The sequence below is a fragment of the Eucyclogobius newberryi genome, unplaced genomic scaffold (assembly GCF_026437365.1).
Source record: "Eucyclogobius newberryi isolate DKJ021-1_F unplaced genomic scaffold, fEucNew1.0.hap1 SCAF_8, whole genome shotgun sequence".
In the NCBI taxonomy this organism is placed as follows: Eukaryota; Metazoa; Chordata; class Actinopteri; order Gobiiformes; family Gobiidae; genus Eucyclogobius; species Eucyclogobius newberryi.
This window is the reverse complement of record NW_027316500.1, coordinates 30,389,217-30,461,305: the sequence shown is the minus strand read 5'-3', so window position 1 is coordinate 30,461,305 and position 72,089 is coordinate 30,389,217. Positions and strand designations below refer to the sequence as shown.

Genomic DNA, 72,089 nt, shown 5'->3' with positions numbered 1-72,089 from the left:
ATTATAACTTCCAGGTCATTTTGAGACACCATTTTCCTGAGCTTAGAGATTTTCCTCAACTGAAAGAAACAGTTCCTCGTCAACAGCTTAGAGTGGTGCTCTAAAGACATGTCTTTGTCAAAGACAACACCCAAGTTTCTAAGACTTGGTTTTACAGTCTGGCCTAAAACACCCAAGTACTGGTTTATCCCTGGAATGACATCATCAGGGGCAATAATCAGAGTTTCTGTTTTGTCAGCATTTAGGTGCAACGAGTTTTTACATTGTTTTATTTGCACTAAACAACTGACCAAGGAGTTCAGCTTCTGGATCTCAGAAGGTTTAAAAGAGCAATAGAGCTGAATATCGTCAGCGAACAGGTGATAGGACACATCACTAAACTCTTTAATGATCATTCCCAGGGGAATTATATAAAGCAGAAATAAGACGGGACCCAAGACGGAGCCCTGAGGAACTCCACACAACAGATCAGCTGTGTCGGACATTATTTGGTTTGCAGCAACACTAAAGCTCCGACCGAATAAATATGAGGAAAACCAATGAAGAACTGACCCTGATAGTCCAATCAGGTCCCTCAGTCTGTTCAACAGGATATGATGGTCGACAGTGTCAAAGGTCAACCGTGCAGACAGATCCAACAGAACTAAAACAGTGCATTTCCCAGAATCAGCAGACATCATAATGTCACTGGAGACTTTGAGCAATGCGGTTTCCGTAGAATGATGTTTGTTTATTAATATCCTTTAAACTTTATCAGGCATGTGACTACTTTCTGTTTCTCTCTCAGTGGAGTTGGCGATGATCATGGACCGGCTCTATGGAGGGGTGTGTTACGCGGGCATCGACACCGACCCGGAGCTGAAGTACCCGAAGGGGGCGGGGCGAGTGGCCTTCTCAAACCAGCAGAGTTACATCGCCGCCATCAGCGCACGCTTCGTCCAGCTGCAGCACAACGACATCGACAAGAGGGTGAGCGCGCCGCGTCTGTGGAGAGGAGTCCACTCATTCTACACTTAAAAACACTGCACTGGACTAAAGTGCTTGAATTAAGAAGTATTTATCTGGATTTAGTGTATTTTGACTCTCTTAAAGCAAGATTTGCCAATGGCACTAGCATAACATCTATTCCTTTACTATAAATATGGAAAAGACAACTTGAAATGAGAACAAAAAAAACATGCTTCTGCTCTCGTTTTATTGACTAATTGTATTTTAAGACTTTAAAAATATACTCAAACCAAGATATGACTTAATTCACGCATTTTTAATACCAGATACGATTTTTTCCCTAGTGTACCTTCTTAACGCAACAAAAATGACACTTTCTTTGTGTCCGTGGCATTAAAGGACAAATATTGTGCATTATTTGTTTTGGTATTGGCCTTCAAACATGTTCTTGAGGACCTTCAGTTTGAAAAAAAAAAAAGTTCACAAAATTATAAAATATTAGTTTGTCATAGTCTTAGGAAACACCAGGGAAATTGAGCTTTGGTTCCATCTACAGGCTTCAGAGGGAATTACACAAATGTAATATAAGATCTTCAGAATATCTCTGATGCAGTCACGCAGTTGTAAAGATCATGATTGGACGACAGAAAGTCACAGGACGAGTCTCAGATTGAGAAAACATCAGTCGTCAAGGAGATTTAGAACAGCATGTTTTTGACGCTCGGAGGGAGAGGACGTGTAACCAGGACTCATCAAACTGGTGTGAATGAAGAGGAGAAAAGAAGAGACGAGGTTGACAGGTGACACGACAAGCACAAGTTACAGGTCAGATCTGTGGAGAAGCGCTCACAGAGTTTTAGTTGTGTTTTTTAATTTCTTTTTCACCAATAAAATCACCTGATTCAGTGGTTCTCTTTAACTTGTCGCACCAAGTACCACAAGATCTAAACCAGGTCTAAAACAGGACTATTTTCAGGTCTAAAAAAAGAATAAACCAGATATAAAACAGGACTATTTTCAGGTCTAAAAAAAAGAATAAACCAGATATAAAATAGGACTATTTTCAAGTCTAAATTAAGGCTAAACCAGGTCTAAACTGGGTCCAAAACGGGACTGTTTTCAGGTCTAAATTAAACCAGGTCTAAACTGGGTCCAAAACGGGACTGTTTTCAGGTCTAAATTAAACCAGGTCTAAATTAAGGCTAAACTAGATCTAAACCGGGTCTAAAACAGGACTATTTTCAGGTCTAAAAAAAAGAATAAACCAGATATAAAACAGGACTATTTTCAGGTCTAAAAAAAAGAATAAACCAGATATAAAATAGGACTATTTTCAAGTCTAAATTAAGGCTAAACCAGGTCTAAACTGGGTCCAAAACGGGACTGTTTTCAGGTCTAAATTAAACCAGGTCTAAACTGGGTCCAAAACGGGACTGTTTTCAGGTCTAAATTAAACCAGGTCTAAATTAAGGCTAAACTAGATCTAAACCGGGTCTAAAACAGGACTATTTTCAGGTCTAAATTAAGGCTAAACCAGGTCTAAATTAAGGCTAAACCAGATCTAAACCGGGTCTAAAACAGGACAATTGTCAGATCTACAGTTGGTTAAAACTATTGTAACAAAGATGTAGTCCAAGAAACGATCCAAAGGACCAAAACGTAGATAAGACTCTAACTTGAGCAGATATAATTAAAAATGCAGAGGAGTTCACGTACCACCAGAAAGAGCTTGCGTACCACAGTTTGAGAACCACTGCTCTAATTGATTAGATTTGATTCACTTTCATAAATACATGAAAGATAAAAACGTTAAACTTAAACCAGATAAAGTAAGAACATCACCATGGAGAAATGTCCAGTTCCTTTTATCAACATAGTTATTCAACAAAAAACTATAAAAAAAGATTTGAACCATCAGCAGCTTTTATGCTTCATTACATAGTTGCAGTATTTCACTATACAGTTGCAGTATTTCACTATACAGTTGCAGTATTTCATTAAATAGTTGCAGTATTTCATTATGTAGTTGCAGTATTTGTCCATAGTCTCCCCTGTCCCGTCATGGGATATTATTGGGTTATGACTCGTCTTCTCCCAGTCACAACACAGACTGTGACTCCTCTCTCTAATTTGGCCCGCGAGTGAAGCCCCGCCCCCGGCCCTGCTTTGGCCGACGCCCAGTCTCCCCGAGCGTTTCGACCCGGGTTTAAAATAGGCAGCTGCAGAGGACCCGGAGCCACTTGTGTGTGCGTGTGCGTGTGTGTGTGGACGGAACGGCGTAATTATGTCCGCCCGCAGTGATTACAGGCCCGACGGGGACTTCCTCACGTGGGCCCCGGACCGGACGGTAACGAGACGGTAACGAGACGCCCGACACGGACTCACAGACGTTTAACTACAGAGAAGACAAAGAGCTGGAGCCACTGGAGCTTAACATCACACTCTTCTAGGACGGACTTCCGCAGTATTAGAAGATTGTCATGGAATTAGACATACACCGATGCTATTCCGTAACACATAGAGAACACAATTCAACCTAGAATATGAAACGACACAGAAACATCAGACATTTGTGTGGCATGCATGGGAGAAAACGCGGGGACTGTGTCAGCCAGGCCGTTGTAAGGAGCCTGGCTGACCCTCCTGCGTCTCACCCCCGCGTCTCACACCGTTTTTTCCCATGCTGGTTGGTTTTATTAGATATTCTGGAAAAGGCGGGTCACATTTCTCATTGGTCAGCCTCACATCAAGGCACTTGGTATTTTTCCGTAGAGATCAAGCCTTGGGTAAACATTACCCAGACTCCTCTGGGTTATCACCCCCCCTAGGGTAAACATCCTTTGGCCCATCTTTACGACCCCTTCACAAACAAATGCTGTCACACCCGTTCTTCTCTTAGACTAATGATGCAGATAAAATATCACTATTATGCAGATAAAATACATCACAGAAATATAATCATATATTCACATTTTATCACAAAGATTTATTTCCATCCAGAGTTGTATCATTTTTCTCCAGATGTTCTTGTATTGATGATGGAGAGAGCGACAAAGCCTTCTCGTCCATGACCACGGGATTCGTCTCTCCGCATGGTCGTTTCAGAAATGAGAAGCCGCTCGCCACTGGTTTAAAATGCCCATGACGCCCATGTTCTAAATTTGACTTTATCTGATGTATTTATAGCTGTCGTACATGTAAATGATAGTTTGACAACGATCGAGCAGGTATTTGTGGAGAAAACGCTGAAAAATTTGTAGAAAATGACTGGAACGAGTGTCCCTGGTGTGATGTCACTTCCTGTCAAAGTTTTTGCAGAATTTACTAAACATCAATTCAACAAATTAAAGTCGCTTTCATATATTTTTATTTGTCAAATAAAACATTGTAACGTTAGATGAGTTTTGGCCCAGTGTTTGCTGGGTAATTTCCGAGTGTGATGTCATCAATTACAAACAGGAAGAGAGATTAAAAAAACCTAAAATATGTGCATAACATTTTTGTATTCTTTTTTAGTAAAATTCAAAATTTACTATAAGTGCATTTTAGTTCAATAAGTCGTCCGGCCTGTAGGGGGCGCTTTAAATACAGTGTTGCAGCTGAAGGATCATCACCTGCAGCAGTTTTCCAGTTTTCCATCTATTGTATTTGCTTAGTTAAATGGAAGTGGTGAAATATTTTTTTTTTCTGGATAGGCAGCTCTATTGGGTCCGTTCAAATCTGACAATGTCATTTCCAGGTTTCATCAAATATGGCCGACTTCCTGTAGCGTTTCCTGGTGGGGTTTGACATGGTCCATTTTCAGTTTCATCTTTCTTCGTTGGCCCCATCGTTCTTCATCAAGAACATACCTGGAGTTTAGCTCCCTTCACACTCGTTTGATGAATCCTGGTTAGAAAGTCCTCTCCCCTCCGAGCGTCAAAAACACTCCTAACCCTAAACCCTCCGTGTTCTCCATCTGGGACGTTGCTCCGAGAACCTTCTGTTCCGTTTTTCAGTCCATGAATAATCACCGGACTCATCACGTTCATTACTTCTGTGTAGCTTTATTGGCAATACGTAATTCCCTCTGCTGCCTGTAGATGGAGCCCTAAACTCAGATCCTCGTGTGGGTAAAGTGAGCTTTTAGTTTTTAACATGAAATTTCAACCTAAGGTACTCAAGAGCATGTTTAAATGCTAATAACAACACAAATAATGCTAAATATTTGTCCTTTAAATATGAATAAACTTAAAATCTTTAGAGCTTACAGAGTTCTAATTTGTTTATCAAACATTGGTACGTTCATTCTTGTCAAATACATGATTTTTGCAATTCTTGTGGCTCTGAACGAGATGACAATTAGTCTCGCTCAATACCTTTGGCTCAAGGCTAATGATAAATGAAAAACTACCGTGGCCCCTCCTGGACAGGTGAGGGATTACACCAGAATGAAACCCTCCTCTCCGTCTCTCTCAGGTGGAGGTGAAGCCCTACGTCCTGGACGATCAGATGTGCGACGAGTGCCAGGGCGCTCGCTGCGGGGGCAAATTCGCTCCGTTCTTCTGCGCCAACGTGACGTGCCTCCAGTACTACTGCGAGTACTGCTGGGCCTCCATCCACTCACGGGCCGGGCGCGAGTTCCACAAGCCCCTGGTGAAGGAGGGCGGGGACCGGCCCAGACACGTGTCCTTCCGCTGGAGCTGAGGGTCCGCCGAGGCCCGCCCCCAAAAGAACCGCACCCGTACACTGCAAAAGCATCCAAACCTGCAAGAGTTTCATTATTACACTGCAAAAACATCCAAACCTGCAAGAGTTTCATTATTACACTGCAAAAACATCCAAACCTGCAAGAGTTTCATTATTACACTGCAAAAACATCTCGTTGAATTGAGTTGGATTCAGAAAATACCATCTCGTTTTGATTTGTTTTGATTTATTCACTCAAACATGTTATTGTTCAAGTATTCTAATTCACCTTTTACTATTGAGATATTTGTATAAATTATAAATCACATCAAATGTATAAATCTCATAAATTAATGGAAAAAGGTGTCAAAATATTTTTTTAATAGTCTTTTTGTGTACACTGCAAAAAAGGAGGAAAAGCCACAATGGTTTAAAAAATGTCAGAAGTTAAGTTAAACTTCTAAGTATTGCTGACAGGCATCACTACAATATTTGTTTTTATGCATTTCTTTATTTCAAGAAGATTTGTCATGAAAAGTAAAATAACTCGATTTAAAAAAGTGCAAAAAATGATAAAACCAAGACATAGTTCACAATATGAACCTTCAAAATGCACTTGAGTTTTTTTTTTCATATTTCTTTAATAGAATTAATAACACTTAAAAGAGAAGAGCCTTTTGCTTTTTACAATATGTTGTTCATTTTTGGAGTAAAAACAAGTGCTAGGGTTAAAAAAAAATTACAATTAAATATTATGTATCTTGGAAAAACCTTTTACCCAACAGCCAGAAAGTTTAGCTTGATTTAACAATAGACTTGACAGATAAGTCAAAACGACTCTAAACGAGATGACGATTCTGAATCAAAGTCAAACTAGTTCTTGCAGTGACATCACAAGTTCCCCTGGTTCCCTGTTCCACACCATCATCTGCTGCAGGAATTTACTCTGAATCAAGAACTCATCCACTCAAAATTTCCCCGAAAAACAACAACAACAAACGACAAAACAACAAACGGGGGAAAAAGGCATAAAGTTTGCACACGACGCGGCTGCGCTCGGTCCCGTTGACTGGATATCGTCCTGCTTCAGCCGCCGCGCGGAAATACTCTGAAAAGGATCTATTTTTATTTTCCATACTAGATGAATAATTTAAATTGTATGTTGAAAAAAAAAAAAGAAGATGCATGCACTTATTTGAGAAGCTGTAGTAGCGTTGGCGTTTAACAAAACAAACCGACGCTAAACAATGTAGCAAGATAGAAAACAGCTAACAATATAATAATAATAAAGCAATCAAAATAGTTTGCTTTGGATTTGTAAGTCTATTTTTGTATTAACATTATTTTCTAGTGTTTTGTCAATGTAATCCTGCGTAATGGCTGTGCTGCTAAAGACGCCGCGTAAACTTTACACGGGCTACGACGGCACCGCGTAAACTTTACACGGGCTACGACGACACCGCGTAAACTTTACACGGGCTACGACGGCACCGCGTAAACTTTACACGGGCTACGACGACACCGCGTACACTTTACACGGGCTACGACGACACCGCGTAAACTTTACACGGGCTACGACGGCACCGCGTAAACTTTACACGGGCTACGACGACACCGCGTTAACTTTACACGCGCTACGACGAGGCGCGCGTAGCCGTAACACAATACGAATAGCTGTCAGAAGAAGAAGCCATGCGTCCTGGACGATACCTTTAAAAACTGCGGCGTTGTGGTCGTGTGCGGGCGTTAGGGGGTTTGGGGGTCGAACTGCATGTTTATCTCGATCAGGTCTTGCATGCAACAGACTTTTCAGTGTCGCCGGTGACGGATTGTGCCTACGTTTTTTGCACACAACGCTAAAGAAGAAGACGTCGTCGTCGTTCAGTTTCTGTGAGGTTTTGGGCTTAAACAGTGGATGGATAATGGATTCGGTGGTGCTACACGTGCGATCTGGAGCTCACGAGGTCGTCATGGTACAGTTTTAGCACATTTGTGCTATAGCCCAGTTGTATGCACCTAAAATATTGCCTTCAGGTGTAACGGCTCGACACAACGAGAGCGTAAAACTTCAGCAAAACTCATCGAACGACGGCTAATTTAATTGGCTTTGAAATTTATGTGAGTTATACGTATTTAAGTTTGACTTTTTAGTACTTTAATGCGTTTCAGGGGTTAAAAGCTGCATGTTTGAAATGCCACATGTTTTAGAGCTAAGCGTTAAGGATATATCAATCGGTTTTTGATCAGATTAAATCAAATACAAACTAAAAATGGCTTAATAACTACACAGACTCTTAATCTGTACCATTTAACACATCATATAATCAAATGTCTTACTGCAAAGTCTGACTTCTGCTCCAAACCACGTGTTTTTACTGACATTTATAAACTATGGGCAGTGGAACTCAATTTAAAAATCCCGACTCCATTATTGACGATAAAATATGATCAAAAAAGCGAGAGCTCGAGATTTAGTGAATTGCTCAGCCCTAGTGTGACTAAAAAATATTAAAAAACATGCGTCACTCCCTGCGTGTCGCGCTCATAAAACATGGAACCGTTAATGTCACGCCGTGTCCACAAGTCCGTGTCGGTAAATAGAAATAAACATCGTACTTTTATACAAGATAATAAGAGCCATACATGTCATCTTTTATCTAACAGTCATAAATATATTGCCTTGAAGGTTTTGCATGTTTAGAACATTCGGGGAAGTGTTTTCCAATAATAGTGAGGCAGGGTTGTGCTTGGTCACCCCTGTTGTTCACTATGCACTTTGAACCATTGAAAACACTTTATAGTCAACTGAGACGTATTACAACTTGATCCATACATCCTTCTACTGTCTGCGTCTTCAACCCAACAACCGAGTCAATGGAAAACAAAAATAATCAAACGTAGGATTTATACAGCTGTTTCCGTTTAGGTGAAGTACTTTTTTGCAGTGATTGTCGATACATAATTGTGCAATTTTGTTTGTTTTATACCGCTCGTTTTGTAGTTATCTCTGTTTAGAACTGTGATTGGCTTCTTACCTTTCGTCCTTTGAATCCTCTGCACAGTGTAGCTCCGTGTTTAGTCGTTATTGCACCGGAATTAGCCTCTCGATGTCAGACGACTGGAAAGCGGAAACGCGAGGCAAAAACGGAGCGTCTAAAACGTAACGAGCTGGGTTTACGTGACATCGCAACAATCTAAACTGCCCGTTGTTTGAATAAAAGTGGAAGAGAAGGTCGGCGTTATATTGTTGAATTGGCGTTTTTTAAGTGTCAGATTTCAGATTTGTTGACCTCGTCTTCAACCCAATATCACGGTCGATATCGCTGTAACTACTCGGCCGATCCACATGAAACAAAAACTGGCACAAAGTTCAGCGTCTCATTGGGCCAAGTGTAAAAGTAATTGCATTATTTAAAAGTTATAAGCTGGACTGAAATTCTGGAATTCATGAGGTCGTCGAGGTCTTTGGACGAAAAGTTGGGATTTTGATGGTTTGTTCACAGCGTTTAACAGTAATAATGATGCTAACCAGTAAGATTTGTTGTCGTTCGCTTCCTCAAAAGCTGAACGTCATTCGTTTTGGAAACCATTTTTACTTAAGCTAGCCAACGTTACATCAGTAGTTAACGAAACAATAGTGTCTTGTGCGAATCTGTTGCACGACGGATGGGAATATCTTTAAATGTCGGAACGTTTCGTCAAGAATCTCAAATGCTGGACTGCAGCTCTATTTTGACTCAGACGTCAGGCCCATTTTTCCAACTCGGAAACACATTTTCCCGACTTCCCGAGGACAAGACGAACGCGGCAAAAGCCACAGGATGAATACGAATAACAAAAACACACTGTTAAACATGTGGATTTGCTTCTGAAATTACGGCGGTGGATTCTTGAATGGCGTGAACCCAACTTATTGCTAAAGTAGTCGACAAGGCAACCAAAGAGCTTAAAGGTGCAAAGGAAAGTAAGAGTTGAAATTGAAGCTACTGGATAAACTTTACACATGCATACGTGCAAGAAAGGTTAGAAAAGAAGAAAAAAAAAACAATATATCCAGATTTTTTTACTACCTGCAAAGCTTGAAGTTGAACTTGCCGCCAAAACGGTGGTCGAAAAACTTTTATATTTACGTGAAAAACAGGAAATCCAGTGTTTGAAAAGTACTGACTGCTGAAAAGTTTGGGGTAACACTGGTCGATTTTATATTTTACACTGATTTTCTGTTCATTGTAAATGGGTACCGCTTTCATATAAACTACACGGCTATTTATAGATTCATAGGCGTTTTATTTTGCAATGGCGATGATTCCAATCAAAAGCAATGGTTTAGTTTAAGGGTAAATTAAACTTATGGAGCTTATGAAGTCCATTACGTATTCTTAAAATGTTCCTTTACTGACCCTTTATGGCCAGAATGTATTATTTTAGCTGTAAAAGACTAAAACTGGTGCTAACTTGACAAGAAATAACTTTACACAACATTAAAACAATTGAAAGAATGACTTCATATATTAAGCTGCGTTCACTCTCTTTTGGTCTAAATTTTAGTCTTTGTTTAATCTGATCTAGTCCAGTTTAGTTTCAGGTTTAGTCTCAGGTTGATGTGGAATGCACATTCAAAGCGGCCTCGACACTTATATAACTACTTTGTAATAACTACTTTTATTAGCCTTAATAAATCATAAACCAAGACTTAATTCATGATGATCAAAAGAATGATTCAGGCTCAGTCATGACGTTAAAGACATCTCTTTTTTGTAGCTTTTAATAAAACATTTCCCCTTCATCAAAAACATACCTGGAGTTGTATTTAGTTTATTCATGTTAGTTTCACGATTTGGTCCTCTCCCTCTGAGCCTCAGAAAAACACTGGATTTAAAATGTCCCAGATTCGTTTGCCAAGTCCATAAATCATCACTAGAATCACATTTATTACTCAAATCATACATTGTACATGTGTAGTTACATTTCCATGGCAATTCCCTCTACCGCCAGCAGATGGAGTTCTAACACAAAATCCTGTCAAGGGAATGCTTTACAGAGAAGTCATGTGATTTCAGTGGCAAAACCCTTTAAGTCGTTACGAAGCCTGAGTCATTATGGATAAAAACATAACATTGTTTATTAAGGCTAAAAGGTGTAGATATTATTAAAGGTAGAATCTTAGAAGAGAACAGTTAAAATATCCTCAAATCAAGATAAATATAACACAATTCAATCACTTTTTTAACAGCCGTAAATTAAGTTATTTCAAGTGTAGTAGAATTTATTTTTCTAATTTCAAGTTAGAAAATGCTCGTCTTTTTCTCATTTTCAGTAAAAACATGCTGGTTCCATTGGCAATCTTACTTTAGAGTCGTCCAAATACACTCGAGATAAATATGATACGAGTCATTTCTCTCAGTGCATTGGTCGATTGTTGAACTTTCGTGAGAATAAACGTTCAAAAATATATATTATTGAACAATGAGTTTGTCTCAAAGCGGTACCATTGTGTTTGAATCCAAAACTACAACAAACCCAGTCAATCTAATCTTCACATCTGGAATTTTTCCCAAAAATCCCGTTAAAAAACATTAAAACAAAAGTGATTTAATTCTTTTTTCACATTACCTCAAAGTATATTAGGAGAGAAACTGATATTTTCTAAGTTTATTCAAATGAGAAACTATATTTGTGTTAATTTAATTCTTGGAGAGATGATTTAACAGATTGATCTTTATTTTTTAAATCACGCTTCGATTTTGCAAATGTATTTTTGAAAACTGAAGGAGATAGAGCTTTATAACTAATATATTCTAGTGTACTTTAAACAGAAGAGTCCAATCTAAGGCCCCAATGTAAAACTGTGGTTAGCTTGATTATGGAAGTCCAGAAAAAGCAGACTAAACTTCAAAATTATGTGTCTAAAAATCTTTAAAATGACTGGTAAAGTGAAAAGTATTGCTTGAACTTAACTTTACTTAAGGCGAGACGGTACATTTTTAGTTTTTTAGTCTGTTTCCTGCTCAATTTAAAAGCTTTCAACAACATCTGCACCTTAACATGTTTCATCATTGAATTTAAAATCAATTTAACTTTACAATCTTGTATTTAACCACATTTTGAAGTACAGAAGCATTTGTCGATGTCTTAATTCCAAGCCTGATTTATTGACGTTTCAACGGCAACAAATGAGAAATTTTAATTTTTACAAACATTTTAAAGTCAGATAAAATTCCCTCTGTAAATAGTTTTGTAAACAACGTCAACAAAATGAGGCAATACATTTAAACTAGTTTCCATGTTACAGATTTACAAGTCTCAAATATGTTCAATGTTGGCAATTTTCACACATAAAATGCCTTATTTTCATATAAAACGTGACATGGTGAAAATGTGTAATACATTAGATTTATGTGAGTAAACTACACAAGAACTTTAATATTGAGCCCTCTAATTAAGATCTTTTCACCTACAGCGTCTCCCCGAAAGTAAAAGAAAATAAGTCATTTAAATGTTTTTATTTTTTTAAATCAGTGGTGTTAAAATCTGTTGAATTATCGTCTTTAATATGAATTCATCACAATTAATCTGATTTTAAAAACGGAGTGGGAAAAAGGTATTTATAAGAGTATTTGGGCTTGCTCCAAACATTTTTACTCCCATTGCCAGTTGTCCATTTTTGTTTTGTTTCAGATGTTTGACCTTTCTGGGCTTCCATAGACAAGTTCTCGATGGTTGAATCTAAAACTAAAACACTATTTCCCCTTTTTTATACACATATTTATACAGTCCTTTTGCTGACCAGAGGGAATCTTCTGTTTAATTAATTTTATACAGTTTTATTTACTTTCTATGTGTTTTTTTTATGTTTTTCTGAATGACCCTGTTTGTGGTTTGAATCACTGAAACTGCAGAAACTCCAAACTCACAAAACTTGAATTCGTCCCATTTTTTTTAAAAAGGCTAAAGATTCTCGATCCTTTGTCGTAATGTGCAATAGAATTTGTAACGTTTGTAGAAAAAAAAATCTAAGTGAAAAAAATGGACAAAAAGAGTGTTTAAATTATATTGTTTTTCATTACAAGCATCACTAAAATCATTTTCTACTGTGTATATTCTACCTGCTTTTACCTTACAGTAGTAATGTAGCCTTTGTACTGAGGAAGTTATTATTTTTTGCTATATAAAAAATTAAATTTCTTTTCATTATTTTTTCACCCATTTTGATGTTTTCGGATCATAATGTTATTTTATATTTTTACGTGGAATAAATTATTTTTTTAAGACGACGCTGTTTATTTTAAAGTGTTTTGATTTGTTTGACGTTTTGAGAAAAAAAAAAAAAGAAAAAAAAAAGTTTGTATTATTGTTACTAAAGTGTCTCGATTCTTGACAAATACAAATGGCTGAGCTTTACGTGTTAATCGCTGACATTACATCGGTGTGAAAAAGTCGGGCGGTTAGTGACGTTTACGTGATTTGCAATGTAAAACTAATGAATGGGCAATAAAATAAAAGAATGGAGAAGAATCGAGTCCGTGTCATTGACTTTTGGGAATAAAATGTCATAAAAAAAAGAACTAAACTGTGCATCATCGCTTTACCACGCCCTCTGCTGGCCGGCCTGGGCACAAACACCACACACGTCGCAGCGTTGAAAGTTATGCAGAATTTATTACAATTCCACAATCTTAAACAAAAGCAGCAGCTACAGAAATATTTACAATTCGTCTCGTTTTTCCTGTTTTTCTTCTTCTTCTTCTTTTTAAAACTCCTTTTCCGGGATTCCGTCCGCGCCGCCGCTTCAGACGCACAACTCGAAAAGGAGTCCGCCATTTTCCCAACAACAACTTCCTGTCAAAAGCTTGAACGTCACGGCGCCACCTGGAGTCCGAGGTGCAAAAATCGCAGCTCGACGTCGCGCGCGCGTTTCGTCCTAAAAAAGTCCACACTTTCCCGTTGGAGGAAGCGACGCGTGACCGAGTTTGTTTTAAGACTTTTAAAGATTCTGGAAATGTGTGGGCGGCGACGTAACACTGCGCGGCGAAGCGTTAAGAGTATACGGGCGACGATATATAGCGTTATTCAAGGCGCGGGTAACGTGTGTCCGCGGCGCGCAGGGAACGGGAGTAAAAAGTAGCAGCGGTGGCGTCGCGCACGGGTCGTGACCAGGTCCGGCTTGGTCCGCGACCTAACGTGTGGCGAGTGTGTGTTTCCGGGGTGACGGGGGTGACACGGGTGACACGGAACGGGCGAGGTTACTTTAAGGAGTGCATGAAACTGTCCAGGTTGTATTCCGTGTCGTACTGTTGCTGGTCCCAGAGTTCGCCCAGACCGTCCAGCACGGAGCTCACGGAGGGTTTGGCCGAAGTCGAGGGGCAGGGGGCGCTCTTCTCCACCTTTTCGTCCTGGAACAAAAACAGAGCGAACATCGTTTGTATCGATGGGAGACGTCGCGGTCAAGTCGCTTTTGGGTGTGTGATACGTGAGCGGCAGCGACGCCGGGGGATTGCACCGATATATCGGCCCAGGATCGGTATCGGCCCAAAGAAGGGTATTATGTGTCCTCCTCCTCTGTCCTCCTCTGTCCTCCTCTGTCCTCCTCCTCCGTCCTCCTCCTCTCCTCTGTCCTCCTCCTCCCCTCTGTCCTCCTCCTCCCCTCTGTCCTCCTCCTCCCCTCCGTCCTCCTCCTCTCCTCCGTCCTCCTCCTCTCCTCCGTCCTCCTCCGTCCTCCTCCTCTCCTCCGTCCTCCTCCTCCTCCTCCTCCCCCCCTCCTCCTCCTCCCCCCCTCCTCCTCCTCCTCCCTTCCTTCCTCCTCCTCCTCCTCCTCCTCCTCCTCCTCCTCCTCCTCCTCCTCCTCCTCCTCCTCCTCCTCCTCCTCCTCCTCCTCCTCCTCCTCCTCCTCCTCCCCCCTCCCTCCTCACCTTGTCGAGCGTGAAGAGGTTGAGGAGCTGGTCCGTGCCCATGCTCTGCAGACTGCTCCCTCCTCTCCTCTCTCCTTCCCTCCTCTCCCTCCTCCTCCCTCCCTCCCTCTCCTTCCCTCCTTCCCCCCTTCCTCTCCTCCTCCTCCTCCTCCTCCCCCCCTCCTCCTCCCCCCCCTCCTCCTCCCCCCCTCTCCTTCCCCCCTTCCTCTCCTCCTCCTCCCCCCTCCCTCCTCACCTTGTCGAGCGTGAAGAGGTTGAGGAGCTGGTCCGTGCCCATGCTCTGCAGACTGCTCCCTCCTCTCCTCTCTCCTTCCCTCCTCTCCCTCCTCCTCCCTCCCTCCCTCTCCTTCCCTCCTTCCCCCCTTCCTCTCCTCCTCCTCCTCCTCCTCCCCCCCTCCTCCTCCCCCCCCTCCTCCTCCCCCCCTCTCCTTCCCCCCTTCCTCTCCTCCTCCTCCCCCCTCCCTCCTCACCTTGTCGAGCGTGAAGAGGTTGAGGAGCTGGTCCGTGCCCATGCTCTGCAGACTGGCGTTGTCCTGGCTGATCACGGTGTTGGCGATGCTCATCTTGAACTTCTGCAGACCCATGATCTTCTCCTCCAGCGTGCCGCGGGTGATGAGCCGGTAAACGTTCACCACTCGTTTCTGAGGACGCGGGAAACGCCAAAGTCAGCGCCAACGAAGCAGAAGCGCACACGGCACGAAGGAGAGACGCCATTACAGCACATCCAGAGTTTAAGGCAAACATTTAGGAAGAAGGTGAAGTATTTATGAAAAACTGAATTTTGATTAAATAAAGTCTTTCATGTATAATCCATTCACTATTACGATCATCAAATATGAATAAAAACTAAAATAACAGTCGACGAGCCACAATTACACGTCAAATCGTAACGTTCTCCTACATTTAGGAAGAGTAACATGTAAATGTGAAGCCAGGAGACTGTACGGACCAATTTAAAGGATGTAACAACGATTTATGACAAAGATAAGAAAGTGAGTCCTTAAATTTAACTTAATCTACTTAAAATTTGAACAAAAGAAATCCTAAAGTCCTAAAATTGCCTAATAATTGTTGTAGTTACAGCTTGAATAACAACAATAGTTCCCAGACTTTGATTAAACTGATATTTTAGGGCTTTTCAAGGGCAGTTTTGAGCCTCACGATGTAGTTTATGGCTGAAGGACCTCAAAACTGTTACAGATTCTTGTCCAACTCTCGTCTCTGCGGCGATGGCTCGAGCCTCGAACACATCGTACCAGACCGGGTTCCTCTGTCCCCTTTAGAGAAACAAACCTGTCCGATGCGGTGGGCGCGGTCCATGGCCTGCAGGTCCCTCATGGGGTTCCAGTCGTGCTCCACAAACACCACCGTGTCGGCCCCGGTCAGGTTCAGGCCCAGGCCCCCGACGTGAGTGGTGAGGAGCAGCACGTCGATGGAGGGGTCGTTGTTGAACCTGAGGGAGAGAGACGGGGAGAGATTAACTCGGAACATTACTTTGATACAACAGCAAAACATTGTAAAATTCTCAGCTTAAATTGGTCGATAGTGGGACAGAGGCACAAAAGCCTCAAAACCTCTTGTGTTTCCAAGATCGTAGCGTGTATTAGAGGCAAACTGCTCTCAAAAGACCAAAATGACAACAGAACGTATGCAAAAACACTGTAGAAAACTGTATTTATAAGCGAAAAGTCTGATTAAACTCACCTTCAGCTAACTCAGTCCATGTCTTTATCCTTCTGTTGTCTCATTTAAACAGTAAATAACAGTTGGACTAATACAAATGTTGATGACTAAGAAATCAACTGAACGACTAAAAGGCTCAAGAGAACTTAAGTGAAAGATTAAAGTCATGATGGAGTCCCAAACCCTCAGTGGATCTCTCCAGGTCGTCTCAGAAAGAATTAAACCTCTCCTAAAAGCAGGTCAGGTGGTCTGTACCTGGAGACGATGGCGTGTCTCTGTCCGGCCGGCACACTCCCGTCCAGCCTCAGGTAAGTGACCGTGGGCAGTTTGGGCTTCAGCAGGTCGTGCTCCACGATGTCCAACATGCTCTTGAGCTGACAGAAGATCAGGACCCGGTGCTGGGCAACCACCGACTCTGTGCCACCCTCAGACGAGACTCCGGCGCCCAGGCCACAGTCCAGCAGGAGCTGAGGAGGAGAGAGGGGAGAGGAGGTGAGGAGAGGAGGTAGAGAGAGAAGGTGAGGAGAGAGGAGGTGAGAGAAGAGAGGAGAGAGAAGGTGAGAGGAGAGAGGAGAGAGAAGAGAGGGGGGTGGAGGTGAGAGGAGATGAAGTGAGAGGAGAGGAGATGAGGTGAGAGGACAGGAGATGAGAAAAGAGAGAAGGTGAGAGGGGAGGAGGAGAGAGGTGGTGAAGAGGAGAGGTGGTGAGAGGAGATGCAAGAGAGGTGGTGAGAGGGGAGAGGAGGTGACAGGAGATGAGAGGAAGAGGTGAGAGGGGAGGAGGAGAGAGGTGAGAGGGGAGGAGGAGAGAGGTGAGAGGGGAGGAGGAGAGAGGTGAGAGGGGAGGAGGAGAGAGGTGAGAGGGGAGGAGGAGAGAGGTGAGAGGGGAGAGGTGAGAGGGGAGGAGGAGAGAGGTGGTGAAGAGGAGAGGTGGTGAGAGGAGATGCAAGAGAGGTGGTGAGAGGGGAGAGGAGGTGACAGGAGATGAGAGGAAGAGGTGAGAGGGGAGGAGGAGAGAGGTGAGAGGGGAGGAGGAGAGAGGTGAGAGGGGAGGAGGAGAGAGGTGAGAGGGGAGGAGGAGAGAGGTGAGAGGGGAGAGGTGAGAGGGGAGGAGGAAAGGAGGTGAGAGGGGAGGAGGAGAGAGGTGAGGAGGAGAGAGGTGAGAGGTGAGGAGGAGAGAGGTGAGAGGGGAGGAGGAGAGAGGTGAGAGGTGAGGAGGAGAGAGGTGAGGGGAGGAGGAGAGAGGTGAGAGGTGAGGAGGAGAGAGGTGAGGGGAGGAGGAGAGAGGTGAGAGGGGAGGAGGAGAGAGGTGAGGAGGAGAGAGGAGAGAGGTGAGGAGGAGAGAGGTGAGAGGGGAGGAGGAGAGAGGTGAGAGGTGAGGAGGAGAGAGGTGAGGGGAGGAGGAGAGAGGTGAGAGGGGAGGAGGAGAGAGGTGAGAGGGGAGGAGGAGAGAGGTGAGGGGAGGAGGAGAGAGGTGAGAGGGGAGGAGGAGAGAGGTGAGGAGGAGAGAGGTGAGGGGAGGAGGAGAGAGGTGAGAGGTGAGGAGGAGAGAGGTGAGAGGTGAGAGGGGAGGAGGAAAGGAGGTGAGAGGGGAGGAGGAGAGAGGTGAGAGGGGAGGAGGAGAGAGGTGAGAGGTGAGGAGGAGAGAGGTGAGGGGAGGAGGAGAGAGGTGAGAGGTGAGGAGGAGAGAGGAGGAGAGAGGTGAGGAGGAGAGAGGTGAGAGGTGAGGAGGAGAGAGGTGAGAGGGGAGGAGGAGAGAGGTGAGAGGGGAGGAGGAGAGAGGTGAGAGGTGAGGAGGAGAGAGGTGAGGGGAGGAGGAGAGAGGTGAGAGGTGAGGAGGAGAGAGGTGAGGGGAGGAGGAGAGAGGTGAGAGGTGAGGAGGAGAGAGGTGAGGGGAGGAGGAGAGAGGTGAGGAGGAGAGAGGTGAGAGGGGAGGAGGAGAGAGGGGAGGAGGAGAGAGGTGAGGAGGAGAGAGGTGAGAGGGGAGGAGGAGAGAGGTGAGAGGGGAGGAGGAGAGAGGTGAGAGGTGAGGAGGAGAGAGGTGAGAGGTGAGGAGGAGAGAGGTGAGAGGGGAGGAGGAGAGAGGTGAGAGGTGAGGAGGAGAGAGGTGAGAGGTGAGGAGGAGAGAGGTGAGAGGTGAGGAGGAGAGAGGTGAGAGGTGAGGAGGAGAGAGGTGAGAGGGGAGGAGGAGAGAGGTGAGAGGTGAGGAGGAGAGAGGTGAAAGAGGAGAGGCCTGGAATCATCTCTAAGGTTGCGCTGCATTTCTAAGTCGTCACTGACACTTCTCAAACTCCTGCATCTGGAGTTTGACCACGAACAAACCTCAAAACTAGACGAGAAAACGACTTCAACTGCGCTAAACGTTCTGAGACACACGACACGGAACAAACTATTTAAATGTGTGAGGGATGACTAAAGGGGCAGTAGAGGGATGACTAAAGGGGCAGTAGAGGAGGACTAAAGGGGCAGTAGAGGGATGACTAAAGGGGCAGTAGAGGGATGACTAAAGGGGCAGTAGAGGGAGGACTAAAGGGGCAGTAGAGGGAGGACTAAAGGGGCAGTAGAGGAGGACTAAAGGGGCAGTAGAGGGATGACTAAAGGGGCAGTAGAGGGATGACTAAAGGGGCAGTAGAGGGAGGACTAAAGGGGCAGTAGAGGGATGACTAAAGGGGCAGTAGAGGGAGGACTAAAGGGGCAGTAGAGGGAGGACTAAAGGGGCAGTAGAGGGAGGACTAAAGGGGCAGTAGAGGGAGGACTAAAGGGGTAGTAGAGGGAGGACTAAAGGGGCAGTAGAGGGATGACTAAAGGGGCAGTAGAGGGAGGACTAAAGGGGCAGTAGAGGGATGACTAAAGGGGCAGTAGAGGAGGACTAAAGGGGCAGTAGAGGAGGACTAAAGGGGCAGTAGAGGGATGACTAAAGGTGCAGTAGAGGGATGACTAAAGGGGCAGTAGAGGGAGGACTAAAGGGGCAGTAGAGGGAGGACTAAAGGGGCAGTAGAGGGATGACTAAAGGGGCAGTAGAGGGATGACTAAAGGGGCAGTAGAGGGAGGACTAAAGGGGCAGTAGAGGGAGGACTAAAGGGGCAGTAGAGGGAGGACTAAAGGGGCAGTAGAGGGAGGACTAAAGGGGCAGTAGAGGAGGACTAAAGGGGCAGTAGAGGGATGACTAAAGGGGCAGTAGAGGGATGACTAAAGGGGCAGTAGAGGGAGGACTAAAGGGGCAGTAGAGGGAGGACTAAAGGGGCAGTAGAGGGATGACTAAAGGGGCAGTAGAGGGAGGACTAAAGGGGCAGTAGAGGGAGGACTAAAGGGGCAGTAGAGGGAGGACTAAAGGGGCAGTAGAGGGATGACTAAAGGGGCAGTAGAGGGAGGACTAAAGGGGCAGTAGAGGGAGGACTAAAGGGGCAGTAGAGGGATGACTAAAGGGGCAGTAGAGGACCCTTTATAGTGTTTCGGGTGAGCACAAACCTGCTTGAGTGCGGACAGCTTGGGTGCGTGCTGAATGTCTCGCAGGTTGGAGCACTGCGCGGCGAGCTGCTCGGAGATGCGCTTGTACTCGGGATGCTGAGGCGTCAGGACCAGGCTCGGGTGGTTGCACAGCTTCCTCAGGTACTGCAGAGCCTGGGGGGGACGAGACGGGAGAGGTTTTAAACGTTTGGCGGGTCTGGGAAAAGGACGAGTGCGAACAATCGAGAAAGGATCCAAGCGTTTACTGACACAGAGCCGTTATGTGGAGTGAAGACTCTACAACACGAGCGACAAGACTTTATGACAAAACAACAGCATTATTACATCAAAATGACAAATGGAGAATACAAAATCTCTCCTTTTCATCAAAAACACACAACACATGCGGGGGTAACATGCGGGGGACACGGGCGCCGCCATGTTTGTTGTGATGACGCTGATGGGCGTGTTTCCCTCCCAGAATGCAAAGCGCAGGTCAAATTTAACATGAAGCCACACCATGACTCAGAACGGCATGAGCACATTAAAATCATTCTACGCAGCGCTTTAGGAAAATACGGTCGGTGAGTCGGCGAAATATTAGTAAAATAAAATAATTTGGCGTCATTTTGACAAAACGCTGATATTTGTGTTTCAGTCGGCCAGATTTATACTGGAGCGGTCGGGTTACGGCAAACAGACATTATTTGGCTCAGCCTCATGTATTTATTGAATAAGTATTTTATTTATTACCGTTCGTGTTCAATCCTTGTGTTAATATGTACATTAATAACAACGTTCAAGTAGACTATTTTCTTTTTGTTCTGCAATTTATGAGATATAAAGTATACTTTGCTTACATAACTTAACATAACATGTGTCATCAATAGCAGGTCGTTTGTGACGTCTTTTACCTGGAAAACGTGTCCCGTGGCCTTGAGTTTGGGCTTTTCCTCCTCTTCAGCCGCCGACACAGAAATGCTGTCGTCCACGCTGGCTTTGGCCCGCGACTTGGCAAAGTCCTCGTACAACTGGACCTGAGGGGAGGGAAAACGAGAGAGGCTTTGAAACGGCAAGAGCGGCCAAGTCGTTATGCGCCCGGCTGCGAAGTCGTTATGCGCCCGGCTGCGAAGTCGTTATGCGCCCGGCTGCGAAGTCGTTATGCGCCCGGCTGCGAAGTCGTTATGCGCCCGGCTGCGAAGTCGTTATGCGCCCGGCTGCGAAGTCGTTATGCGCCCGGCTGCGAAGTCGTTATGCGCCCGGCTGCGAAGTCGTTATGCGCCCGGCTGCGAAGTCGTTATGCGCCCGGCTGCGAAGTCGTTATGCGCCCGGCTGCGAAGTCGTTATGCGCCCGGCTGCGAAGTCGTTATGCGCCCGGCTGCGTTCGTTTCTAAGTCTTTCGAGGAGCGACAGCACATTTCTGATCAACTACATGAAAAACATTTGGACTATTCTGAAAGGAGTAAGCATTTATCTCATCTCGTTTCGACTACTGTAATGCAATTTATTTTCTGGCATTTAATAGTGACAATGCACTTTCCCACTTACGGCAATAACACTGCAGCGCCTTTTCGAACAGGAACCAGAAAACGAGCGCACATCACTCCGACTTTAGCATCTTTGCACTGGCTCCCGGTTCAAGTTTTAGATGTTATTGTTCGTTTTCAAAGCTTTAAAATGGAACTGGCCCTTAAAAACCAGGAGGACGGGGCCTTTGCTGTGGTCGGTGACGCTTCAGTGCGACAGCCGCGTACCTGCAGTGGGCTGAGGTTGCAGTAATAGTCCTGGATTATTTTGGGAGGCAGGTCTTGAAGCACGTCCTCCTTCATTCTCCTCAAGAGGAAGGGCAGGACCTGTCTGTGAAGAGCCTCCATCGCCAAAACACCTGCAACGAGCCACAACACAAGGGTTTAAATACGACACAAGGGTTTAAATACGACACAAGGGTTTAAATACGACACAAGGGTTTAAATACGACACAAGGGTTTAAATACGACACAAGGGTTTAAATACGACACAAGGGTTTAAATATGACAGAGTTTGCATCGCGTGTGGAAAATGGATAATTGCAGCGAAGAACGTGAAGAAAGACGAGAAAGAACGAGTTACAGATGGTCTCCAGTCGAGTGTAGAACCAGCTGGACGTCTACGAATGGAAGATCCGATCATTTCAAATCGAAAACTAACAAGTGTTGACTAAGAGGTCGACAGCCAATCCCGTGTCAGTAAAAGCATGTGGTTTGGAACAGGAAAATAAATAAATGAGTAATTTATATGTTATCAATTAAATAAAGGTTGGGCTATGGTGAGTGAGAATTCTAGAATGAGAATATCTAAGTGTTTTATTGATGAAAATTAAATGTTTTTTGTATGTGTTTTAGAGTCTGTGAAACACAACAGCTTTATTGTGACTAGTCGACTGATTATCAAAACTACAAAGTTCAGACAGTGGAGAATGAATTTGGACTGTATTTTGTGAGAAATTATAATCAATTTGTATTGTGACCAATTTTGATAAAATGAAGAAAAAATTATTCACACTTAATTTGAAAAAGGATAAATTTTTGTCGGACTTTGGACTAAATGAGACGTTTTCTTTGGGTTTCGTGGACCATGTTTTTTGTTGGATGTCTACAGTTTTTGATTTATGCCTGTTCTCTTGCAGGTCTCGTTTTTATGTGTTAAAAAATGTAAAATATATATAAAAATTAAATAAAAAATATTCAAGTCAACAGAATGCAAGTTTAAAAAATAAAATAATTGTTTGTGTTCAGAATTATTTTTATTATTTATTTTTAGTTATCATCTAGTTAATAATAATAATAATAATAAATATAGCCGCAAGCGGCAATGATCGGTCCTCGCCACGCCGCCGCCACACCGCAAGAGGAGGGGGCGCTAACGCGCCCCAATTGTCCTTTTATTACGCCTACTGCTGAATCTGTGACGCTGTCACATCTTCTCCCCTTTGTTTTACCATCAAAAAGCAATTCTATTTTGAATTCTTGGCAAAATGTGCGGCTTTACCGCACAGACACCGTGACTCTTTGAATAAAAATGTGTATAACTTTTGATGGTCCACACCTGAAGATGAGTCTCACCAAATTTCAGGTTAATAGGGCTAACGCCCTGGGAGGAGTTTGTGAAAGTCTAAAGTGTAAACATGTTCTGGCGATTTCCCCATTGGAATAACATGGAAGGTTTCGGTCATCGTTACGGCAAAACCATAACAATTATGACATGGGTCTCATTGACTTTTTTTGATGGGGATTCTAAAATTGAGTTGTGTGTCAAATTTCATAAAATTTCGCAAAACTAAACATTTAACCTCCATACAAGATCTGTAGGGGGCGCTGTGGCTCCAAATTAATTTATTTCACTTCGTGTAGGTTTAGGGCAAAGAGTTTAAAAACTGATTCTAATTTGACGCAATTCGGACTTTATCTGCGCAAACGGCAGAAATGTTAAATTTGGGAGATTTCTGAAATTCTTGCTACAGTTTGCGGCTTCGCCGCACAGAGACCGTGAGAGGTATCAATGTAATTTGAATAACTTTTGATGTCCCACTCCTCAGTAGCATTTTCACCAAATTTCAGCTTTTTAGGGCCAACGCCCTGGGAGGAGTTCGTAAAAGTACGACGTTTGGAAAAAGTCCAAAGTCATGTTTAGCCATTTTTGAAGCAATATGGCCGACATTTGGTTGGGCGGACGGCGTTGCCGTAATATTTTTTACTTCTCTTGTCACCATCTACCTCTGCGCCAAATTTCATGATTCTACAATCCGATTTTTTTGGGTCATTTCCCATCTCTCAATGCATTTTTGGTACATTTGGGGGCGCTGACGCGCCAATTTTTTTATTTTAGAAAAGGGAAATAGCCAGAATGTAGAGAGGCACGATTTTTAGAGGTGTGCAAATTTTTGTGACTTTTCGTCAATGTTCACTGGGTGAAAAATAGGGGGGTTGGTCCCGAGAAGAAAGAAAGAAAGAATAATATTCCGATGCGAAAACAATGTTTCCCATTTTTCAAATATCATAAACTATACATTTTCGGAAAGCGCTCGCGCTTTCCTACCTCATGGTGTGGGTCCCTGGTCACTGACGGGTACTTTCGTTAATTTTGAGTGGGCTCCGCCCACTTTGTGTTTTTGGCCCTCTATACAGTAATAATGTTCAATTTTTGCATTACATGCTTATATGCACGGAACATGCAAGAGATGGGGAACGTATTCGTGAGCTACTTAGCGCAAATGAGTGCTTTATATGTAAAGTGCTCGTTTAGTGCGCACTTTTGCACGGGCTTCGCCCGTTTACAACGGTAACGCTCCATTTTCCTACTACTAATTAGTATGCACGAGGCGTGCATGAGTGAAGGAGTGCGTTAGTGAGTGTTTGGAAGTGGGGGAGCGCTTCGCGCTTGATTTCGTGCGCACTACGTGCGCACTTTCGCAGCCGTGCTTTGCACGGCCTTACGAGATTAATAGGCCTCTCGCCAGATTGTGGCGCTAGGGCCTAATAATATTATTATTATTATTATTATTATTATTATCATCATCAAGTTTTGTATTATTATTATTATTATTATTATTATTATTATTATTAATATGAAAAAAATATTATTCTAGACAACAGAATGTGAGTTTAAACATGAAATAATTGTAATTACTATTACATACGTACAAATTATTTAATACTCCCACGTCCCCCTGAACAATCTACAAAACTAAAACATTCTGGAAGGTCATCTTTTGTCCTACTTCTGCACGTTTTGTCCTAAAGAGAATCTCCTGAACGGCGGCCGCTCGTCACCTGCTTCCTGCTCTCGGGATGAACTCTTTGCGTCTCGACTGGCGAGGATCGGTTTTCCGTAACGCGCCGCAAACTGCCGCTCGGTGCCGAGGAAACCGGGCATCAGGAAATCGAACAGCGACCACAGCTCCAGGACGTTATTCTGGAGCGAGAAGACAACATTAGGAACTCTCACTGCAGCTATTCAACGTAAATGCAGACGATGTAAATACCTGGATCGGCGTTCCGGACAAAATGAGCCTAAAGTTGGCCGCCACCTGCTTGATCGCTTTGGAGAGTTTGGTTTTCCCGTTTTTGATGACGTGGCCCTCGTCAAGGATACAGTAATTAAACTTAATATTCCTGCACACACAAGGCAAAAGCATCTACATTTATGAGCCTCTAAAAGGTGACAAAAACTGATCATTTCACTGGTTTATTCCCCTTATTTTGCTCCATAAATCTATTGTATTTAAATAGAACTCACTTAAAGAAGTCAATGTCATTTCGAACGACGTCGTACGAAGCCACGACGAGATTGTGTTTCTTCACCAGGTGCTGCAACCTGGGAAATGAAACGCACAAGTCAGATTCGATTTCACATACGAGAGAAGGCAATTTAGAAACATGAGGAAGGCGGGGCGAATGACTGTTACAAGATTATTAATTATAATCGAAAATCGTGATTATTCAGGTCACATTTTTATCAAAAGAACCACAAAAAAAAAAAAAAGATAATTGTGACCATTTTAGACGCAAAATATTAAAATAAGTCTTTTTGTCAATATAAAAAATGCACATGTAATGTAAATAACTTTTTTTAATCAGGCCGTTTTTGTCATATTAAACTTTATTTTGTATTTCATAAAGAAAATTCTGTAAAGCCGGTCAAAAACTTCAGGAATAGTAACGTGTCAGACCAGGAGAATTATTATTAGAATATTATTATTATTATTAGAATATTAAAGATTTCACAGTAATAATCAAGATAATCTTTACATTTGGATGTTTTCTCCTCACAGTAATCATCATTTGAATAACATGGTTTAAAAGTCTGAGGGAATCAACATTGGAAACAATTTTACTCGTCTAGAAGAAGATCAAAGCTGGATCACAAAGTAAAAGCCAGTTCAGATCCCAGTTTAACTTTAGTTCTAGTCAGATTTATCCTCTGTAAAGTCTTGCCTCATGCGTTCAGTGGGCGGCCCCGTGTAGTGCAGAGGGTTCAGGAACTCTTTGGAGCAGAACTTTCCGACCTCATCGACCCAGTGTCCCGTCAGCGTCGGAGGGCAGACCACGATGGAGGGCAGGGGGCTGCAGTCAGGCGCTTTGGTCCTCGAGTACTCCTGCACTCTGGAGGACAAGACGGGGAAGGACGAGAAAAGATAAGTTTGCAGTGATGAAACGTGTGCGCCTCAACCTTTTTCTATGGATGCCTTATTTTTCTTAAATTTTATCTTCGAATTGACTGTATTTTCCGGACTATAGGTCGCACCAGCCAAAAAATGCATAATAGAAGAAAAAAAACATATATAAGTCACATTTTTGGGGGAAATGTATTTGATCAAATCCAAGACCAAGAACAAGACATTTAATCTTGAAATTTAAAATAACAGATGAGAGAACATGGTGAATAGGTGTACGTATGCTAACACTAACACCTTCAGCTACATGACGTATGCTAACACTAACACCTTCAGCTACATGACGTATGCTAACACTAACACCTTCAGCTACATGACGTATGCTAACGCTAACACCTTCAGCTACATGACGTATGCTAACACTAACACCTTCAGCTACATGACATATGCTAACGCTAACACATTCAGCTACATGACGTATGCTAACACTAACACCTTCAGCTACATGACGTATGCCAACACTAACACCTTCAGCTACATGACGTATGCTAACACTAACACCTTCAGCTACATGACGTATGCTAACACTAACACCTTCAGCTACATGACGTATGCTAACGCTAACACCTTCAGCTACATGACGTATGCTAACACTAACACCTTCAGCTACATGACATATGCTAACGCTAACACATTCAGCTACATGACGTATGCTAACACTAACACCTTCAGCTACATGACGTATGCCAACACTAACACCTTCAGCTACATGACGTATGCTAACACTAACACCTTCAGCTACATGACATATGCTAACGCTAACACATTCAGCTACATGACGTATGCTAATGCTTAAACCTTCAGCTACATGACGTATGCTAACACTAACACCTTCAGCTACATGACGTATGCCAACACTAACACCTTCAGCTACATGACGTATGCTAACACTAACACCTTCAGCTACATGACGTATGCTAACACTAACACCTTCAGCTACATGACATATGCTAACGCTAACACATTCAGCTACATGACGTATGCTAATGCTTAAACCTTCAGCTACATGACGTATGCTAACACTAACACCTTCAGCTACATGACGTATGCTAACACTAACACCTTCAGCTACATGACGTATGCTAACACTAACACCTTCAGCTACATGACGTATGCTAATGCTTAAACCTTCAGCTACATGACGTATGCTAACGCTAACACCTTCAGCTACATGAGGCACAGACAGAACTGTGGTAAGTGTCTGGTATGTTAACGTAACATATGAAGTTATTCAGATAACTATAGCATAAAGAACATGCTAACAAGTTTACCAAAGCATCAGTTTTACCCCAAATCACTAAATCCATTGAATTCTTCTTCCTCTGTGTCACTTCTAAACAACTCCACAAACTCCAGAGGAAGAGGAAGTGCAGATTCTTCTTCTGCGTCGCTTAAGGGCCCAGAGCGCCCTCTTGTGGTTGCCAGTGTGAAAATGACAAATAATATCGCATATAAGTTGCTCTGGAGTATAAGTCGCACCCCGGCCAAAACTATGAAAAAAGGTGCCACTTAATAGTCCAGAAATTACAGTACCTTTTTTCCCTCTTTATTCTTCTGATTTTAGTTAATTTTCTTTTTAATAAATAAATAAATTAAAAGTATTAGTCGCGTATCAGAAAGTCAGCTGTGCTCGGGGTCAGCTCACGGTTCACACATTTTAACACTATATTTCCCTTTGGAGTGACTCTCTCATCTTAAACGTACGTTGCAAGTCGAGCCCCCCGGTCGTACCTGAGGTAGTGGTCTCCTGCCAGGATACAGATGGACTGCAGGGTCTTGCCCAAACCCATGTCGTCGCACAGGATCCCGTGGAGTTTGTATTTGTTCAGGAAGGAAAGCCAGTTCACTCCATCCTGAAGAGAAACACATTCAGTCCATCGTTTAACCATCTGAATATGTAATAAACCAGGGTCTAAGTGCGTACGATGTAGTGAAAGTAAAGCTGGGCTAGACTAACCACTAAACACCTGCCGCGTTTGTGAAATTAAGATTAACAATGCAGCATTTTAATTGTTTTAATAAGAAAAGGATCAAATGGAACACAAAATGCAATCGATAAATATGAGAAATATCGTCATGCTTCAAGTAAAAGCCTCGGTTAAGACGGTGCTTTTCATCTGTTTTTGAGTCTGTGTTACATCAGACTAAAATATTACCAAATTAAACAGTTTAGGAAGAAAATTAAGTATATCAATTTGCAAAAAGTGCCCATGTAACTTTAAATTTGACAAGGTGATCGGTGAAGTATTCGATAAAATGACTAGGGACTAAAATTAAGAGTCACGGCACATTTTATTGACCCAGAATGTCAAATACGTCCTCTGCATTTGACCCATCCCTCAATGGAACTGGACAAGTGCAAAGCCTGGGGACTTTTCTCTAGATTAGCTTCATTTTAAAGAATTAAAATCATTTGATTGTGCTTTTTAGATGGTGAATTGCTCCCGTAGAACAAGCGTCTTTTACCATCTACGCAGAAGATAACGACGAGAAACTTGATAACATTTAACGTAACATTTGCATAGCAGAGACTCCCCGAAGATCTCTCCAAATGCCAAAGATGTTTGACATTTTCAGAGTACATTTTAAATTTAGATGCGCTTCCCCCGCAGCGAGGAGCGTCAGAAAAAGCCAGCGACGTATCCGAAAATGACAGAAAATGGTGGAGGGGAAAGAAAGCAAAAGCAGCTGCCGCTCTGGGCACAGGCACAGACGCAGAAGTGGGTTTAATACTTGGACATTTTCACATCTTGAGGACAGAGTATAGTCTAGAGGCAGCGGAGTCCAACGTGAGGGAGCGCCGCCACTTCCAAGACAGAAAACTAACACACAGATGGAGGTTTAAAAAAAAAGAAAAAAAAAGAAAAGAAAAAAATGTTTTACTACATTTAACTTGCTTCCATCATTCTTTTATAGTACGTTATATATTTTCATTTATGTGCCTTTTCAGTCTAATTTGTTTTTATTTTGATTTGCATTGTATCTTATATTTTAATGTATTTTAATTGTATTATATATTTGATTTATTTGATTAAATTGATTTCATTGATTTCATTTGTTGTATTTTGTGTTGTATTTTGTATTGTATATTTTATTCCATTTCGTTCAGGGACAGGGCCATTTTTCCTCAACACAAAACGAGCTGTAACTTCACAATCACAATCCAAGAACAGAACTGAACGTCTGTTACAGTGACCACAACAAAAGCTGCACGATGCAACGTTTCTGTACTCGTCTCCATGGAGATGCCTTTGCCTCGTAGGTAACACCGAATGGCATTAAACTCATACCTCAGGCAAACTCGCTCACAATAAGAACGCACGTCAATATTGAGCAGTAAACACACCTGAGATGAGTGAAATGTCGTTAGATACAGATTTAATTAAATAATCTTCGAGTGCGTTTGGTTGCGTCGCTGAACGATCTTTGAGTGTGTTTGGTTGCGTCGCTGAACGATCTTTGAGTGTGTTTGGTTGCGTCGCTGAACGATCTTTGAGTGCGTTTGGTCGCGTCGCTGAACGATCTTTGAGTGCGTTTGGTTGCGTCGCCGAACGATCTTTGAGTGTGTTTGGTTGCGTCGCCGAACGATCTTTGAGTGCGTTTGGTTGCGTCGCTGAACGATCTTTGAGTGCGTTTGGTTGCGTCGCTGAACGATCTTTGAGTGTGTTTGGTTGCGTCGCTGAACGATCTTTGAGTGCGTTTGGTCGCGTCGCTGAACGATCCTCTCGTGTGCGGCGCGTGAACACACCTGCTGATACTTGCGCAGCTCCGCCTTGATGGGCACAGGAATCTTGTAGTTTTCCAGCTTCCTGCCGTCGAGAAGCTGCTCCAGGAAGTGCCGCTCTCTGGCCTTCTGCTGGATGAGGTGGGCCGACATGGCGGGAGGGTCCGGGATGCCCGCCTGAGAACGAGAGACGGGTCAGAGAACGGTTAAAGTCGCAGTATCAAAGTGTTGACTTGTTGGTCACATGAACATTAAACATTTTCCACAAAACAATCTACTTTTTATCATATTTTAGCAGAGACTTTTCCCTTGTTCTCATTTATAGTCGGCGTTTAGAGGCTCAGTGCTGCCCTCTACAGTCTTGGTGTATTTTGGTCCAGTTTTGACATGGAAAATCAACTGAAATCCAGCGACCGCACTAATCTGCACGACGCCGTCAAAATATCACCAGATATCGGAGTATCGATACCAGTATCTCAATATTCATAATAATCCCTATTGCATACAAACTGCTGCAGCTAATTATTTCAGTAGTCGACTAGTAAAATGATTATTTTAAAATTATTTTTTTTAATAATTGATCAACCAAAAAAAAAGGAAATACGGCAACTAAAGGCTTCTAGATTGAGACCATTTACAAATTAAGTGTTTTAATCGCTGAAAATATCATGGTCCAGATGATTATTATTATACATAACCGACGTATTTTCCCGGACTACAAGTCGCACCTTTTTTCAAAGTTTAGGCCGGGGTGTGACTTATACTTATATTTATCCTTGTATACCTATACTTATACTCCGGAGCGACTTGTATGTGATATTTGTGATTTTCACACTTGCAACCGCATTTCATACTCTAGTGCAACTTATGTTTTTTTCTTCTCTATTATGCATTTTTTGGCTGATGAGGCTTATAGTCCGGTAAATACGGTACAGTTTTTTTTTTTTTTTTAATACCAATAGTTGATTAATTGCAAAATCCCTATTTACAAACGTGACAAACTATTTTATATATTAATAATTTGTATTAATTGCTGCACAAGTGATTTTCTGTCTCTGTGAAATTTGAGCTTTTTTGCGACAAAGTTACTCCATAAAAACGTGGATATGTTGTTCCCAGCGTTGTCACGGGGGGGCATTGTCGCGGGGGCGTTACCTCCAGCGGCAGCAGTCGTATGAGCGTGGCAAAGCACTGCGTGGCCATGAAGCGGATGCTGTCGGTGGGGTCGCTCATGCGGCCCAGCACCGGGACCACCAGCAGCACGATGTACGGCACGATGTCCACGTCCAGCTGCTCCATCACGCCTGAGAGGTCGTCAAGGAAACGAGGCCAACGACGGGAGAGGAAAAACCCACCGAACACTGGACAGGTCATTACAATGGTTTGGACCGACCGCGCGGTGCAGCAGTGCGCTCTGTGCAGTCGCTACGGACGACGGAAGAATGTCAACAAGAGTAAACGAGCTCCGCGCTGAAGTGGGGAATGTGAGAACTGTTACTTCAAGCAGCTTTAGAACGAATTAAACTAAATACATGACAAAATATAGTCTGAAGCCTTAACTCAAATGCGTACATTAAAGCGCCCTCTACAGGTCTGAAGACAGACACAGTAAAAATAAGCTAATATTTTAGGTTTATAATTTGACTTCCTGTTTGTAATTGATTACGTCACACTAGGAAATTACTCAGCAAACACTGGGCCAAAGCTCATCTAATGTCATCTAATTTTTTTTTATATGACAAATAAAAATATATGAAAGTGACTTTATTTCCTAGAAAAATTACAGGAAGTGACATCATACCGTCAAAATAAATTAAACAAATACCTGCTCGATTGGTGTAAAACTATCATATGTACAAAAGGAATAAATACACCAAATAAAGAATAGAATAGAATATAAAAAAAAATCCTTTAAAGTCATAGGAACTTTAAAGGATTTTTTGGTCAATGTGCAAAAGATTTAATGTTTTGTCTGTACGTTCTTGTTCTGTCGTGGTTGTAAATGCAGATCAACTCTCAATCAACCTTCCTGGATAAAAAAGTTTAAATAAAAGTTCAAAAAAAAAAAAAGGCTCCATTCTATCTGTAGTGGCATCGCATCCAGCACGTTTGCCCCGTTAAAATTAACCATAATTTGACATAAAACAGCAACAATCGATCAGTAAAGTTAAACGTACGCTGTTGAAAAGCCGTGTAAAGGATACAGGCCAGAGCCTCGATGGCGCCCTCCTGTTTGGTTTGGTCTTCGATGGCCGCGAGCCAGGGCAGGACCCTCTCCAGGAAACTGCTCATGGTCTCTAACATGGAGATCTTGCAGAGAACGCCCACGCAGCGCGCCGCCATGTGCCGCACGGCTGTGTACGGGTGCTGCAGGCAGGTGAACAGCTGCGCCAGCTGCTCCAGGAGCTGAGGGACACAAACAGAACTCAACTCTGGATCTGTAGGATGGAACATGTTTCCTCCAGAGCTTTCTCATGATTTGGCCTCATGGGTTTGTAAGACGGAGGCAAACTACAACGGAAAGTCAACTCGACACTCATCGAAGTCTCCAGATATAAAGCCACAAATGACCCCGATGACACAAGAACACCAAGAACACCAAGGACCGTGTCCTGGCAGTCAAGTGGTCAGACCATTTGTTTCGCTCTAATGATTTGTACTTGTTGAATGTGGAAAACTCATCCACAGAAATGTTGATGAAGTTGTGAACTGCTGTACCAGAAGCCAATGTGGCACTTTCATTTATGTGCAAATTACTTTAGACCTTGAACTGCGATAGAAATGTTTAGTTACCAGGGACAAAGTGGTCTTTCACGCTACGGTGTCTGAAATCCGGGCGATCGAGTCTGGAGACACGCGGTGACGGGCCCGAGACACGTGGTGACGGGCCCGAGACACGTGGTCACGGGCGTGTCACGTGTCATGCCCAGTCTCCAGACCTGATCGCCCGATTTCAGTCACTGTAGTAGAGATAATTTTGCTTAAAAATCTGCTCGTGTTTTGCGCCTCTGTAACACTGGTAACTGCGGACACATTTGAGGTTAAGTTCAAAGAAACTTATATATATATATATATATATATATATATACACATTTTAACAAATTAAGGCAGCCTTCATCTCACACAAAATATATCTTAATTTTAGCATATTTTTATTTAATATCAAAATTTAGTTCTGTGTTTGTTTTTTCCTTTATTAGACTGGACAGTGCAGCACGAAGAGCGAGGGAGGGAGGGACATGCAGCAAATCGTCAGAGCCAGACTCGAACTCGCAACCCTGCAGCCGGCATGTGGAGCCTGGCATGTGTGCCATCCACTCCACCACCGTGCGGCACCATAATAGAATTAAAATGTTAGTCTCTTGACCACACTCTCAGATTCTGCTGTGTGGCAGAGTGTAAATATAATTATACAAATAAATAATATAATAAATACAAATAAATACTAGAGATATATAGTACAAATAAAATATAATAAACACAAAATGTCCCCGTGGACGTTGCCCAGGTGAGCAGACGTCACATGTGCTGAATACGACATATGAAAGAATCTGATTTCATGTGTTCAGTCTTTACCAAAGGTTTGAGCTCTGCAGACATGGCCGGGGCCATAACCTCCAACACTTGAAGAGAGTGGACCAGTTCTTGTGCCTGACCGTCTCCTTTGTCCAACTCCAGATCTCTGTCTGGAAAAGGAAATAGTAGACGAACAAATTAGATCATTTTCACTTGAAATTCAATCCATGTCACAATTACAATTACACAAGATACAATGAAATGACACCAAGAGCAACACCGAGGGCTGAAATGCAGAAAAGAATTGGTAAAGAAAACGTACTGATCTGGTCGTTGTCACTGACGACGCTCGTCAGAGGCCCCACTGTGTTTGACCACAGATACGGCAGAGACTTGGTCAGATCGGCCCCGAAGTGCTTTGAGATGGTGGTGAGGGAGAACTCTGCCCCTCGCCTCTGAATGAGGAAAGGTTTACGGCTCTAAAAATAGAGAAAAGGAAAAAGGAAGTTTTTAATCTCCACGGGACTCTCCTGGTTAAATAACATGCAATAAAAAAGATTATGCAATAACGTAAGTGAGAAGTTCCTTGGCAGCAGCAATATTTCAATTTTAAAAAGTTATAAAAACACCAAAGTTGGTAAAACAAAAAGTTGAATTATTATTATTATATTTTTTTTTATTTTTTTAATCATTTTTATATTTTCAACCTTTTATGCATCAAAATGTGCCAAATGAAAGAATTAAACAAATTTAAATGAGGAACTTTAGAAGACTTTAGAAGCATCTTTAAATACGTGAATGACATTTAAAAAATCTTTGACAAATTTACAGTTGTTTTTTTTTAGCTGTGAATGAGAGTGAAAGTGTAAAATTAATCTTAAATCACAGTATTTCTGCAGGAATGACCAGTTCCTCTCCGTGCTGTGTGTGAGTCCAAGCACCTCGTCGTTGTCGGTGTTGATGGTGCTTCCTGGCGGGAGCTCGGTGCTCGGGGGCTTGGGGGCTTTGGGGGCGGGGCCTCTTTTACTGGTGATGGCGAACGCCGCCTTTTGGTGTCGGTACAAAGTGATGATGCCTCGAGTTTTGTTCACCATGTGATGCATGCCGTCCTTGTCTACACAGTTACCTGCAACAAGACACATACCATCAAAACTGATTAAAATACATACGGAAAAAACATTTACTTTAATAAGACACTTAAAAAACAAAATGAAAAACATAAGCTTTTTTTTGTTTTTGACATACAATTAAATAGAATACATTTGAAAATAATAAAACTTTTTTTTAACTTTATCAAACTTATTTAAAAAAAAATAATCAATACAATAGAAAACTTCCAAGTGTTTTGACTTATAAAATATGGTTAAGTTAAGGGCACAAAATATTCATAAAAGTTACTAGATTGAAAAAAAATTTGGGCAGCAACGATTAATCGACTAATTGTTACTAGAAGTTCTATAAAAAAAAATAATCAAAATTGTTATTTCGGCTGTGCAAACCCAAAAACATTTTAATAACAAAAACAGTGGCATTATTAAATCAAAATGTCACAAATAGAAACAATCATGATTTGCTAATATTTTAGAACATATTTCAACATTTATTTGGTGGATGATACTATATTTTTAAAAGTGCCAATATACAATAGAAATAATCGGTTGACGAGTCGATTAATTTAAAACAATAATTGCGGAGTAGTAAAAAAGTAAAATAATGCTCTGTTGAGTTTTAAAAATACAGTTCAAAGTTTGAGGATGAAATGAGCAAGTATCAATAATTCAATTCAAAAGCTACATCTCGCTACAAACCGACCAAGCGCCCGGGCGAGCCTTACCCTTGGCGGCGTCCTGAGCAGGCGGCACGGGGACGGCGGACGACGGCGTGGAGAGCGAGTCCACGCACGCCGACACGCACAGGTTCTTGATGATCTTGGGGTTGGGGCACGGCCAGCGACCGGCGCACTGCTGCAGGAGCTTGGCCACGAAGGAGGCGGCGTATCCCTGGACCAGCGTGTTCTCCTCGCGCTTGATCGTCTCCATCAGGGGGCGCACCACCGGGTTGAGCTTGTCGGGGAGCGCCCGCAGGTTGACCACGGCGCAGGCGGTGAACATGTGCACGCGCAGGTGGAGCTGCTGCCAGTCGCTGTTGGTCTCCGCCACCGTGGACAGAGCCTGCTGCCGCTTGCTGTCCAGACTCTGCCACTCCGGCGACCTGGAGCCGAGGCCCGACGTGCTCTCGCTGAAGATGGACGTCACCTGGGGGGCGGGGAAAGGGGCGGGGGAAGGGGCGGTGAATCAAACTGCGGTTCTGCTAATCGCAAGGGCCCGACCGATAAATTATTTGGCCGTTTAAATCAGCAAAATTTGAGTTCTCGTTTACAAGGATCTTTATTTTACAATCCCAACAATGTTTGATTATGACACTAATGTAGCGTTAGCATATTTACCAAAAGCCAATGGAGGTCAAAGTTCAGGGATTACAAAGGCACAGCAGTAGAATCAAACAGACTTGTTAGGTGGGTATTAAAGGACAAATATTAAGCGACATTTGTTAGGGCCGGGTATGTGTACCTTACGATACAATACGAATCCTAATACAGGGAACTTGATCCGATACACGTCCTGATTCATGGATATCTCTTAAAACCAGGGTTAATTATGTTTTGATTAAGTAGAACGACAAAATGCATTAGAATTTCATGTTCACACCGTCCTCAATATCAGAATTCAACCGTCCTATGATGGAGTCACATTTTAAGCTCCTCAGACTCAGCCTTGATGCATCAGTCTGTAGGTTCAGAAGTGTAGAATGTGGCCATTTCTAATGACTATGTTATATATATATATATATATATATATATATATATATATATATATATATATATATATATATATATATATATATATATATATATATATATATATATATATATATATATATATATATATATATATATATATATATATATATATATATATATATATATATATATATATATATATATATATATATATATATATATATATATATATATATATATATATATACACACACATCTGTATCGATACACGTCTCTGTATCGATACACGTATTGCCAAGAAGTTCTTCACGCTATATCCAGATATCAATATATTGAGCACATTACTATTATTGATATCGCTATCAGCTTTTATAACATGCTCCAGTGCCTTTAGTTTGGCCTCTCAAGTTTTAGAACAAACAAAATTACATTTCAATCTCTTCCCTTGAGTTTTGGCACCATCTGTTGGCTGCAGAGCAATTACACAGTTCAAGATAAAAATTTCAACGCATTTTAAACGGGCCTCTCACTTCCGGGCCTCTGATTAGAGGGGAGAAATTCACTGGCAATGGTTTATGGACTTAAAAAACAGCCGACTCCGTCACAGATCAAGGAAATGCAAGTCATCGAGGAGATTCAGAGTGTTTGTGACGCTCGGAGGGAGAGGACTTTATAACCAGGATTCAGCAAACTGAATGAAGCTAAATGTGCTCCAGCTGAGTATGTGATTAGGAATAATGTGAGAACACGGTTAAAAGAGAAACGGTCAATAGTGCATAATGTGCATTTACACACATTATGCATTTTTGGTTTATTATCTAATCATACTAATGTATTTTTTCATAGTTTTGGCCGGGGTGCGACTTATACTCCGGAGCAACTTATATGTGATATTATTCGTTATTTTCACACAGAGCCTAGAGCGCCTCGTGCAGTTGTCAAAGTGACACAGAAGAAGAATCTGCACTTCCTCTACCTCCGGAGTTTGTGGAATTGTTTAGAAGTGACACAGAAGAAGAAGAAGAATTTAATGGATTTAGTGATTTGGAGTAAAACTGATGCTTTGGTAAACTTGTTAGCATGTTCTTTATGCTATAGCAGGGGTGGACAATTATTTTCCTCCGAGGATCATATTTGAATCCAGACAAGCGGAGGGCCAGCCCGCCATCATTGGTGTGAAAAAAAATATATATATATTTTATCAGATAAAATATAACTTTTCTGTCAAATATAGGCTATTGAATCTATCATTTCATGGCATCTTTATTAAGGATACAAGTGAAGACAGATGTTACAGTTAAAAATAGAAACTAAAATCTTCTAGGGGCCGGATTAAAACATGCCGAGGGCCAGATCTTGCCCCTGGGGCCACAAATACCCAGGTCTGGCCTAAGGGCCAAAAAAAAAAAAAAAAAAAAAAATTTCATATTACTTGGCATGTTTAGCGGGCCGGATTAAAAAGACAAACGGGCCGTATGTAGCCCGCGGGTCATAGTTTGCCCACCCCTGTGCTATGGTTATCTGAATAACTGTTAATATGTTACATACCAGACACTTACGATAGTTCGTTGTTTGTGCGTCATGTAGCTGAAGGCGTTATGTTAGCATACCAGACACAACAGGAGGGTCAAGATATTTTAAGAACGACACGTAGAATATATTTAGTTAAGTATTTGTGTGGCCTGGGACAAGAGAAAAGTCTGTATGATCCACAGTTAAATATCACGAGTATGCAGAGGTGACTTAAACCATTCGGTGGCACGTTCTTTCAGATGGTTTCGTTACAAGTGCGTTCATACCAGTTCGTTGGCCTGGTCGATGGTAAAGACACTGCAGTTGAGGCGGTCCTGGACGTCTATGTGGGCGTCTGCAAGCAGAGCGATGAGCTGTTTGCACTCGTTCTGCATCCGCGTGAAGGGGATGGCGATCTCGTCGTAATACAGCTGCTCCGAGAGGATGGCCAGGAGACGCGGCTGCACCATGGACGACACCAGCTGACAGTCCTGGAGGGAAACGCACCAGTACTTTAGACTAGAGCGGAACGCGGCGACGACAATGAGCGGCGAGACAAGGTTTGGGGCGAATCTCAACAGCGATATATCTTCACAAGGTGTTAGAAATGTGCTGAAATGTGTTTGTGAGGTTCAAGTATTGCGCAAAACATGAATAGACCATAAAATGAACCACGAAGAAAAGCAGAAATATCACTTTGTACTTGGGCTGCTATTGTTTTTCAGTTGTCGATGAGTTCAACCATAAGTTTTATATTTTTAAAGCAAATAAAGGCTTAAATAGCATGACTGAAGGCTTCTAGTGTGTCAACATTTTATGAAAAACAGCAATTGCCACATTGTAAAAAACAAAAACAAAAAACAAGATATGCGTTCTAGAGTGTGTATAGGCCAAATATGACCATGATTATTTTAAAACAGGGGTGTCAAATTCATTTGGGCCGCGGGCCAAGTCTGTGTAGTCATCTGTACACCTGAACTGACACACCACTAAACTTCTGCTCAAAAGTGCGCAACGCGCATCGTTACTCCTCAGCACTTCTCCCTCGGCAGCTCACACAGCAGTGCAGCAGAGCCCCGTGGGGGAGGGGCGGCCATCGGCGGCATTGTGGGACGCGTAGTTTTAGCGATAAAAACGGTTACGGATGTAACTACGGTTCTTTGAATCGATTTAAAAAAAAAATAAAACATTTATATAATATAAATTTGAAATGTCCGGCGGGCCGGATTAAAACGTCTGGTGGGCCGGATCGCCGCGGCTCTGTAGACAATCCCAATAAGAAAGTGGCATCAGAAACAAAATAGAAAATAAATGAAATGAATGAAAATAAAATAGCTCGATTTTACTTTGGTCTATTTTTAAGTTGAGTCCTGAGGTTCTTCCCTTCTCAGCACACGCGTGTCTAAATCCTCTGCCTCTGGTCTAGCCTATTTTCCCCTTTTCCTGAGTCACACACATGTTACACAAGTGGTTTCAGTTACAGTTGATACACACCTACATTCTTATTCTGCATATAACCAAAACCAGCCATGTTATCCAGCTTAGACATCCGCTTCACGAGCACGTTTAGCACCTAAAATGTGACAGACTAGCACCAGAAGTGCTCACCTTCTGCTGCGCGGCCCACTCGCACAGCACCAGCGCCACGGCGATGCGCTGCAGGGCCGACTTAGAGTTCAAGTGGAAGAGCAGCAGCTGCCCCAGGGACTCGGCCGGGCGCATCTCCTGGGACGAGGCGTTGAGCTGAGGGTCGCAGATGCACCGGCACAGCCCTCCCAGTAACCTGCGGACGAGAGGCGGGCGAGACATTCAGAGCTCGCGACGGAATGGAAAGTCAAATTAAGACGCAATTAGCAAATCGTTTCTTCCACAAACAACTAAATATCTTTGTTTTATTCTGCATAACAACAGCTAACCTTATATTTGAGCTCTGAAATAAATGTGCTAGCTGCGTCAATTTGAAGATTATTTGGTTAATCATTAATTGTGATAATTCTGGACAAAATATAATCATAAACGAGTCAAATTAGGTAGAGTACACCTAAATGTATAGTGCTTTTTATGTGGATGCTAATACTTTATCGTTTTCATAAAGCTGCTCACATAATATTCGAATGAAAGAAAATTAAGGATTTTGGTTTTGTTGTGCATCAATAAAAGTGATATTTGTTACATCTTGGTGCTTTTTCTCACAATAATAGTAACAAAAGCTCAATATTAAACTATTTGTTTTTGGTCAATTCTCCTGAAATTTGAACAGAATCCAATTATTAAAGTGTAAATCGCAATTCCAATCGCAAACCTTGACAGAAATATTGCACCCCTAGTTACATTACATTTAACAATGAGGACTAAACAGTGTGTGTTGTGTGAGATTATTGTGTTTGTAGTGATTAATTTACCATATTTTCCGGACTTTAAGTTGCATCTTTTTTCATAGTTTTGGCCGGGGTGCGACTTATACTCCAGAGCGACTTATGTGATATTATGAGTTATTTTCACACAACCACAAGAGGGCGCTCTAGGCTTTAAGCGACACAGAAGAAGAATCTGCACTTCCTCTACCTCTGGAGTTAGTAGAGTTGTTTATAAGTGACACAGAGGAAGAAGAAGTCAATGGATTTAGTGATGAATTTCCTCCCAAAAATGTGACTTATACAGTAGGACTTATACTCACTCCGGTGCGACTTTTACTCCGGAAAATATTGTACTAATAGATGCCTCGTTTGTATGCAAGCAGATGTCTCCCGGGATAAATAAAGTCCGTCTCCACACCCGCCTGCTGGAGGTCAGTTCACTCACTTGGCGGCCATGAGGCGGGCGCGCACCACCACGTAGTCCCTGGTGACCGAGTCGTCCGCGACAGTCTCTGCTCCCGCGATGTACTCCTGCATCGTCTCCTTCACCTGAGCGCAGCCCTGACGAGCCTTCACGCCAGACTTGTCCTAAAGCGGGACACAATTGCAGTTTTGAAGGAGCTGCGGACCATTTATTGTCATGTAATTAAGTCAAACGTGAACATGGAGGCCAATGAGATCCCTGTGCACCGTCGGCGTCAAATAATAAGAGTAAATTATTCTCAAAAAACAGGAAATGCAGCTGTTAGCATGCGTTTGTTAGCGTTAGCTTGACGGCAAACTCTGCTTTGGGCTCTGAAAGTCGTGAAAAGTGCTTCTAAAATCGTGGTGAGTGATTTGGACTGCATCAGGAAAGTTACCGTATTTTCTGGACTATAAATCACACCTTTTTTCATAGTTTTGGCCGGGGTGCGACTTATACTTATACCCCAGAGCGACTTATGTGATATTTGTTATTTTCACACTTGCAACTGCATTTCATACTCCAGTGCAACCTGTATATGTTTTTTTCTTCTCTATTATGCATTTTTTGGCTGGTGCAACTTATAGTCCGGAAAACACAGCAAGTTCAGAATAAAACTTCGAGTTTCCACGTTTTGAGAAGATAAAAAAATAGGTAAAGCACCTTTCAAACAGGACAGAACTGAGCTAAAGTCTACGCCGTGTGAATTATTACCCTTCTTTGTTCCCGTTTTATTTGCATTAAGTGAACAAAACCTCGGTCTGACCTTAGAGCGAGCCTTGACCTCCAGGAGCATGTTGAGGTCGATGGGGATGTGCGAGGCCTGCATCATGAGGCAGAGCCAGGAGCCCATCCACGGACAGCTGGCGGCGACCACGAACTGCTGAGGGGCCTGGGACAAGAGCTCCGTCCAGACCTGGAGCACAGCAGAACATCAGAGAACAGACCGGAGAACCACGAACACGACAGCTACAATCTGTGCAAACCTAAGCATGGACCCAAAAATAGCTCTACATCAGCCTTATATAAACTTAAGTGCAAATATTACGAAATGCTCAGCGCTAAGAGGCCAGTCAGTCATATAACACAGACAGAAAACACTTTGTCCGTAGGTCAGTTTGATCTCTCCACATGAACAACAACAGAACATCTTCAAGTTCAGACGGCGACCTGCAGATGACCTCTGTCCGCTGCTATGGTAACGGCCCCTGTAGATGTTTAACAGACCCCTCCCGCCACCATTCTAATTAAGTTTTACGAGCACGTCTCCGCCACAAGCAGAGGTACTTTTGTGCTTGTTGTTGAAGCTGGAATAAACTTAGCCTAAAATAACAGTTTGAAACTGAATTCAAATGAACTCTGAAGAGCCATTTCTTCTCCCAAGATGTAAGTCCAAACACAGCTGTAAATACGTGAAGAATTGTTTAGTAAATGTTTTAAATGTGTGTCATTAGTGTTCTGCTGGTCTACACATAAGAACGGAAAATCACCAGCATCCTCTGGTCATTCTGGACACACACAGAGGGCCTCCATGTCTCATATGTTGAACCAAAGAACTTTCGAGACAGCTCCTAGTCTCTCTCTTCATAATCCGGTGCTCGTCTATGGCGATTTCACTTTAAAAACTGCAAATCGCCCATATCATGCAAAATAGACTTTTCAGAGCTTTTAACCTTCTTACAGTGCTATTGGTGCCTCATATATGTGCCCAAAGTGTTTTTTTTTTTTGATTGATTCCTGCAGTTTTTAGCGAAAGTCCAGTCTATATCCTTCTCCTCGGATCGGATCTGCAGACGAACGGGTGCTACTCACATAATCACTATTCCCTCCCAATATCAACTTAAGAAACGTCTTCGCTCTTCACACTCTGGAGGTCATGAACGATCTTTGCACGTAATAAGATGTTGACCGATCGTTCAGAAGGATTTGTTCTAAGTCTGGAGTTGAAACGTTTAACAAATCACAAATCAAACAAATGTGAATGTTTTTTTATGCCAATTTCTTGTCGTAATAGTTTACTATGCGTGACATTGCCAAACCTTTTGAACCAGCTCTAGGATTTCCTCGTTGCTCTCCAGAATACAGCACTGGAAGATGTGCCGCAGCATGTCCTGGAGGATTGGGTTTATCCACAGGGAACAGTTCTAGAGAGGGAAACGGAACAAAAGACGGATTTAATTCAACTCACCGTCGTGAAAATGTGAAACGCCTCGAAGCAGAATCCACCGCTTCATTTAAACCGTCAACGGCTTGTTTAGGTAATCGAGAAAGTTTGTTGAATCCAATTACCATCCAGTCATGTTTTCAACTTGAATAATGAATAATAACGCTGCAGCCTCCATTAAAACTGGAGAAAAAGTCACATTTCACAGTTTTCTAGTGACGCAAGTTCAGGCTTGTTATGCTTTTTATTTAATGACTTATAACGTGCTCCGTTACATCTGCAGTGTCGTGGTTTTACCTGGTCCGCTTTGGATAACAGTGTGAAGAGTGTTTCCAGAGCCGCTCTTCTCACGGAGGAAATGGTGTGTCTCAAGAAAGGCCAAACCCGAGGGACCAGAACCGTTAACGACTGCTGCATGCTGGGAATACAGAGAACGACAGAAAAATGCATAAACAGCAGCACAAACGGCTCATTTTCACATCTACTTTATCATAAGACTCACGAAATGTACATTCACGCAGTTGGTGTCACGATCATGTTTTTGACAGACGATATATCGCCTCTGAAAATATCTCGATAAACGATATTGTTGAGCGCGGCGTTATGTTCTGCTGCTAATGTAATAATTCAAGTCAACATTCTCTTTTGTTTATCTTTAATAAACTGCACAGAATAAACTTAAACCAAAGTCCAGTCTGGGAACTCTTCAAGTCAATGTCCAGAAATTCCCAGCATCTCTTTTATATTTGCTATAAAATAAAGTATTGTAGTTGTAATAATATTATATTAATTATAATATTGTATTGCTTTTTAAAAAGTTGATTTGAGGTAGAATATTGAAGGTGAAATGTTCATTCTGGCCAAAACTCGACATTGAAATCAGCCGATTGCCAGAAAGTGCAGAGAACCATTCCACTTTAACCCAGAGGAGGCGCTGTTGGACATAATCATCAGCACGTATAAAGCTCTAAATGTGCACAAATTAAATTAAACATTCATACTTTGAAGACGTACAACTCCAGTAGGTGGCGGTAAATGGACCTTTTGCACATTTTTTGCTGACAAAAGCCATTAAAACACAACAACATTATGGGTAAAACTTGCCAACTCTAGACTTCTAAAAACATGTTGTGAAAATGCTTGTGACTCATTAGTTTCAGTCTTCTGCCAAACGCTGATGCTCGAACAAAATCGATAATCGTGCCGTCATCAGAATCACTATTGGGCATTGAGCCTTTTTTCTCGATATCAAAAAATGGAGATAGAAATGTTCGTATGTTTGCGGCACGTCCTCTCAAAGACCTGGACCTGGAGGACTCTGCCGGGGACCCACCTGCTTTGGCGGACTTGAGGGTACGTGAGCAGCAGCGAAAGCATGGTCATGATGCTGTTGGTGGAGGCGGTGAGGTCGTCCAGGTCGAGCAGAGCGTCCCACAGAGTGTTCACGATGAAGGGCACCTGAAGAAGACGAGGATGAAGAGGGTCAGAAGAAACCTGGAGCACGGCGAATGGGCTCAGGTAGAAGAGAGAGAGAGAGCAGGATTCTCACGATACAACACGTTTAGAACCATAACAAAGCCAGGGAAAACTATCATCTAAAACAATTATCTTTGGATTAAATCTGGTCTTAAAACGTGTTAGAACTTGTCTTAAAAGGTGCTGCTTCCGAAGAGTGCACACGCTTTTTTTGCCCGCTCCGCTTGCTATCGCTGCTTTCCTTATTTATTTTGCTTTTTAATCAGTTTTTGTCTTCCAAACATTTTTGCTTTAGACTTTTTCAAGTAAACCAAGGATTTTAAGAACATTTTTCCAGTTTTAACAACATATCTGACGCCAGCGACATGTCCGGGAGAAGAAGGGAGAAAGACTGTGAACGCTGTCGGAAATATCAACAAGAAATTAATGAGCTGAAAACACGGATATTTGTTTTGGAATCTGAAAAAGTTCTTCACGATACCATTCCTGTGTCAACCGACGGTAAGAAGAGCACACTTTTTACAAGAAAAACTGCTACTTTCAACCTAAACCGCAGTGACTCTGTCGTTTCCAAAACTGTCTAAAAACCAGAAAGACCAGGCTGTTTCTTGGAACAAACTTGGAGCAAAGCCTAAACGATACAAAGATAACGTGAAGTCACCTAAAATACAGCTCACCAACAGATTTTTACCACTTTCAGAGATGGAATTAAATGAAAAAAGGAAAGATGACGTGGCCAAAATACAGCAAGGAGGATCTGTGCCACAAGCCAAGGTCAAGATTGTTTTAGTTGGGGACGGCGCGATAAGTCACGTGACGCATGAAAAGATAAACACACATTCTTTTCCAAGCGCCACTGTTTCTGAGATAACGTCACTCCTTCCAAATATTATGGCTAAGCATGGAGGAGCTAAACAGCTGATTGTGCAGGTGGGTGCAGTGGACATGCGGCGGGAACAGACTGAAGTTTTGAAAAAAGACTTCTTGAAGTTATTCGACGTGCTTGATAAAATGGAAATCAAAACATTCATAAGTGGACCTCTTCCAAACATCGACAGGAGGATAAACAAGTTTAGCCGGCTTCTTCAGCTGAACACATGGCTGTCCAAAGAGTGTTCCCCGAGAGGACTACACTATATTGAGAACTTCTATCTATTCTGGAAACGAGAGGACCTGTTTAAGAGAAATGGCCCCCACCTATGCAGAGGTGGAGTGAGGGTGCTGACAGAGAACCTGCTCCACGCTCTGAGGCATTGGACGGGGCCTGGACAGGGTCCTGAGCAGATAGTTGGAGAAGAGAGGAATGAGAGAAGAATTCCTGCTCCCTCAGCCAGAGACCGAGCCAATGTTTCAACATCAAAAGCACCACAACCTCAGCCTCCACCAAAGGATTCATCAGCAGCTGCTCCACCACCACCAGCAAAGGATTCAGCTCCAGCTGCTCCACATTCACCTCCACCGCCTCCAGCAAAGGAACAATCTTCAAAGGCCTTGGACCCATCTGTGACAAGCCCAACAACATCCCTGTCATCGCCCCTGCCTTCACACCAGCCCTGGGTTCCCCCTGCAACATCTACTCCCACTAAAGATTCATCATTCTCCTTCTCATCTCCACTCTCACCCATGGGCCTCCCCAGCCATTTTGAAAGTCTGATCAAATCAGGCATTAAGATGGCTCCACTCACGCCCAATATAGCAAGGATTATGCCGACTACACCAACAAAAGCCCCACCACCCATCCCCCCTCGCCTCTCACCTGGTGCCAAACTCTCCTTGGCTACAAAAGCCCCACCACCCATTCAACCTCGCCTTTCACCTGGTATCTCCCATAGCTAGGATGCACTGGGTCTCAGCGTTGCCGGGACTTATTGTCACATTAAAAATCAAACCAACCCGGGGCCCTATGTAAAAAGAGCCCCCCCTAGTGCTATTTCTGTAGTCACATCATCACACAGATGGAAAAACAAAATGCGAGTCAGGCCCAATCTGAGAAATGTGATTCATATTCCCTGTGAAAAGATAAAGCCCAGTCCCACTGAAACTAGTCTGAAACTTGCTGTGCTAAATGTCAGATCCCTATGTAACAAATCTCTCTTAATTAATAATTGTATTTCTTCTTATAATCTTGATTTTATGTTTTTAACTGAAACATGGCTTGACAAAAACACAGGAAATGTAGTTCTGATAGAATCTGCTCCACCCAACTTTAAATTTGAATCTGAAACACGAGAAAACAAAAAAGGGGGTGGAGTCTGTGCTGTCTTTAGAGATGAAATAATTACCCGCAGGTTGTCTTTTGGGGTGTTTATCATTTGAGTATGTATCCTTTAAAATGGAGCTAAACCGGTCTCCATCCATTCTCTTCATTGTTTTATACAAGCCTCCCCAGCACTGCCAAAGTTTTATTGATGATTTTACTGAGATGCTTTCAGTCATATGCACAGACTTTGATGGTTTGGTCATTACAGGTGATTTTAACGTGCATGTTGATAATATTTGTGACAGAAACGCTATAGAGCTTGATGCTGTCCTTGAAACCTTCAGTCTTACTCAGCATGTGAGAGGCCCCACCCACAGCAAAGGACACACTCTAGATCTCATAATTACAAAGGGGGTAAATATTTCAAATGTTAATGTGATCGATGTTGCTCTGTCTGATCATTTCTGTGTCTTCTTTGACCTGTCTGTTTCTCCCCAACCTCCGGTTGGTCCTGCAGTTGTTCAGAGGAGACACATAAGTGATGGCACAGGTGCACTGTTTATGGAAATGATAAACTTTGAAAATGTCTCATGTTCTAATGTAAATGATTTGTTGAACTCTGTTACATCTAGTGTTTTGAATGTTCTGGACACCATCGCCCCTATAAAGGCTAAAATGGTTTAAAATAAGCAGAAGGCGCCGTGGAGAAATGATGATTCGGTCAGGGCACAGAAAAGGGAGTGCCGCAGGGCCGAACGGAAATGGCGCAAGTCAAAGCTCCAGGTTCAAAAAGAGATTTACAAAGAGAAGCTGAACATGTACAACCTAATCTTATGTAGAACTAGGGAAAGATATTTTTCTGAAATAATTGGAAGCTGCAGTAACAACTCGCGTGTCCTGTTTGCCACAGTAAACAGATTAACAAACCCTCCAGCTCAGCTGCCGTTAGAACTCATTTCCACATCCAAGTGTAATGAGTTTGCATTATTCTTTAATGACAAAGTTCAGGGCATTAAAAATGCTATAAATCCCACAATGCAAAAAATTACCCTAAAACCACCAAGACACTTAGAGCTAACTCACTTTGCACCAGTAACTGACAAAACTGTCCATGAGATCATCACCAGTCTGAGTTCATCTACATGCTGCCTTGATGTGTTACCCACCAAATTTCTAAAGTCTGTGCTGAACAGTTTGTTAGCACCATTCACTCACATAGTTAACATGTCGCTTCAATCTGGAACATTCCCAATGTCTTTGAAAACTGCGGTCATAAAGCCTCTCCTAAAGAAGAGCAGTCTTGATGCCGCAGTACTGAGTCATTATCGGCCCATCTCTAATCTGTCATTTTTGGGCAAAGTCCTTGAAAAGGTTGTTTACCAACAGCTCACAGATTTCCTCTTAATAAACAACTCATTTGATGTTTTTCAGTCAGGTTTTAGACCTCATCACAGCACTGAGACTGCTCTTGTCAAGGTGACAAATGACATCCGCCTGAACACTGACACGGGCAAAGCCTCAGTCTTAATTCTGTTAGATCTGAGTGCTGCTTTTGACACTGTCGATCATGGGATCCTCTTACAGAGACTAGAGGACTGGGTGGGCATCACTGGCACTGCCCTAAACTGGTTAAGGTCCTATCTGGAAGACAGGAAGTACTTTGTTGAAATTGGTAGCTGTGTCTCAGACCACATGACCCTGACCTGTGGAGTGCCCCAAGGGTCAGTCCTGGGTCCCCTTCTGTTCAACCTCTACATGCTGCCGTTAGGACACATTTTCACTGCGTATCAACTGACCTATCACAATTATGCAGACGACACTCAGATCTATGTTTCACTATCGGCAGGTGACTATGGACCAGTAGATTCACTCTGTCACTGCATCCAACAGATCAGTTTGTGGATGCAAAACAACTTTCTCCAGCTGAACTCAGACAAGACTGAAATAATCGTTTTTGGCCCACAGAAACAAAGAGAAAGTGTTAGCGGTCACCTCCAGAGTCTCGCTCTAAAACCTACAAACCAAATTAGAAATCTGGGGGTAATAATGGACTCAGACTTGAACTTTAATAGCCACGTCAAATCAATAACATCCGCAGCTTTTTACCATCTAAAAAACATTGCCAAAATCAAAAATATAGTGTCAAAACCAGATTTAGAGAGACTTATCCATGCGTTTGTCTCCAGTAGATTAGACTACTGTAACGGCCTGCTCACTGGTCTCTCCAAACGAGTTGTAAAACAGCTGCAGTTCATCCAGAACGCTGCTGCTCGGGTCCTGACTAGAACCAGGAAGTATGAGCACATTAGTCCTGTTCTCAGGTCTCTGCACTGGCTCCCTGTGGCTCAGAGAATAGACTTTAAAGAAGCTCTGCTTGTGTTCAAGTCTCTCCATGGCCTAGCACCAAAGTACATCTTGGATATGTTAGTGCCATATGAACCATCTCGGACTCTGAGGACCTCAGGGACCGGCCTCCTGCTGGTGCCCAGAGTCAGGACAAAACATGGGGAATCTGCGTTTCAGTTTTATGCAGCTAAAATCTGGAACAGTCTTCCTGAAGATGTGAGACAGGCTTCAAATCTGTTCAAATCTAAGCTAAAAACAGTTTTGTTTAGCTGCGCATATGACTGAAAGGATTTTTTCTTTGCACTCTTCTCTTTTGTTTGTGATTTTATTAGTTTAGAAAATCAGTTGGATTGATAATTTTTAATTTAGTTAATTTTATTGTATTTCTGTTTCTGTCATTTCTTTGTGATTTGAATGCATTTTTCCTGCTGTGAAGCACTTTGAATTGCCTTGTGTATGAAATGTGCTCTACAAATAAACTTGCCTTGCCTTAAAAAAAATAAATAAAAAAAATAATTTTAAACATAAAATAAAAAATCCAATAACAATAAATTCCAACCGTCATAAAACATGTCTTTAACTGTATTAGTTTTTATTAGTAATTGTTATTACCATGATCAGAAAAAAGAGCTCGTCTTTTCATAAAACCTCGTTTGAAAGTAAAAATGTAGAAAAAAAAGTTGTAAACTTTCAATTATTTTTGTAGCATTTTTTCAATAAACTACAGTAAAACCTCAAATATCAAATTTAGCATTTTGTCAAAATAAGTTATGATACTATGTGAAGTTTGATACGTTGCACTCCATTTTTGTTAATGCATTTTGTAAAATTAGCTCAAATTATCATCATAAATAGTCTTAAAATGCTTTCGTAGCCCGTAGCTTTGTTGGCGTCATATTATGCTGAATAAAGACCTTATATGACACGCTCTACTTCTAGAAGCTTCTACCACGAATGGCTCAAGCCGCACTGCAAACACTTTTATGACACGTCTGAGGAATAAAGTCTGGCGGTAATGCAACACTCGGATGCCAACCGCCATAAAACAACAACAACAACAACAACAACACTTTTATGACATGACTGATGAGCTAAAGACGCAGTCCCTGAACGCTTGTCAGAAAATTCCCGGTTTAACTGACAAGTTCCGAGAGGCTCTTCAAGTCGTAACGGGTTTGACTTGAAGAAAGAAGCTAGAAACTGTCAGGACTTCAACCGGTGACGCTAGGACTCAAAGGCGTGTTTGTTGGAGCTCGTTCTTCCTCCTGGACTGTTGGTTGACCAGTCAGTCCCTCCTACATTCTGTTCAAATGGGTCCAGAATACAACCCAGTCGCTCCAATATCCAAAGGCAGTGATTGACAGGCGGATTAACCAATCAGACAAACGCACTGCCCGTTCTTGGCTAAACAAACATGGCGACTTACAAGGAAAGAACAAAAATAACAGATTGATAAACGTTGTCGACTTCTGCCGAGTCAACAAGCCACGCACTAAACTCTGTAAATCTGAGGTAAATGAAGTTATATCATTTGTTCCGAAAATATCTGAGCGATGTCTTCCGCATTTGAGAGACACGTGACACAAATTAGCGTCCGTGGTTCATGCTTGGAGAGTTTTTTGACGCTCCTGAATGGTCCGATTCCAGACCCTTCTGCATTTGAAAAGAATGTGGGAGGGACTGGCTGGACAGGCAAGACCGCTGGAGCTCTTGGTTTCAAGTTGGTTCCTCTGCTCACATAGTTAAGTTCAGGTTACGCCAGCTGTGCAGAACGTGGCACGCTGGGTAATAAACCTGCAACAGTCAAGGGCATATACTTTTTTCGTCCCACGCGAGCCTCGGTTGCCTACTTTCTATCGTTTTGGAGGGAGAGCAGAGTGTTCAGAGAGAGTAGAAAGAGACAATGAAACACAGCTTCACAATAAACGCAACATTAAATTATCTGGATTTACGATATGGCAAAACGTCTATCGATAGCGGCCCTCGTTAGCGGCCCTCGTTAGCGGCCCGTCGGCCTTTTTGACTTCCTGGCCTTCGTCTTACTTTGGCGGGCAGCAGCTGCACCAGGCCGTCCACCACGGGGATGAGAGCCGACGCGGCCACAGCCCTGACGTCGTCGTCCAAGTCCTGCAGGCCCACGGTGATGGCGGGGAGCACCCGAGGGAGCAGCGTCGAGATCAGGTCCTGAACGACAGGCAAAGAGGAGGACATAAGGGGACAGAACATCATCTAATACCACAGTAGTACAGCCTTTAATACAGTGCAGTTTGAGTGTGGGTTTGGCTCAGATTAAACGCACAATTCTTTGTTAACTCTCGAGCAAATTCACTGCATTCAACTTTCTGCTGTTATCCGTAAATTGACGTACTTTCCGCACTATAAAGGCGCACTTAAAAGCCTTAAATTTTCTCAAAACAACAGTGCGCCTTATACCGTATTTTCCGGATTATAAATCGCACCTTTTTTTCGTTTTGGCCAAGGGTGCGACATAATCTTATATCTATACTTATACTCCGGAGCGATTTATATGTGATATTATTTGTTATTTTCACACTTGCAACTGCATTTCATACTCCAGTGCAACTTGTGTACGTTTTATTTGTTCTCTATTATGCATTTTTTGGCTGGTGCAACTTATACTCCGGTGCGTCTTTTAGTCCGGAAAATATGGTATATGGATTCATTCTGGTTGTGTTTTACTGGCCTTGAAGCAATTTTGTGTGGTACACGTTTTGTTTCTCTTAAAGCGGCTTATATTACGAAAAATTATCGAAAATTGACCAGGGCGTCTTATAATTCAGTGCGCCTTATAGTACGGAAAATACGGTATCATTAAAAATGTTACTGTCGAGTGTCGTAGAATGATTAAAATGTAGAAATATAGTGTCCACATTTGAATACTTTTCTACGATTGAACACTCCTGGACGAATGAGGGATGAAAACAGAGTACCAGCGTCGGATTACCGTATTTTCCGGACTAAAGTCGCACCTTTTTTCATAGTTTTGGCCAGGGTGCGCCTTATACTTATATACTTATACTCCGGAGCGACTTCTATGTAATATTATTTGTTATTTTCAAACTGGCAACTGCATTTCATACTCCAGTGCGACTTAAATATGTTTTTTCCTTTTTTATTATGCATTTTTTTGGCTGGTGCGACTTATTTAATTAGCTAGTTAAATAAAGCAGCCTCTGGATATCCACCTGCTTTAAATGAATATCCTAAGTATTTGAAATGGAGGAGTGCCACATTTATCTGCAGTGTTGATCCTTTAAGATGAAAGCTGGTGTATCAAAGGATTTGGATCCAGGAGGAAGTGTGTGGACTTCAAAGGATGTAAAATAACCCTCGACACGACCCTGTGGAGCTACAGGAGCGTCGCCGTAAACACGTGAACTTAAATCTCTAAAGAAAAGACCTTACGCTCGTCTCCACGCTTCAAATCCATATATTCAGCACTGAAGCTCTACAGTGTTTTTGAAAATGTAACAAAATGTTCACCGTTACCTTTTGTTAGTTTAAAAATTGTGTATTCGCCAAAAACAACACATTAAAACAAGGCCGCTCAACATAAGGCCCGGGGGCCAAATCGGGCCCTCCCAGTGATTTAATCGGGCCCATGACCCATTGTCCAGGTATTAAACAAATGGTTTAATTCTGGTCCTGGTCCTCGTTTTAATTCTGCTATAGACCCGTTTTGATTCTGGGCTAGTCCTGGTTGGTTCTAGTCTTGTCATTTTCTAGTTCAGTACTGAAGGGCTGATGAAGGTTGATAAAGCCTTTTGCATGTCATTTCTCACAATAATCAAATCTATCAGTTATTGAAACAGTGTTGGGAATATTTGGTTGTTATTGTAGTGTCGTGTTGAAGTTAAAAGGCTTTGGCCCGGTTTTGACGCTGGAATTCTCTCCCTCTCCTGCTGCTCCCCACACTAAGCCACTCCCCCTCCTGCTGCTCCCCACACTAAGCCATTCCCTCTCCTGCTGCTCCCTGAAATTATCTCACAAAGGCAAGCATTTAAAAAGTAATCATCCGTGTGCTGTAGCGTCCAGTTAGCGTCCAGTTAGCGTCCAGTTAGCGTCCAGTTAGCGTCCAGTTAGCGTCCAGTTAGCGCGTTACCTGCCGCACTGCCAGGGCGTACTTGATCCCCAGCAGCCCTCCGTGTCGCACCTCCCACTGCGCCTCCTTCAGTAGGTTCAAGAGCACCTCCACCGTCATGGACACGCCCTCCTCGGTCATGTGACGCAGAGCCACGCCCAGAGTCTGCGCGCACGTCTCTCTCACTGGCGCCACCACCTGGATACAAGGAGAGTAAATTTTAACATTAATACACACATCATCAGAGGGGGGAAAGTAGCCAAAATAATTACTTCACTTATACTGTAGAACTTTCTTGGACCACTACTTCGTACTTCTACTCAAGTATTTGGAGAAAGTACTACTCAAGTAAGAGGAACTGTAAAAGGTCTGATTCATAATTTGAAGTTTATGTACTGAAAGAGAAAACGTTAAATAAAAACACAATATAGAAGGAAAAGTAAATCATTGTACATTTTTGCAGGGTAAAATTAAATACCGTATTCTCCGAACTATAAGTAGCACCTTTTTTCATAGTTTTGGCCGGGGTGAGACTTATACTTACATTTATACTTATATACTTATACTCCGGAGCGACTTGCAACCGCATTTCATACTTCAGTGCGACTTATTCTTCATTACGCATTTTTTTGGCTGGTGCGACTTATACTCCGGTGCGACTTATAGTCCGGAAAATACGGTAATAAAACGAAATTGAGGAGAACCAAAATTTTTCCCAAATAGGGCTGGGCGATATTCCAAAAATGAACCTTGATATTGTTTTTAAGTATCCTGGTGACAATATTCAGTAGATGTTATGTCATTCCACCAGATATGATTTAAAACATGTCTTTGAATGTATTAATTGAGGTTTAATCGTCAGAACAATGTTAAATGTCTGTAAAATCAAACAAAAGTAAAAATATTGCTTAAAAGTGACCATAACCTTTTCATTTTTATTTATGACACTTCATTGTTTACACCACTATAAACAGCACCGCTCGACACTAAAACCTTTCACATCTACAAAACAATATTCACAACATTATGTAAATTGTCCACTGCTACTGGTAATTGAATTAAAAAAGTACTCGAGTAAAAGTTCTAGTCACCCTTAAGCAGCTGGTTGTGGAGAGGAAACGAGATGCCTTTCCAACAGTTGAGCTACATTTTAGATGAGCTTAGCAAAAACGTTAAAAAAAGGACTAGGTAATCTGATCCGGGACCTTTAGCAAACAGGAAGTCTTTGTCGACTTCGGAGAACTGAAGCGTTGTAGCGTTTAAAAGGAAGTGTCTGCATTTGTCGCACTTTTTTTAAAATAAATGCACCAGGAACAAGGAAATCATCGTAGCTTCGAGTACAACCGCGTATTAGTTTACAGAATCAGGCAATGACAAGGCTATAAACAGAGCCAAACAGACACAAACTTAAAAGATGCATAATGTCATCACAGACAACTTCAAAAATATCTACACTTTCCATGTTCTTCTCGAATCGTAAAACCTCAAACCCTCTCGTTAATATGCAAAGCGAGGTCGTTAATGTCGGCGTTTTCCCCGCTCGAGCTCGGCTTCGTGCGCTGGCAGAAACGAGCTTTTAAACATTCGAATCATTAACCAAAACGCTCACCTCGTCCGACACGAAATCGCCAAACCGGTCCAGGGCGAAGACGCACAGCAACCGGATGACCAGGTCCTCGATCCACTCCCGGTGCTGCCGACACATCTGCGAAAAGACCGGCAAAAATGTCAAGTTTAAAATTCTAGTCGAATGAGAGTTTATTTTGGAGGAGTAATTGGAGACCTGGTCGGCGGTGCTTCCCACGAGTTTCCCTCCTCCTGCTCCGTGGGACTTGAGGATTTCTCGGAGGCCAGTGCCGGCGCCGTGACGAATCTGTCGAAGAACAAAACACATTTTGATTAAGTTAGGAAAACGACAAACGGTCATAATGTGTGTGTGTGTGTGCAACGAGTTCATTAAGTAGGTTGCGTAATGAAATGCAGTGTCATTTGAACTACGGTTTTGTTTCGGTCTTAAATGGAGACAAAATGTAGGGTCTAAACGTTGAAAAACAGGGAGTTTGGCTCTATATTTCTCATCCTCACTCAATAACAGGAGCAGAGCCAGACGTGGAGGAAGGAAGATGCAGGTGAATCAGCTCACGGAGAAATCAAGGACCGAAACGACTGGTGGGACTGTTCAGTCTGTTCTCTTTAGCTTCAAAACGCTGTATTTTATTACAATCCGACTCATTCACTTGGAAATGAGTCTAATGAGCACAACGTCAACATTTCATAATAAAAGCGCAGTGCGAGGAGGTTGTGTGGCATGTGGGACTGTTTTGAACGCACTGTAAAGAACGTTGCGGGTTTCTATTGTAGGAAATGTCACAATAAAACTAAATATGTATAATTGTTTTTGCTTTTAAAAACGTTCACAGGTCATTTCCATTCACTCAAAACTGTGAAACCTAAATGTAAAATGCTTCAGCGTCAGTCTGTTAGTCGCAATAACTTAAGACTTAATAGACAGTGACTTGCCTCCCACGAAGGATTGAACAGGTCGTTACAAAGCTCCTCGCAGAAGCTCTCCAGAGGCCACTCGCTCGTCTGAAAAGCACAAGGAAACAGCATTATACATAAAATATGGACTGACTATAAGGCGCATTAAGCCAAATAATACGTGTACCACACAAAATCGCTTTGAGGTCATTAAGCACAACCAGAATTAAACCATATGTAAAGCACACTGGATTATAAGGCGCACCTTTGTTTTTGAGAAAATGAAAGGCTTTTAAGTGCGCCTTACAGTGCGGAAAATATGGTAATTGCTCGATAAGAGTCTTGTGTTATGTCGACTAATCCTTTTATCTAGATTAAAATGGAACAGCAGCATAAATGAGAAGGTATGGAGTAAGTTAGGGGGTATTTTCTACATAAAAAGGCAGATTAAACTCACAAAACTACTTTGTCTTTAAACAAAAATGCATAGTTTAGAGTACTTTTTTCTGCATTAATAGTTGTTGCATGAATACCAGTGCAGTTGTCGCTTCTTTTTATTGCCTTTGGGTCATTTACATAACGATACTTGAAGGTTTTGAACGTTTTTGCCTTTATCGGTTTAAGTCTTCACAAAACGTCTTTCAGTAAAAAACGCGCGATTTGGAGGAAAAATGTGTCTGTTTTTTGTGGAAATCTGATTTGTCGAGGTTCAGGAAATTAGGTCATTTTTATCCGTTTTTAATAACACATAATTAAATACAAAAAATTGTGACTGATCAAAATGACGTGTAAAAAAACAAAAAAAATCCTGATTGATTTTGTCATAATTTTATATTTTGTTGCCCTATTATTCCTTGTAAAACAGCCTAGAAATTATCTTTTTTGTTTCATTGCACTCACACTTCTTCCTAGTTATAATTACTTTATTATACACCAATAAACTGTGCACTATGTAACCACCTGCTGCTCAAAAACACCTCGCCACAGACTCCTCCCCCAGAAAGGTCACGTAGTGCACCTTTAAGTCCCTGTTTCACCCCATTTAAACCCATCAGACCGCACGATCAGAACCGCTGTCGTCTTGAACGGGAGCGCGTCTTACTTCATCCAGGAGGCAGGCGTTGTCCGGGACGTTCTCGATTAAGACTTTGCCGTCCGTCGCCGGCTGGTCGATGACTATGTTGGTCGTTTTCCTTCGCTTCTCGTCGGGTTCGCCCTCGAAGCTGTCGTTGCTAAAAAAACAACACAACTAGTCATCGGATGCAACGGCTACAACTCTGGCGTTTGAATCCGTCGGTCCATATCTAAAGTGTTTTATTCTTCCTACATTAGAGATCTAGATAAACAGTGGAGAGACGCGTTCCTCTCGCCGGGTTCAGTGGCATTATCCGAGGTCATCGTCTCACCTCTTCTCGTTCGGGTCCATGTCTCTGGATCTCTGCTTTGCCACGAGTTTGGCCATTCGCTTTGCCTTGTTCTTCTGCCGGCTGCTCATGCCCGGCCTGAACTCGGCGTCGATCAGCTCGGCCGCTTGCATGGGCTGGGACAGAAATAACGCACTGGTAAAACAAGGGTTCTTCCGTGGAAATGTGACTGTACGATGTTGTTTCTGACCCAACAAGATCATTCTCTTCGATAAGAACGAGCACAGTAACAAACGTGTTTAGCAAGTGTTAGGGCAGGTTTTGGCCTGTTCCGCTTTCTTTTGACTTCCATGACTTCAGAAATCGGTCTGAAGTGAGTGAAAACCATGTCACAGAGAGGAACAATGTGTGAGACGTTCTTGGCGCATCGTTTACATTATTTTTGGCTCATAAACTAGAAAAGTGACACGTCTGAAGGCTCAACATCGGCTCTGGGCTTAATATAACATCACATTTAGGTTTTATCTTGAAATGTAAAGCAAACTATATCAATATCTCAATAGTGACCACAGTTATGGTTCATTAGTGAACCCTTTACGGGCTTTAATGTGGCTCTGCTGTAAACGTGCTCCCATGGTTACAGAAAGTACAGTGTTCTCTTGCTGGTTGTCGCACTCGTCTTGGGACCCACCACATGGTTGCGGGCGCTGCACCCCGGGGCCCCTCGGCCTGCCTGAGGCCGGGACACTGAGCAGTCCAGGTCCTCGTCGTTGAACAGCTCGTCCGTGTCCATCCCGATGGCCGCGCCTATGTCCAGACCCAGCTTCTTCTGCAGGAGCTTCCTCTGACGGGACAAGCGCTCCTTCGGGTCCATCTCAGCTGACGAAAGATTAAGAAGCATTTAAACCAATGTCACAGGAGGAAAAGACAAGAAAAGTAACAAAACGGGCTAAAACTTGTGAAAGAACTGCAGAGAATTCAGTTATTTGGATCTGCCGTTTTATGCCCACATTGAGCTAAATGACAATAGTCACATAAATCGGGAGAAATGTACTAGCTTTATGGAGGCAAAAGTAATTCTCTTAAAAGCATTATTCCCAGTTGTAGTTTAATGCGGCTGTAGAGTAGAGTTTGTTTGCTTGTGATTTCAAAGTCGTTTTGGTCATTTAGTATAAGCATGAAAACACGCAGCGCTCATCGTCCTTTTCATCCTCGATATAAAGTTGTTTTTCGTCACCTCTGATCTAAAACCACAGAGTTAAACTTGGAGGCGCTGGGTGCGAGGCAAAGCCCACTCGACAGGAAATATGCAAAACAAGTCGCAGGTTTTTACAATTCAAAGAGACTCATTTACAATTCAAACTTTGGTCAAATATACGTGTCACTTACTGGGACTTGAGTGACGACCTCAAAAAGTCTAAAGTAGAACAGTAGAGTAGAAAGAATTGATAACAAAATGTGTATGAAATCAGAATACTGAACATTTTGCACTGTTAAATCAACCAATGAATGAAAAGGTCGAACTTTTAAATCCCTAAAAACTGTAATAAAAGGCCTCAATTTACCAACAGAAAACTACAAATTTTACTAGAAAAACGTGAGGTTTTGTGCAGAAAATCCTTGAATTTACTTTATTTTCTTGACTATAAGTCGCACATTTTTCATAGTTTTGGCCGGGGTGCGACTTATACTTACATACTTATACTCCGGAGCGACTTATGTGATATTATTTGTTATTTTCACACTTGCAACCGCATTTCATACTCCAGTGCGACTTATGTTTTTTTTTCTTCTTTATTATGCATTTTTGGCTGGTGCGACTTATATTCCGAAAAATACAGTAGATTTGATTTGGCGGTGAAGCTTCTGCCCGAGCACGAACCGGTTTTGTCGTCCGGCAGCTCGAACTCGGCTCCAGCGGATCCCAGCAGCGACGCCCCGTGTTTGAGCAGTCTGGAGATGTCGAAGTGGAGGAAGCTGAGCCGGTCGCAGGACGAATCCTCCGGGGACAAGTCCTCACAAGACTCTGGGACAAAGCAGAACGCAAACGAGTGACGAGCGGCGTTAGGATCGAAAAGCAGGAGGAAATCTGGAGAGAATTTAGATCAAAACGGTCTCACAAAGAGTAAAATCATGTAAGATGAGAGTTCCTTTTTGAGCAGCACCAGATCCAAACTACATCAGGAACGTTTTAGGGCTAAACATTGTCCAAAATGAGACTGTTTCTATTTATTTTTCTATTGTAGAGACAAAAGAAGGACAAAAACAAGGAGATTTGTGAACAAAAGACTCAAATGTATCAAGGGCATGAAACTGCACGAAAACTGTACATCTGTGATTAGATTTGATATTTATGTTTTAATAAAAAGAGAATTGACACGATGGGTGAAATGGGCAAAGAAACTTTTTTGCAGCATAAACAAAAGAAAGAAAGAAAAATACACATTGGAAAAAAGGTGTGAGAAGCTCAAAATGCACAATTATTATGCATTTAATATCTAAAGTAGACATGTATTTCAGAAGATGTTTGTACCGCTCTAAACTAAACACTTTTCATGCAGAATGAGAGCAAACACTTTGTCAAAAGTTGCAGCTTTTATGTAAAACGCCAACAATTGAAATGATTTATGTGACACACTGTGGACCAACCGGGACTTTTATTTTAATTCATCTTTTTCACGATTGTGTTTCTTTTGTTGTTGAGACGTCTTTGTGTAATTTTTGGTTCTGTTCTTGTCTGTTGTGCGTTTTAGGTTTTAAAAGTTAAAAAAATGAAAACAAACAAGACTTTAAATGATTTATGGATGTCTGTAGAATGTAACATCGGCTGCGATAAGACGGAAATGGAAGAAATCGTCGACTGCCACGGACTCAACTGTTGGACATTTACAAAACGGGAAAAATCTGACTTGGTTTAGTTTATTTGCCGTTTGCATTTAAAAAACACATTGGAAAGACGTACTCCAAAAAGCAAGACAAAAAGGATCAACCACACGAGCCAACAATGGAAATAAAAGTACTAAACAACTTGACACAGTGAAAGTAAAACGTGCTAAAAACACTTTTACTCTGAACTTAAATACGACACAAACAGCACCGATGTCTGACTGACTTCCTGTATTCATATTTCGTGTCTTAAGATCGACTCGTTTGATGCCAATAACGTCTCCATTGAGGTTTGAGCCGAGCCGCACATTCACGGCTATAATGGCAGAGACAGTTTACAGCAGATGCAGGTATGAACCGTGACATCATCAAGTATAATTCACAAATACATTCAGCCAAACCGGTTAAAGCTGGTTACGGTCGGGTAATGAAGCGCGTTTAGATCTTTTCTGGCTTTACTGTGAAGACCAGAATACAATTATGCGACTGTATTACAATGACGAGCTTTTACTACAGGTTATACTTCACTAACGACAGTCTTTTAGGGCTGCGCCGTCGAATCCAATCGCAATGATCGAATCGAGACAACAGCAATCATTTAGAATGTTTCGTTCTTTGCGGAAGACATTGTACGGTCTGTCTTTAAAAGCAAAAGTGTTAAGACAAAGACGTACTGGAATGGGATCCGTTCACCTTAGTTTGACTTGAATCCTCGCGGACTCGTTTACATGTGCGCCCTGGACAGAATCCTTTTTTATTTACTTAAATACGTTGCAAAAATCAAATCTAAATCAATCACAAAGCAATGAGAGCCGAGCCGGGGCCATATCGACACGTCTCATTTTGGATGGAACCGTTGGTCTCCGGCAGCTGCTTCCTCTCGATTCACATCCAACAAAATGTCTTTAAAAACAACTTTCAGTCTCTAATAAACGAAGCAAACGCAAATGCAGCTTATCATCATTTGAGCCGTCGACTGCGTTTTTTAATTTGTCGACTAATGATTATTTCTGTCGCACATTGAGACTTTTTAAATACATTTTAAAACCATTTTTTTAAAAAAGGTTGACATGTGATGACTGAAGGTTTCTGGATAAAGAAAATATTGTCACTGTATTCTTAATTAAAAAAAAAATAAGTCTGTTCTTGTGCGTTTTAGAGTCTGGAGAGTTCAGAAACAATCAAAATACGACGATTGTTTCAATCACAATTAGTGATGTCACGATTTTGAATTTTAGAGTTATGATTATTGTGAGGAAGAAACATCACGATTTAAATGATCATGACCAAATTACAGTGAAACATTTATTTTTCTTTCGTTCCCATAATCCAACACGTTACTATTCCTCAAGTTTGTGACCAACTTTACAAAAATATAACAAAATAAAGTTAATGCGACAAAAACATCCAGATAAAAAGCAATAGATTGATTTAAAAAGACAAAATATTGCTTCCTCGATTATATTGCAGCCTGAATAATTACGATTACCGACATCTCTGCTCACGGTATGTAAAGGTCAAGTACGGGCCCTTTAATGTGTCGTCTTGCACTTTGTTCTCGAGACGACGCGTTTCCTCATTTCTAATTTCGTCGTTTGACCTCGTGCTGTTCAGTCTCAAACCTGCTCGCTCGGCTCGGTTCACATGACAACGCTGGAAATGCAAGTCGGCAGCGCGTTACCGCCAAAACACACTTCCCAAAAGCGATTATGCTCCTCTTGGCCGGGCGGTTAAGTGTTCGGCAGCAGCAGCAGAAGTGTTTGAATATAGAGGCCGTTATCAAGCTCGCTGCAGGGAAATATGGCTGAGGGAACATTTATTTATGCTGCTTAAATGTGCAGCGCAGCGTCTTCTTGTAGCGTCCTTCAGCACCTGAGCGAGCGTGAAAAGAACCGCTTAGGCACAACACCACACACACTCTCATGCAAAAGGTTTAAGTGCCAGGTCGGACCGCTCATTCAACGAACACGCAGTTTTATATAAAGAACAATTGCAGAATAGGGGGCGCCATCCCCAACATGATCAATCAAAATGGCCCGCGATCCGATTTGACATGGGGGGAATAAACCATCCCTAAAACCCAACTTCATCCCATATTTTAGGTAGCACCATTATTAAAATTAAAATACTACTTCAAATAAAGCTGCGTTCCGACCGCTGTGTCAAAGCCTCCACTTTACATACAAAGTCTATGTGGACGCACGTCTTGGGCGTCCCGCGTTTTTCCGGCGTGAATCCTGCGTTTTGAGCGTCGGACACGTTTGAGCCTCTGACGCTTTGGACGTCCAAAGCGTCCAGAGCGGAGGGGGCAGAAGATTAAAAAAAGCTGAACTTTTCTGCGGCAGACGCGGCGCAGCAGCCAATCAGATTCAATATTTGGCTCCAGTGATGTGTCTGCTCACACCCGGAAGAACACCCAAAACAAAGCCCAATGATTTTTTTTAAAAAAATCCTCAAGACACAGCTCTTGGAGCAGATGAAGATATCGACTAAACTCTGCTCAGCTCTGAAGTATCTCCCTCTGATCTTCTATGATCCGGACTATGAGGCTGTGTCCCATGGATGAAAAGGCCAAGAAGAGTTGATGTGTCCAAATTATCTCAGCATTATAATACTGACTTCACACATCAGCTAAAACTGTACACATTTTCATCACATACCAACATTGTGAATAATATGGTGTATTATGATACAGTGCCCACTGGTAATACATTTAAATGACTAATGTCTTTGTGTTTATTTATCATTTCCATGATTCTAATATTCAAATTTCTTGATGGTGGATAGGCTTATAGACCATGTAATAGTACGTTTAGGCTTATAGACCATGTAATAGTGTGTTTAGACTTATACACCATGTAATAGTATGTTTAAGTCTATACACCATGTAATAGTATGTTTAGACTTATACACCATGTAATAGTATGTTTAAGTCTATACACCATGTAATAGTATGTTTAGACTTATACACCATGTAATAGTATGTTTAAGTCTATACACCATGTAATAGTATGTTTAGACTTATACACCATGTAATAGTATGTTTAAGTCTATACACCATGTAATAGTATGTTTAGACTTATACACCATGTAATAGTATGTTTAGACTTATACACCATGTAATAGTATGTTTAGACTTATACACCATGTAATAGTATGTTTAGACTTATACACCATGTAATAGTATGTTTAGACTTATACAACATGTAATAGTATGTTTAAGTCTATACACCATGTAATAGTATGTTTAGACTTATACACCATGTAATAGTATGTTTAGGTCTATACACCATGTAATAGTATGTTTAGACTTATACAACATGTAATAGTATGTTTAGACTTATACAACATGTAATAGTATGTTTAGACTTATACAACATGTAATAGTGTGTTTAGACTTATACACCATGTAATAGTATGTTTAGACTTATACAACATGTAATAGTGTGTTTAAGTCTATACACCATGTAATAGTATGTTTAGACTTATACACCATGTAATAGTGTGTTTAGACTTATACACCATGTAATAGTGTGTTTAGACTTATACACCATGTAATAGTATGTTTAGACTTATACACCATGTAATAGTATGTTTAAGTCTATACACCATGTAATAGTATGTTTAGACTTATACACCATGTAATAGTATGTTTAGACTTATACACCATGTAATAGTATGTTTAAGTCTATACACCATGTAATAGTGTGTTTAGACTTATACACCATGTAATAGTGTGTTTAGACTTATACACCATGTAATAGTGTGTTTAGACTTATACACCATGTAATAGTGTGTTTAGACTTATACACCATGTAATAGTGTGTTTAGACTTATACACCATGTAATAGTGTGTTTAGACTTATACACCATGTAATAGTGTGTTTAGACTTATACACCATGTAATAGTGTGTTTAGACTTATACACCATGTAATAGTGTGTTTAGACTTATACACCATGTAATAGTGTGTTTAGACTTATACACCATGTAATAGTGTGTTTAGACTTATACACCATGTAATAGTGTGTTTAGACTTATACACCATGTAATAGTGTGTTTAGACTTATACACCATGTAATAGTGTGTTTAGACTTATACACCATGTAATAGTGTGTTTAGACTTATACACCATGTAATAGTGTGTTTAGACTTATACACCATGTAATAGTGTGTTTAGACTTATACACCATGTAATAGTGTGTTTAGACTTATACACTATGTAATAGTGTGTTTATGGTGCATGTACCTTTGGAAAATAATGACGGTAAATTAAACCATCCTTGGAGTAAAGTGCAACCACATGAGGCATATTTACCATCCCTTTAAAGGATTCTGGGGAGAGCACTGGTTTTAGCATCTGATTTTCTATCCGATGAGAACCTTATTTCCATATTTAGTCGTTTGTTTATTCAAAAAGACCGATCCGATGCTCTGAGGACAAACTAGGACTGACACGACACCGACACTGAAACCGGTCGACTGTATTTCCAAATCAAATCCAGGAGAAGACTGAAACGTGAACTGCAAAACAAAGCCTTGGAGAACACGTGTGAAGAGGTCTAAACTACAGAGTTCAAAGGTTTTAGACGATGACCTCAGACCGGCACCTCCTCAAAGCCGCCGCAGCGTTTGCCATTTTCAAATCGCAAACATTCAAACTGTAATTTTACATCTTTGAGTTCTTCCACTTGGTTGATGAGACTCGGTTTGACAGGGAAATACAAAGCGTGACGTTTTCTTATCTCCTGCAGATAAGAATGTTGTGCTTTTGCAGATCTATGACGATCGTTGGATACTTCCAGCTGTCAGAGTGAGACATGCACCGAAACAGAGGGAAGGTTTGCCCTTTATGGCGTTTATGGCGTTCGGAGCGACGGCGGCGCTCACCGTGTTTGGGTCGAGGAGACGGGTTCCACTCTGGGACGTTCTTCACGATGGCCTCCACCGCTTGTCCTGCTGCTATTCGAGTGTCCCAGTTTGGACTCCTCAGAAACGTCAGAACCTTCAACAGAAAAGGAAACATTTGCATACTTTATACTAACTCACATCTGTATGACAAATATGACACAAAACACAACTAAATGCAATGTAAAGCTTTGTTTTGTTGTTATTTACTTTACATAGTTAGTCATTTTTTTTCATTAAGGCAAATCAATATACAGAAATGAACTTATTATTATTATTAATTATAATTATAATTATAATTATTATTATTAGGGCCGAGCTTACACTTTAGACTTTCACAAACTCCTCCCTGGGCGTTAGCCCTATTAACCTGAAATCTGGTGACTCATCTTCAGGTGTGGACCATCAAAAGTGATCCACATTTTTATTCAAAGTGTCCCAGTCTCTGTGCGGCAAAGCCGCACATTTTGCCAACAATTCAAAATAAAATTGCTTTTTGATGGTAAAACAAAGGGGAGAAGATGTGACAGCGTCACAGATTCAGCAGTAGGCGTAATAAAAGGACAATTGGGGCGCGTTAGCGCCCCCTCCTCTTGCGGCGTGGCGAGGGCCGATCATTGCCGCTTGCGGCTATATTTATTATTATTATTGATTAGTAGGGTTGCACAACACTGTAAAAGATTGCGATATGGCTGTTAATTACTATAATACATTATTATACTTTTGACCTCATCATTCCATTTAAATTGGAACTAAAAAGTCTAAACCTTAATTTACTTGTAAAACTGTCAAATCAAAAGCCTGACATTGACAAAACCATGATTAAATCAAGGCAAATTAAGGATTTAAGGGAAACTATAAATAAAAACTGTATTTCTCCTTTAAAGTGCCACTGACAGGTTAGAAGACTCGTTGAACTAAAATGCAGTCAAGTTTTATATATTTTAAATTTTGCAAAAAAATTCTCATTTTTATTCCAGAATAGCTCATTTTTTTAGGTTTATAATTTCACTTCCTGTTTGTAAATGACGACATCACACTAGGAAATTACCCAGCAAACCCTGAGCCAAAACTCATCTAATGTCACTATTTCATTTGACAAATATTATATGAGAGCGACTTAATTTTGTTGAATTAAGTTTTAGAGTCAAAAAAGTTGTTTCTTTTGTGTAAATTCTGCATCAACTTTGACTGGAATGACTGTCTCTGGTGTGATGTCACTTCCTGTCATTTTCTACCGATTTTTCAACATTTTCCCCACAAATATCTGCCTGATTGGTGTAAAACTATCATTTACAACACGTATAAATACACCAAATAAAATTAAAAAATAAAATAAGAAAACTGTAAAAACCTGTCATAGGCACTTTAATAACACACGTTTGCATTAGAAATCAGTGCACTTCTGTCAGATGGAAAACTTGAGTATTGCAGTAATATATAGTTTGTTGTTATATTGATTATTGCTTTAGCCAATATAAGACCCATACAAATGTAAGCTAAAGTTTAAGAAAGTCAAACACTCTTTTCACAATCTCACATTCCACGTTCATTTCCTCACATTTCACCTAGAGTATACACCTGATACTTTGATGTCATGTTACTTTAAAGGACAGAAGCGTGTACCTTAGAGAGGAGGTTGTTGAGCTCGTGTGGGTGGAGTCGCACCACCTCCCCGAGCTGCTGCGCCGCCGCTTTCCTGGTCACCGGCGTCGTGCCCGTGTCCAGCAAAATGAACAACCGGTCAAGCCTGAAACGTAAAACACAAGTATTGACTGGTGCAACTTATACTCCGGGAAACACGGTGTAAAAAAGTACACAGCTTTAGTAATGACAAGAGCGCGCGCAGGTCTACTCTCAAACCTGGTAAAAAGTCCGGATTGTGGTGGACTTAAAGAACTTCTGGGTCCGACAAAGATGCGCTGATTACTCTAATAAAGGCGCAAAACCGGCAAAAGCGCTCAAAGGCGTTCGGCGTCTCCACTCAGAACGTTACTAATGCACAGGAGAACATGTCAAATATTTTCTTTTGCGCTGAAAATGATTGGGAAACGTGTATTGTGTTTTCCAAGCTAGAAAATGCATAATAGAGAAGAAAAATACATATTTAAGTCGCACTGGGGTATGAAATGCAGTTGCGAGTGTGAAAATAACAAATAATATCACATATAAGTCGCTCTGGAGTATAAGTATAAATATAAGTATAAGTTGCACCCCGGCCAAAACTATGAAAAAAACGCTTATTGTGCGTGAAAAGGGAAATTTGACCACTCAAAACTTTAGCCAACTCATAATTCAACCCATTCTTGCCGTCATCCCATAAATCCAAATCCTCATTATTTAAATAAAAGTCGTGAAACACAACTTTTGGTCGACTAAAACACCACCCGCTGACTAATTGACAAAACCGATAAGATTTGTTTGTCCCTTCCACGTCTACAAACAGGGCATGTTGTAACTGATGTTCAGACTGCGATATGGACATTTACGGTCACATCTCTAGCGTTTATAATAAGAGATCGCATCCCGGTCCGAGTCCAGAGTTGAACAATGGACCCGCACGATGCAGATTTTGCACAGGCGTTTAAACGTCCGCTGTCCTGGAGTCATTAGCGGTCTAATAATAAAAAGGTGCAGTGGATTATCTGCAGCCGCCGTGACCCAAGGCTTAAAGCCGAGACATTTCTATTCTGCAGACGATATCACTTCTAACCGCAGAATCCATTCTAATTATTGCAATTAAAAGTATACAAGTCGTCGACAATCAACAGCAAAGACGGTCATTTGTTGAAAATTACCATCTTTATTATAATTATCAGAATCAGAAATGTATTGCAGTTGTCACTGAACAAAATTCATGTGATGTAACTTAAATCGTGTGGGCATTTGTGTTTAATTCCTTCTACTTACCATATTTTCCGGACTATAAGTTGCACTTTTTTTCATAGTTTTTGCCAGGGTGCAACGTACTTTATTTGTATTTATACTTACATACTTATATCCCGGAGCGACTTATGTTACAATATTTGTTATTTTCACACTTGCAACCGCATTTCATACTCCAGTGCAACTTATATGTTTTTTTCTACTCTATTTTGCATTTTTTGACTGGTGCGACTTATACTCCAGACAATACGGTATAGGGTTTTATAGTTTCGCTTTGTTGTAACACGTTTTAGGACAAGAGATATCAAACTGCGCGCTTATTCCTATACCTTTTAGTTTTGAGTTAGCGTCGCTATGGAAACGGTTTTGTTTATGAAATGTCCTGTATAAATAATAACGTGGATTTGGACTACGAATGAGAATAGTAAAAGATAACAAAATAAAAGGAATGCATGAATAAGAATAGTCTTGAAATAGACAGAATATAGAGTCAAAAACAACAGTAAAACCAACTGTGCAAATAGATCCAACAACAACACACATAAGTTTATTTACTCCATGTACTGTATTATCATAAAACAACAAGTGAAGATGATCTAAACAAAAGTAGTGTGTTTTAAGACCATAACAACATCGTAACCCATTTATACACTTATTGATTCATCATAACTAAGAAGAAGTGACATTTATTCCAGAACTCGGCTAAAATAACATTTTAATGTAGAAAACAGCCTCATCTAAGATCTATGGTCAAACGTGGTGCTAATACATATAAAACACCATATATAATTCTACACATTTTGGTAAAGTTTGCAGCTTCTTGTCTTATGAAGTGGTCCATTCATGTATCTGAGCTGTCTGTGTGTAGACATCCGACCACATAAACCCATTTACAGTAGGCAGTTATTTAAAATGCAAAACTATGAGAATACAAGCTGTTCAGTGTGAATCTACTGCAACCAAACACGCCAATAGTTCATCTTAATGTGGATTTAATAGCTGTAAATGTGATAGATTGCACAGCTAAACGCCACATTTACAGACTAAACTTCCAAGTGCTGAGCTGTAGCTTGACAGTGAGGCCAAATCTAAGAGTACAAAGTCAACACCTAAGTCCCAATGCGGCCGTGGAAGACATTTAAAGCCATATAAAAGTGTTTAGATGTAAACTGAAACCACGGGCGTGCAAAGGAGCTGCACCTCGCCATGCCATTCTTCACCAAGAACCACAAGTTAGCTCGCGTTAGCCACTTAGCGCTAAAGCTACAGAATTACAACACTCTTACCTCGTTACAGCCATAATATAGTTTTATCACACGGCCATCCACGTCCAACCATCAACCAGACGAGCCTTGCGCAACCACGTCCACACTTTTTTGTCCCTTCGTTTGACTGTTTGGGGAGTTAAAAACGGTCCGGGTTCAAGAGCTAGTTAGCGGCTAAATGCTAACTAGCCTAGCCGAGGCCGCCGCAGTCGCTGGAAGATCAGCGGCGATTCATGATGTCAAAGTTTTGCTTTTCCGTTTCCTGGTGCCGGATAACCACGACGGTTTCCCAAAAGACACCGACGCGCAGCCCGCTTCACCCTTCGGACGTCGCGGTGGACAGATATTTCAGTCGAATTCGGTGTAAAGAGTTATTTTGATGCACGCCGGGAGGAACCCAGAAGACTGTTTTTATACGAGGAGCCATCTTGCATTTATTCCTTCCTCCGTGGCAGGTGCGCGCTGATTGGCTAAACCCGGGGAGGACGGCCAATCAGTGAGCGCGTTTTGTCGGTGAAAGAGAACCAATCAGAATGCGTACAGGGACAAAAAAAAAGGAAAGTAAAACAAGAGACCAAAATACACGTTATTATTTCAGGATATTACGTCACTTAGAAGATGTAACAAAAACAAACTTATTTAAATTATAAAATGGCCGTACGTCTAAATAAGAAAAAAATATGATAATAAAAAAACACAATATTGGATTCATAATTTACTATGTATAAGTGGATTTAAAAAAAAAAAACCTTGTACGACCCATTCATTAATAATGTCTAAAATAGAACCAATGACACTTCACACTTCACAATGACATCTTTTTTTGTATTTAAATTCAGTCAGTCTATTTTTTTTAAATGTTAGCACGCATTCTTTTATCATATTTTACCATTATCATTTCATTGTTTGTCATGTATTCGTTTTATACATCGTTGCACCATATCACGGAAGCACATTCCTGGCGCGTAAATGCGGGCGCGCTTCGATCCCGTCGGGTTTGTGGCTGTTGTGGCACGTGAACTCTCCTTGGTGCTGAAAGTGAAAGCTCTCTCCGATCTAAAAACAGAACGGTTACACAAGTGAAGCGCGCTGGATTTTAGACTTTCAGTTTTGCAGCAGATACGGATGTGAGTCAATCCTCTACACGCTTTTTCTTCTGTAGAATAATGATCGAGATGCTTCGGAGAACGCTCGATACAGAGAGTGCCTCGACCTAAATGCATATAAATATTAATTCAGCATGACAAAATATGACCACAGTAATCTTTTGTTAGTGTTGAGGATTTAATACAGCCAAGCTAGGCCTTCTCCAAGCCTCATTTGAATGCGAAACAACAGAAACAAACCTGTAGAACATCAGCTAAATAGAATAATAAGAATGTTATTAAAGTACTTAAACGCTATATCCATCATAGCTGCCAGTTTCCTCCTTCCTGGTTGAATAAATGGAAAAAAATAAGTATAATTTTGACTTCCCGACCTATTGTTGGGCGTGCACTGTCAAATTTCACTTTGATTTGGCCAGTTTTCCCGCGCATCCTTCAATGACGCGCGCGATCAACCCACTTCGCTGTAACTTGGCGCCACGCAAACGAAACGCCGCCGTCGTCCGTACATTGACTTTGCGATAGAGAAAGTTGGCGGAATTTCACGGTCGACCTCGGCTTCGCTCCCGCGTCAGCACATTTCACGGAAGCGCCAAAGCGTTTCATTCTTTTTGAAAGGTTAACGTTTCCCACGAGAGCCATTTTATTTGCCCTTATGGTCTGGTAATGGCTGAATGTCAACGGCGTCGGTCCATCCCGCGTTTTGCCGACTGATTTTCAAACGTTCTGAAGGTTTTGTCGGTTAATCGGTCGATGGAGTCGAGGTAAACCGACATTTTCACGAGTGGAATTGTCTTATTGAACACAGAACATGGGACACAAATCAAATCAAACTGCACATTTTGTATTTTGTGTGTGTCCCATTTGGTCCAAAATCTGTCAAAAAGTTCCATTTGCAAATTGAGTAGATTTAATTTTTCGAATGCCAGATATAGTGTCGGTCCAGCCCTTGATTGTTGGTTCAGTTTGTGTTAGTTGTTTTCTCATGATGGCCCTTTTTCCCTGCAGCCAAAAGTACTCTCCGAAGGATCCATCTGTTGTGTCCGTGGCGGGAGTTTCGAGGCCCGAGTACATCGTTCTGAAGCCAAAAACTTTCTGCACTGCTCTGTTCATCTCCAAAAACAGTCCCGGTATTGCAATCTTCACTTTTGAGAGAAGCCAGCGAGAGAAGCCAGCGAGAGAAGCCAGCGAGAGAAGCCAGCGAGAGAAGCCAGCGAGAGAAGCCACCGAGAGAAGCCACCGAGAGAAGCTATCAAGAGAACCCAGCGAGAGAAGCCAGCGAGAGAAGCCAGCGAGAAAAGCCAGCGAGAAAAGCCAGCTAGAGAAGCCAGCGATAGAAGCCAGCGAGAAAAGCCAGCGAGAAAAGCCAGCGAGAAAAGCCAGCGAGAGAAGCCAGCGAGAGAAGCCTCCGAGAGAAGCTATTGAGAGAAGCCAGCGAGAGAAGCCAGCGAGAGAAGCCAGCGAGAGAAGCCAGCGAGAGAAGCCAGCGAGAGAAGCCAGTGAGAGAAGCCAGCGAGAGAAGCCAGCGAGAGAAGCCAGCGAGAGAAGCCACCGAGAGAAGCCATTGAGAGAAGCCAGTGAGAAAAGCCAGCGAGAAAAGCCAGCTAGAGAAGCCAGCGAGAGAAGCCTCCGAGAGAAGCTATTGAGAGAAGCCAGCGAGAGAAGCCAGCGAGAGAAGCCAGCGAGAGAAGCCACCGAGAGAAGCCAGCGAGAGAAGCCAGCGAGAGAAGCCACCGAGAGAAGCCAGTGAGAGAAGCCAGCGAGAGAAGCCAGCGAGAGAAGCCAGCGAGAGAAGCCAGCGAGAGAAGCCAGCGAGAGAAGCCACCGAGAGAAGCCATTGAGAGAAGCCAGTGAGAGAAGCCAGCGAGAGAAGCCAGCGAGAGAAGCCAGCTAGAGAAGCCACCGAGAGAAGCCAGCGAGAGAAGCCAGCGAGAGAAGCCAGCGATAGAAGCCAGCGAGAGAAGCCAGTGAGAGAAGCCACGAGAAAAGCCACGAGAAAAGCCACGAGAGAAGCCAGCGAGAGAAGCCAGCGAGAGAAGCCAGCGAGAGAAGCTATCGAGAGAAGCCAGCGAGAGAAGCTATCGAGAGAAGCCACCGAGAGAAGCTATCGAGAGAAGCCAGCGAGAGAAGCTATCGAGAGAAGCCACCGAGAGAAGCTATCAAGAGAAGCCAGCGAGAGAAGCCACCGAGAGAAGCTATCAAGAGAAGCCAGCGAGAGAAGCCAGCGATAGAAGCCAGTGAGAGAAGCCAGCGAGAGAAGCTATCGAGAGAAGCCAGCGAGAGAAGCTATCGAGAGAAGCCAGCGAGAGAAGCTATCGAGAGAAGCCAGCGATAGAAGCCAGCGAGAGAAGCCAGTGAGAGAAGCCACGAGAAAAGCCACGAGAAAAGCCACGAGAGAAGCCAGCGAGAGAAGCCAGCGAGAGAAGCCAGCGAGAGAAGCCAGCGAGAGAAGCTATCGAGAGAAGCCAGCGAGAGAAGCTATCGAGAGAAGCCACCGAGAGAAGCTATCAAGAGAAGCCAGCGAGAGAAGCCAGCGATAGAAGCCAGTGAGAGAAGCCAGCGAGAGAAGCCAGCGAGAGAAGCTATCGAGAGAAGCCAGCGAGAGAAGCTATCGAGAGAAGCCACCGAGAGAAGCCATCGAGAGAAGCCAGCGAGAGAAGCCAGCGAGA

At 42.1% G+C, this 72,089-nt stretch overlaps 2 protein-coding genes across 4 annotated transcripts in view; one reads left to right on the top strand and one right to left on the bottom strand.

Annotated features, from left to right (window-relative positions):
• Positions 1-7,015, top strand: part of cpeb3 (cytoplasmic polyadenylation element binding protein 3) — a 54,702-nt gene extending 47,687 nt beyond the window's left edge. Inside the window, exons 7-8 of one of the 3 annotated variants that reach the window (XM_072437082.1) lie at positions 788-969; positions 5,407-7,015. In XM_072437082.1, the coding sequence (XP_072293183.1) occupies positions 788-969; positions 5,407-5,634 (410 nt within the window). In that variant the 3' untranslated portion in view covers positions 5,635-7,015. The remainder of the gene's footprint in view (positions 1-787; positions 970-5,406) is intronic. The other 2 variants (XM_072437081.1, XM_072437083.1) reach the window with 2 other exon arrangements.
• A 6,239-nt stretch (positions 7,016-13,254) lies between these two features.
• On the bottom strand, positions 13,255-68,438 carry btaf1 (BTAF1 RNA polymerase II, B-TFIID transcription factor-associated). Its single transcript, XM_072436255.1, has 38 exons — positions 68,336-68,438; positions 65,790-65,913; positions 64,146-64,260; positions 58,253-58,396; positions 57,062-57,249; positions 56,413-56,546; positions 56,109-56,238; positions 55,046-55,114; positions 54,309-54,398; positions 54,135-54,230; positions 52,547-52,723; positions 50,467-50,607; positions 43,735-43,859; positions 42,699-42,819; positions 42,277-42,381; positions 41,004-41,153; positions 40,220-40,362; positions 39,026-39,200; positions 37,705-37,908; positions 34,940-35,360; positions 34,047-34,231; positions 33,428-33,584; positions 33,166-33,275; positions 31,794-31,995; positions 30,745-30,893; positions 29,614-29,766; positions 27,597-27,718; positions 25,627-25,794; positions 24,929-25,006; positions 24,675-24,804; positions 24,463-24,604; positions 21,409-21,539; positions 20,569-20,691; positions 19,676-19,828; positions 16,464-16,675; positions 15,819-15,978; positions 14,996-15,166; positions 13,255-14,009 (listed from the first exon to the last, which is right to left on the bottom strand). The coding sequence occupies exons 1-38, from the start codon at positions 68,347-68,349 to the stop codon at positions 13,860-13,862; spliced, it is 5,562 nt and encodes a 1,853-aa protein (XP_072292356.1). The 5' UTR covers positions 68,350-68,438; the 3' UTR covers positions 13,255-13,859.
• Positions 68,439-72,089: the final 3,651 nt, after the last annotated feature.

Coding starts and splice junctions, on each gene's coding strand:
- btaf1 (XM_072436255.1), bottom strand. Junction 58,397..64,145: donor GTCTCCTCGACCCAAACACG/GTGAGCGCCGCC, acceptor GCTTTGTCCCAG/AGTCTTGTGAGGACTTGTCC. Junction 55,115..56,108: donor ACGCCTGCCTCCTGGATGAA/GTAAGACGCGCT, acceptor TGTGCTTTTCAG/ACGAGCGAGTGGCCTCTGGA.